This window comes from Oncorhynchus keta, chromosome 28 (genome assembly GCF_023373465.1).
Source record: "Oncorhynchus keta strain PuntledgeMale-10-30-2019 chromosome 28, Oket_V2, whole genome shotgun sequence".
In the NCBI taxonomy this organism is placed as follows: Eukaryota; Metazoa; Chordata; class Actinopteri; order Salmoniformes; family Salmonidae; genus Oncorhynchus; species Oncorhynchus keta.
In genome coordinates this window covers 70,703,219-70,768,569 of record NC_068448.1, presented here as the reverse complement: position 1 = coordinate 70,768,569, position 65,351 = coordinate 70,703,219, and the positions used below count along the sequence as shown (strand labels likewise).

Sequence of the window (65,351 nt, the reverse complement as noted above, 5' to 3'; positions counted from 1 at the left end):
GACACCAGTTTGTTTGTTGAAGATGTTTGTTATTGTTATTATGTTATTATGACATTTCAGCTCACTCACAATGGAATGTCAGTAAACACCGTCTTATTCCTTAAAATGTGCCTCGTCAGGTGGTCAGATGTGAAATGCAGACTCAGACTATCACAACATGCCCTTCTATGGTGAGTGACAAGATCTGTTGTTGAGCAGGTCAACGAACTCTGTATTTCATTGCAGCCTGGTCTCATAGACTAGATGTAACATAGTAAATGTAAATCCGGGACACTTAAATTAGTATGATACTGTTTGGTATGGTTACATAAGATAGATGGTAACTTAAGGGATGGGATATAACGTGAAGATCTAACATTCCAAAGGCTGCGCGTTCGAATCTCATCACGGACAACTTGAACATTTTAGCACCTTTTCAACGACTTACTACATTTGAGCTACTTTGCAACTACTTAACATGTTAGCTAACCCTTCCCCTAACCATAGCCTTTTTAGCTAACCCTTACCCAAACACTAACCTTAACCCTTCAATTTAACTCCTAAACGTAGCCCTAACCTTAACCCCTAGCCTAGCTGACATTAGCAAGCTACATAGCTAATGTTATCCACCTAGGCAGAATTCTTAACATATTATACTTTTTGCAAATATTTAATATATTGTACATTTGGCATATTCGTAACATATAATACGAATTGTAATTCGTGTGATGGACATCCACAAATTAATACATACCATATGAAACGTAGCATATATTACTAAATGGAGTGTCTCTGATTTACGTACAGAATCATTCAAAATGCTCTGAGACCAGGTTGTTCATTTGGATATGGTAAAATAATAAGATCTTGAGAAGGCAAACCTGAAGACCTCTAGATTTGACAAGCTCTCATGAATCACAAATGCTGCGGGTAACTTCAAATAAACCACAAGTGCCACCCTCCTCCTGCTCCAGGCAGGTAGGATTAGTTTAAATTCTCCTCTCAGCTACTGTCGTCTACCTTCGCACATCTGTACTCTCCCTGTCAACTGTAGGATCTCTTGTTGCTGAGAATTTTCCTGCACGTCAGGAAACGAGGTTTAAAAAGGCTTCTACAGTTTGTAATTTCCACTTTAAAATGTCAGACATGATTTGCCCTAACAAAAAATGTATCAACCCCTACAAAAAATGTCCATTAATTATAATTCACATAATTCACATTTCCTGTTGCTGCAGGATTATTTTCCTGCTATAGCAAACTGGTTCAAATTAAGATCATACATCTCTAAGTATTATTCTAAACTAATAATAATAATGATACTAACACATTTAATTTGTTAAGAAATTCGCTCACACCCAAGGTTCTGAAGAAAATCAAAAAGACAATTATAATAATAAGAACAATCCAAAACACAGAACATTGTAAACAGACAGCAATCAAAGCTATATACAGGTGTCGTCAGATCCGGTGGACAGGAGAACAAAATTAACATAGGACCTTGAAAGCGTTTCTGAACAGCTCTGTCTTTAGCTTGTGTCTTAAACGAGGCCAGAGACTCTGCAGCCCTGACAGTGGCTATAAGTGCGTTCCACAGCCGAGGAGCTGCACATCTCAAAGCCCTGTCACCCATAGTTTGTAGTTTGCTGTGAGTCTGCTGAAGGGAGACTGACCTGGAGGAGTGATGGGTGCGTGTGGGGCAGGAGGGTAGGATGAGGTCAGACAGGTACTTGGGACCAGAGTTGTGCAGAACAATACAATGGCAGTTTTGATATAAACCCACACAGCACCAGTCTCCATGAAACAATTTCCTCAATCAAGGGATCGCTTGATTTGGATGACACAACAAATCGGATGTATCAGACATACCATTAAATACTGTAGTCAGATTGCACATCAATGACAAATGTTATGAAAACTGTTGGGCATACAATTCTTTTGTTCTGGACAATTTGTTTGAGATTCAGGAAAAGGCAGGCTGATTGTGCAACCACAGAGCAAGTATATACAAGGCCCTTAATGCAACACAGTGATTAAAAACATTAAATACATTTTTAAAAAGAACATTGTGGCAACATACAGCCCCTACTAGGGAATTATATACGTTTATTGTCGATCATGCATTTGATTATGGTTATACAGGTCTGAACATATTGCAGTTTAGTGTTGTCACAAAAACAAGTGGGACATGATTCTCAGCCAAAGCAAATGACCTAATCTCCTCCCAGTAGGTATTAGCTCTACAATGGTAAAGGGCCCTTGTTGAATCGAGTTACTGTACAGCACAGTTAGAACTTTAAGATGTATGAGTATAGCAGTGGTTCACTGTACAGCACAGTTAGAACTTTAAGATGTATGAGTATAGCAGTGGTTCACTGTACAGCACAGTTAGAACTTTAAGATGTATGAGTATAGCAGTGGTTCACTGTACAGCACAGTTAGAACTTTAAGATGTATGAGTATAGCAGTGGTTCACTGTACAGCACAGTTAGAACTTTAAGATGTATGAGTATAGCAGTGGTTCACTGTACAGCACAGTTAGAACTTTAAGATGTATGAGTATAGCAGTGGTTCACTGTACAGCACAGTTAGAACTTTAAGATGTATGAGTATAGCAGTGGTTCACTGTACAGCACAGTTAGAACTTTAAGATGTATGAGTATAGCAGTGGTTCACATCCGGTCTTGTCAACTTTCCTTGAAACTTGTGTAAAGGCAAGATTTTAGATTTGAGGGTGTTTTATGTTTTTTTGAAATCACATCAGCTCACATTTTATTTGTCACATTCGCTGAATACAACAGGTTTAGACTTTACTGTGATATTATTGCTTATGAGCCCTTTCCAATGATAAAACAATTATTACAAATATATAAATAACGCAAGAGTAATAAAATGCACAATGATGAAGCTATATACACAGAGTACCAGTACCATATCTCTGTCCAGGGGTACCAGGTATTTGAGGTAAATATAGTATGTATTCTGAACAAAAATAGAAATGCAACTATTTTAAAGTTACAGTTCATATAAGGAAATCAGTCCATTGAAATAAATAAATTTGGCCCTAATCTATGGATTTCACATGACTGGGAATACAGATATGCATCTGTTGGTAACAGATACCTTAAAAAAGGTAAGGGTGTGCATCAGAAAACCAGTCGGTATCTTGTGTGGCCATGATTTGCCTCATGCAGTGTGACACATCTCCTTTGCATTGAGTTGATTAGGCTGTTGATTGTGGCCTGTGGAATGTTGTCCCACTCCTCTTCAATGGCCGTGTGAAGTTGCTGCATATTGGCGGGAACACGCTGTCTTACACATCAATCCAGAGCATCCCAAACATGCTCAATGGGTGACATGTCTGGTGAGTATGCAGGCCATGGAAGAACTGGGAGATTTTCAGCTTCCAGGAAATTTGTACAGAAGATCCTTGCGGCATGGGGCCGTGCATTATCATGCTGAAACATGAGGTGATGAAGGAGGATGAATGGCATGACAATGGGCATCAGGATCTCGTCACGGTATTTTTGTGCATTCAAATTGCCGTCGATAAAATACAATTGTGTTCATTGTCTGTAGCTTATGCCTGCCCATACCATAACCCAACTGCCACCGTGGAGCACATTTTAGAGTAGCCCTTTACGGTCCTCAGCACAAGGCACACCTGTGTAATAATCATGCTGTTTAAACAGCTTCAGGACAAGCCACACCAGTCAGGTGGAGAAATCACTAGCAGGGATGTAAACAAATTTGTGCCCAACATTTGAGATATATCAGCTTTTTGTGTGTATGTAACATTTCTGGGATCTTCTATTTCAGCTCATGAAACATGGGGCCAACACTTTACATGTTGCGGTTATATTTTTGTTTATTGTACATGAAGATAGGGTAACTTGATTTGGCATCAGGATAGTTAATAATAATAATAGTAAAATAAAGAACTGAGTAACATCAGCCAATGATAAGTATGAAAGTATGTGTGTGTGTTTGCGTATGTTTGTTTGCTGGATTGTAGCAGAAGTCTTTGCCAATTTTTCAGGCCTTCCTCTGACACCGCCTGATATAGAGGTCCTGGATGGCAGGGAGCTCAGTCCCAGTGATGTACTGGGCTGTCCGCACCACCCTCTGTAGCGTTTTGTGGTCGAGGGTGGTGCATACCAAGCGGTGATGCAGCCAGTCAAGCTGCTCGATGGTGCAGCTGTAGAACTTTTTGAGGATCCGAGGGCCCATGCAAAGTCTTCTCAGCCTCCTGAGGGAGAAGAGGCGCTGCCGTGCCCTCTTCACGACTTTGCAGGTGTGTGTGGACCATGTTCATTTCTTAGTGATAAGGAACTTGAAGCTCATATTTCTCTTCCACAATTTCTCTTCCACAATATAATTTGATGTAAAAGCCACTCTGTTATCACAAACTATTCATAAATCAGACTTGACATAAAATATCGTTTGAGGTCTACTGTGTTGTAAACATGATGCACTCACTGGACCTTCAAAGCACGATGCATTATTAAACTATGTTTGTTCGAGTTTAAAAAAGCTTTCAACATGCGACAAATTACTTTGCGAACTATGCATTTCTGAGTTACACAAAGCATTATGGCAAATGGGTTAGCGTTGTTATTTTCGTACATTAGGTGACAGTGAATGAAATGAATTTGGAAGTGCCTTCTTAACCACTGAGCGGAAGCAAACCTGCAGACAGAAAATCTGGGCTGAAATATCCACTTTATTGACAATTTAAAACAGAATATGGCCTAGAAATGTGCAGATAACTCATTTAAATATCTCTGTCTTACATTTTATTTACTTGTCTTCTAGTTTCTGGGAAATGGCTGTAGTAAAGGACACATAATCCCACATTGCTAAGAAACAAAAACTGTCCAACCAAGGTCATCTGAATCATAATGCTAACAGGTTTATACCACGTGTTCTAACCAGTGTGAGTATCCAGCGGCATGCCTAAGAGCAAAATTAATGAACTACTTTGTCGGAATGTTTTCTTGCAAATGTTTTGTTCAAATCACAACCTGCAGTGTATAAGGTAAGAGAAGTCCAGTTGAAAATAAAGTCCCCCGTTGACCAGTTGGGGGTGACCTGTTTGTTCAAAATGTGTTGCAGTATGTGACCTGCTGTGATATGATACACCATACAACACATCTCAGAAGTTGTTCTTCTTATGGACATTGCTAAACAACATTTGTCCTTAAATACACTGAAATACACCTTTTCCTTTAGAAACCCACAAAGCAGTGCCCAAACATGCCTCTGTACTTAACGCTTTACAACAGAGAATGACAGTTAATCTTTTATTCGGGGAATGAGTGAATCATGGTATTCACCTGGAAATATCCTGTCAGTCAGAGCAAACACTGGGTCAATGCTGGAAGACAAGTTTCTCTTCAAGACCTCTTTCATCTGGTTCTGTGGCACATCAGATGAACCCACACCTACAGGGCTGAATGCCAGGGTTGGGAGTCAATTCCATATTCATTTCAAATACAATTCTTGAAGTGGAGAATATATATTCTAGTATCATTTCAACTTGTATTTCTATATTTCCAGGATACTGTAGCTAGGCTAACTGAACAGTGATCATGATCAGTCGGAAAGCCTGATGGAGTTAAATTCAAATTGGAATTTGTGGAATTGTAAGGGATAATATTTAATTACGAGTTACATTCTTGAAATGTACCTAACATTTGAGTTGAGAAATTTAATTATCTCTGAATTCAAAGAATGACCTGGAATTTGAATTGAATTAAATTGAATTTATAGGGAGAGGGAATTGAATTAAATGGAATTTACAGGGAGAGGGAATTGAATTAAATGAAATTTACAGGGAGAGGGAATTGAATTAAATGGAATTTACAGGAAGAAGGAATTGAATTTGAATTAGTGGAATTAACCCCAACCCGGCTGAGTACATAAACTGGTTCTGAGGCACATCAGATTGATCCACACCTATAGGGCTGAGTACATGCTCTTTATTTAAAAATAATAATAACAAGAGTAACATGTAAGGGTACTGACACGCTGGCGTTGATGTGCACGCACGCACACACACTCACTCACTCAAACCTGTGCAAAAACATTCAAGTTGAGACCCCTCAGTGAGATTTGATCATGCATGAAGCACAAGTGGGAAAAGTGGAGGAGAATAAAGAATGAGGGCCAAGAGTTGGCACATGCTCTCACACTCAATACACTATTTTTAAAGCCCAATTCAATTAACCTGCTTTCACCTGCATCTCACAACTTGCACTTACGGCAAATGCACAATTTGTTGTTGTTGTTGGTAAAGCCGGCAGTCATCTGTTCTCCAGTTTTGACAGAGCTAAGTAAACACCCAGATCTGGCAGGCCATGGCATACTCCATAGAGGTAAATCAAAATATTATACGTCTATTAGTATTACATTGAATACTTGTAAACAATGTTCACTCTAAACTGTGCACTGAGATTTTCTTGTAAGCAGAGCACATTGAAGTAGAATACTACATTTACATTTACATTTAAGTCATTTAGCAGACGCTCTTATCCAGAGCGACTTACAACTATTGCATTGACCAGCACGACTTAAGTCCCATATTCTACACAGACCAGTGCACCATAACCAATCAGAGCTGCAGTAGGCCTATATGCAAATAGATCATTGCCTTATATGGATCTATGCCATTTACAAAACATGTATATTTCTAGACATCTTTGAAAAGCCAGTCTGGTTACATGTAAAGAGCTTTCTTTTTGTCTTAAAGGGGCAGTATTGTATTTTGAGACGGTCTTGAATACGCTAAGTAGCCAATAGACAGAGCACAGCATAATTTGTCTGATTCTCTGTAATAACTGTATGGGAATAATAATACATTTTATTTTGTAAAGTGGTTTCTTGCATCAAACATTTTCAGTCACCTTGTCTGAAGGACGAGTGGATAAACAGGTTCATGTCAAGCCCTGCATGTTTTTTTCTCCTCAAAAGTCTCATGGAATGTCGGCCGACATTGAACACCACACATTGGCTGCTACTGAAGGCTGAACGATAAAACAGCTATTTCCATGTTAAAATGTTATGAGATGAGTTTTTCTCCATTGTTTTTTTTATTGTAGGCCACTCTGGTAGAGCTGCATTATGATCAAATAGACAAAATAGCCTACTTGGCCACTTTTAAAACTGTAACTTAAAGCAGGTACTGCCTCAGTGTTCACAGTAAAACTGTAACTTAAAGCGGGTACAGCCTCTGTGTTCACAGTAAAAAACTGTAACTTAACGCAGCCTCTGTGTACAGCCTCAGTGTTCACAGTAAAACTGTAACTTAAAGCAGGTACAGCCTCAGTGTTCACAGTAAAACTGTAACTTAACGCGGTGTACAGCCTCAGTGTTCACAGTAAAACTGTAACTTAAAGCAGGTACAGCCTCAGTGTTCACAGTAAAACTGTAACTTAACGTGTTCACAGTAAAACTGTAACTTAACGGTGTTCACAGTACAGCCTCAGTGTTCACAGTAAAACTGTAACTTAACGCGGGTACAGCCTCAGTGTTCACAGTAAAACTGTAACTTAACGCTGTAGGGTACAGCCTCAGTGTTCACAGTAAAACTGTAACTTAACGTGTTCACAGGGTACAGCCTCAGTGTTCACAGTAAACGAGAGCCGGAAGTTGCACAGAATTTTCACAATGTTCAAGTTTGCGCTCAGCAGACCTGCCATTCGCTCAGTGGCCAAAAAAGTAGACAGAACATTGCTTGTAAATGGATGAAACTGACCTCAACACTTAATGTTGTGTAGTAATAATAATAAGCTTTGTGTTATAGTCATGTTGACAGAAGTCCTAGGTATTGGCACAAGATCACCTGGTACCATAGAAATAAAATATGATTTTTAAATGTCTAATAAACATCTGAAGCGCTTGTGCAGTCAGTCTCTGAAATCACCTTCATAGTCACAACCCTCCTCTTTTTTGCAAAGACAAAGGAACACAGCCAAATACTGCAATGCTTAGAATAAACTGTGGCATACATAAGGATGGGAAAGGGCCAGGATACCCACTGTGACCAGTATGGTTTCACAGCTGTGTTATAGACTTTGTCACTGATAGCTGAATGCACTTGGTCCGTCTTTAGATGGTCGTTAATGTATTTGTTGTGACCATCCTTTTTGAGCTATGAATATGAATGTGCTACTTGATTCTTTAAAATGTTTTATGGAGCTGACGATTGTTATTGTTAATCTCAGTGGCCATGTAGGTCAACTGTTATTCTTCAAGGTAACCAGGGAATCGCCTTTCCTTTCCTGAAGCGGTTGAAAGGCAATGAAGTGAGCTGAAACTATGTTTTTCTTCACTACAAAGGTTTCTTTACACTGCTTTTCACACAGAATGTTTTTACCTTAACAACTAGCCTAAATATCTCCGCAGATTTAGTCTGCATTCCATGGTGGTTCCTTCAAGGGAGCATTCTAATGTCAATGTTTAGGTAATGATACAGTTCTTTCTTCAAGTGGACAACATATTGATCAAATGTAGCACATCCTCAAATAAATAATCTACCCACCAAATCTATAGATAAATCCACTCTCTCTAATTTAATCTTTGGCCTATTAGGACCAATTAGTTTATACAAGAAAGTATTTATTTAGCTGAAGGGATAGGGTTCAACTTCCTTTGAACCCAAAGATATACACTATTATTACACTCTTTAAAATGAATATGAAACCTTTTTCAAGGCAACAGATACACTGATTGGTTTGGGATTTGAATTTCAATGCACTAAGCATGTACAAGAATAATCCATACAGACAATCACAACAGAATAACATTTCCATGCTTTATCCCAATACATTTCACAGATATAAACTGAGTGTACAAAACATTAAGGACACCTGCTCTTTCCAATGATATAGACTGACCAGGTAAATCCATGTGAAAGCTATGATCCCTTATTTATATCACTTGTTAATTCCACTTCAATCAGTGTAGATGAGACAGGTTAAAGAAGGATTTTTAAGCCTTGAGACAATTGACATAGATTGTGTGTGTGTGTGCCATTCAGAGGGTGAATGGGACAGAAACAATATTGAAGTGCCTTTGAATTGGCGTATGGTAGTAAGTGCCAGGCTCACCGGTTTGTGTCAAGAACTATAACGCTGCTGGGTTTTTCACACTCAACAGTTTCCCCATGTGTATCAAGAATGGTCCGCCACCCAGAGAACATCCATCCAACTTGACACAACTGTGGGAAGCAGTGGAGTCAACATGGGCCAGCATCCCTGTGGAACGTTTTTGAGGGCTTGTATTGTCCATGCCCCGACAAATTGAGGCTGTTCTGAGGGAAACAGGGGCAGGGTGCAACTCAATATTAGAAAGGTGTCCTTAATGTTTTGTACACTATTGTTGGATCTAAATATTGTTCATTGTTTTTGAATTGTCTTTTGACAATTCTTCTGTTGCCGAATGTAGCCTACTTTTAGAACCATGACTGACTAATAATTGCGTGCTGCCATCTTGTGGCAAATGCTGCACCTTGCTTGCACAGATTTTTAATTCCATGGCGACAGTTATAGAGTACGATCTACATACCGAAAACAACTTAATGTGATCAATGACTAACACAAAGACATATCAACATAAACAGTAAATGAATATGAGAACGGACTCGTAGCAATAACGCGTTTCTCTATCTGAAGTCACTGCATGGCTCTCATCCTGTCGAAGGAAAGCGGTGTGAACTTGTACCCAGATCCTTTGTAGAACTTGTTTTGGAATTCAACCCTGTAAAAGACAAATGAGACAGAAAAGCATAACCTTTGGAAGTATCATTCAAGTGTAATTCACTTGTTATGTTCTTTACATAATTGCTGCTTCAGTTGTGTCAATAAGCTCAAGGTCTGTACGTGGATGGAGTGCTGCAGAATCCAAAGGCTACATCAGGCGTGTATGTGTGAGTGTGCGCTTGCAGATGCATGTGTGCTTGTGTCGCTTGTCCCTACCAGTGCAGCCGTAGGGCGTGGAGGAAGGCAGAGAGACCCTCCATGACCAGGAGAATGGTGACTGTGAGGACAGCGAAGGCAGCAAAGGTCACTGCCAGCAGAACAGAACCCATCCCCGAGGTGACCCTCAGAGCCACCTGCAGAACCATCTTCCACAGCACCTCAGACAGCTCTACACAGACAACATGCACAGGAACATAGAATACAGTTAAATTAATTTGAACATAACAGATGACGGCAGGTATCCTAGCAGTTCGGAGCGTTGGGCCAGTAACCGAAAGGTCACTGGTTTGAATCCCTGAACCGATTAGTTGAATAGCCTGTTAATGGCCCTTGAGCGGGGCACTTAAGAGCATCTGCTGAATGACTTAAATGTAACTACTTATTTTCTTTAAATCCTGGAATGATTGCTATTGAAGTTTATTCTATACACCATCTTATGTAATACTTTTCACTATGGGGATCAGAAAGTCGAGGGGAGGCAAGGTCATAACCATAACAGCCACATGGATATAGCTTTTATTGTGTTGTGCAGAATAATACACTACCAGCATGAGCTAGACTGAGAGCCCACAGGCGGAGGTAGGAGGCTGTGTTGGAGATGCATCCAAGGCAGTACTCGATGGTGTGGATGCCCTGGTACACGAAAATGTCAGCCATACTGACCTGCAATGAGACAAAGGCTTTTTTCACACCAAAGAAAAGTGAAAGACAAAACAGTAGAGATAAAAACCTGGTAAAAACAGTGTGCAGGTGAGGTTGGAAGCCCAAAAGTGCTGATATGAAAACCACATCACAAATATAAGTACAACAAAAACAAGTATCTTGAAATTAGTTAAACAGCATATTAATTATAATTGTACATAATGTAGTCAGTATACAAGAAACACTGTGTGTGTGTGTGTGTGTGTGTGTGTGTGTGTGTGTGTGTGTGTGTGTGTGTGTGTGTGTGTGTGTGTGTGTGTGTGTGTGTGGTGTGTGGTGTGTGGTGTGTGTGTGTGTGTGTGTGTGTGTGTGTGTGTGTGTGTGAGAGAGAGAGTTAGGCTACAGAGGGGATTATTGGGTAGTTTGGTTCATCAGGCTGATCCCCTTTCTTCTCTTGAAGTTATTGAGGGATGATGAGCTTTCGGCAATGTGAAGATAAGGATTCCAGAGTATGGTACCTCTGTGTCTGAGAGAATTGACTCTGAGGTGCGGCAGTTGGGAAGGGGAAGGTTATTGCAGTGTCTTGTGTTATATAGATGATTTCAGAATTAACCTGGAAGAATCCATTGAAAGGTAAACTGTCTGGGAGGTATGAGTATTTCTAGATGAAAGTTAATAACTGGTGTACATTAATTAGAGGAGGCAGCTAGTCTTGCACATGTATTTTGTATGATGAGTAATTTGTCTGGGTAGGAGGCATATGTACAGGCCTAATATTACAGTAAATGAGATATGGGTAAATTAAGCTATAGTATAGAGTTAGGAAGCAAGCCTGATAAACCAAACCACTAATCTTTCTGATGATACCTACAGATTTCATCACTTTGCTGCAGACAAATGTAATATGATATTTCCAGGATAACTTTTCATTAATTGGAACTCAGAGGAATTTAGTGAATGTGACTTGTTCCATTTCATTGCCACCAATTGAGATTCTGGCTCGTCTATTTTTTTAATATATTTATTATGTACAACATTTATAATTTTTGCTCTTTAATACAATAAAGTTGTATTTTTAACATTTAATGGCGTTTCCATAAACATATAACTATGATACATTACAGAACATATTTTCTGACCATGTATATTTATTTATAAACAGTGACTTACCTTCTCTTTCCTGTTATCTGAAGCCTCTTGGTTGGAGATCCCAAAAACCTGCATGGGAAGCTTGTTTGTTGAGCGCTTCTGTTGGAATCATTTTTATATTAAGTTTCATTAAAATATGTATTTTAATGGCAGTTATAAAGGCAGGAACAGTCTACTTACAGAGTACTCACTGACATAACAGCCTTGTCAATCCAATACTTTTAGTCACAAACGTCTACTTATAAAATGCATTATTCTAATCTAGTTGACTTACCAGCTTTAATTGCTTGTGTTTTCTATACAAGAGCAGGGGCTTGGCAAACAGTAGCCAAGGAACCATAAGCACAGCAACAACCACCAGAAATATTTGCACAGGTTTCTGTATAATAGAATGTTAAAAAAAATAGAAAATTACCATTTTTGCTTAGAACTTAATGCATAGCGAGGTTTATGTTGCGTCTGGGCATCTATACTTTTTTTTGTGTCCAAATGCATACGTTAAATTGAAATCATTTCTGTGGTCTCCTTGGATGAAAAATATGATTACATTATGTCACTTAGCAGAGTATTCTATCCAAAGGTCTTAAAGTACAGTGAATGCATACATTTGAGTATGTATATGTTTTCCAATCTGGGAAATGAACCGGAAAATTATATTTTAAGAACCCATGATATTTTAGATTGAAGAAACCCATTGTACCTGTGTTCTGTAAAGCACAGTACCCTCAGAGCTGTAGTCAAAGAGCATCATGTTGATGAAGAGGAGCAGGATGCTAGGAGCAGATTCAGACTTCATCACTACACACCACTTGTAGAGGATGAGGAAGATCAGGTATCCAAACAGAGACAGCATGAAAATCACCTCTGGAATGAACTGCAACGCAACATCCTTTAAGTTTCTGAAGAATCTGCAATGAAACGATACAGTTGGAGGCAATCAGTTGGCACTACATTTTAAGTGACGGTGTATTGGTTCATCATAAACAGTGCTATACAGTGTTTTTGTAAGTACTGTATTTCTCCTGGGAAAAACACATGTACTTTTCTTTATTACCCTGTTACTCTCACATGTCATTATCACAGTAATATTCCTGCCTCTGTGTTAGTATTAAGGGCTTGCCAAACAGGAAGTGGCGACAGAGTTTCCTATTCACTTTCAAAGGAGCTAGGCGGGGGGTGGAATTAAATCCAAGAGGAGTAGTCGGCGACGCTCCTGAAAGCCACCTGGCGGAGAAAATAGGAATCTGCTCTATTTTGGCGAACTTGGCGAGTTTCGCTTCCTTTCTTGAACACCCTTTACTTACATGTAGTTCACCAGACTCAGAGTGACTCCAAAGAGCATGTGGGCCACTCCCATGATTACAGACATCTTCATCTTGTAAGAGTTCAGGAACGACAGCTTATTCGATGCAATATTCCATATCTGCATCAGACATCAGTTTGAAATAGAAAAAGTTGGATCAGGTTACATTGTATATAAGATCATCTTTAATTAAAGAAGTTAAGTAACTGCATCCCAGCTGGTTAATAACTTAATACTCAAGCATTTATAATACACACAATAAAATGCACAAAAGAAACAAAACCCAGAATAAAATACACTGAAGGAAAGCCCACCTTACTGAGTAGCAGAGAAAATCACTTTTCATGACATGATATGAACAGTAACATAATGACAATGAAAACAATGCTGTTCACTTTTTTTCACGACTGTAAATAGAGATAAATATATTTGACCCTTTGTCCTCAAATCTATGTGGGTTTAGATGGTTAGAAGAGTTTGCACACACTAACCGGGTCAACACCAAATGGGTAGGGATTGCCAGAGTAGACTCCAGACACCAGGGGGTCCAGATGAAGATGGCCAGAGTCATGCAACGTGTCATTACTAGGGGGAAAGAACAAAATGAACCATTTACATTCTTATTCCAACTCATTTGTTACAATACTATTACAGCTTTAATAAAGGAGGAAACTCACGTCCACGGTCCGTGTGGATGGAACATGGGTCGGACGCTCCACGAGGATCCAAAGACGTTGAAGGACTTGGAGAAGCAGTCGTTGTAGATGAGGCCAGTGTATATGGAGAAGAGGCCCATCAGGAATATAATGTAGCGTCCATCCACCAGCATGTCAATCAGCTGCAGGGACGGGTAACTAACGTTACAGTCAAAACAATGCACCGCATTGTCTTTCAATGTTAGTGTAGTTGTAACACCCTCATGTTTTAAAAAAAATAAACAATTTCCACTAACATTTTGTACGACATCACTTTTACAGCTTCAAAAGTTGACTTTTCACTAGTAGCACTTAAACAACATAATTGACTTGACATATACTATTCATCCTCAGGGCTCAGGCCATCCTCTGACAGAGTGCTTTTCATACCTCGTTCTTCAGCTTCCTGAAGTGTTCTTGGTGTAGGATCAACCATAAAGCGAGCAGAGTCATGACGAGACCGTGACCACAGTCTCCAAACATGACCGCAAACAGGAAGGGGAAGGTCACCATGGTGTATGGAGCTGAAAAGATATTACATTCGAACAACAATTCAATAGTTGTGATCACTGCCAAAACGACTTTGGAGGGACTTCTCTCTTTCTTTACAATATTACCAACAGATAAAAAAGGAAACAAACATAGGCTAATCAGATCTGGGTCAGTCACATTATTACAGTGCTAGAGGCATCACTACAGACCGGGTTCAATCCCAGGCTGTATCACAACCGGCCGTGATCGGGAGTCCCATAGGGAGGCGCACAATTGGCCCAGTGTCGTCCGGGTTAGTTGAGGGTTTGGCCTGGGTCGGCCGTCATTGTAAATAAAAATTTGTTCTTAACTGACTTGCCTAATTAAATAAAAACACATTTTTAAAAAGTCAAATACTTCTAAATACACACATAGTATCTTAATTTGAACCAGTTTTCTACAGCAGGAAAATAATCCTGCAGCAATGTGGATTGTAACGAATGAAAATGTTTGTAGAGGTAGAAACATTTTTCATGAAGGAAAATCAAGTCTGAAATTTCTATATGGAATTACAAACTTCAGAAGCCTTTTAATCCTCAAATACACTACAGGTTTTACAGTTCCAGCATCGCGAGAAAGTTCTGACACAGGGTGATCAAATGGAAGTCCCCAAACTGCACACTCCAATGTAAATCAAGCGCACACAGGAGATCGTGGTGTTGTTACCTGGGTTTATTTCCTGATAGTTGCCGACCCCATAGGCATCAATAATGCTCTGGAAACCTGAGGTAAAGGAGTTAACCCTGTTGAATGTTGGGGGTGTCTGCTGGGTTTGGATTCTGTTCACGACGGGGCTAAGACTGGAGCCGCTCTGCTCCTAATGTTAAAAAAGCACCAACACACAGATACACACAGAAAGATAAGCGCACACAGTTAATTTAGAAAAATCTGCATGTTCACACCCTGAATGCTTAGTAATTTAAGCAATTTTGGGAGACTTACTGATCCATGTATCAGTGCAGTGTGCACAGAGTTTAAGTCAGACACTGGACACCAAATCTCAGCAACAATCAGCTTCTGTGTAATGTCTATGTTACACAGGTTCAATGTGTGATAGATGGCCTTCATCTTCTTTACTTTAGATGCCCACTCCTGGAGGTTGGCTGCTGCTGCAGTCAGGGTAGTCTCACGGAACTCCTCCGTCCTCTTCAGGACCTGACAGAAGATGAATGACCAGAAAGAAAGAAAGGTGTTTTGTTTTCTTCCATCCCTCTAACCTCTCGCTTAAAATATTGTTCTACTTTCATCTGTGACATTACATTAGGACTAATTAAAGCAGGATAGCAAAAGTCCTGACATATTACTGACATATAATGTACAGTTGAAGTCGGAAGTTTACATACACCTTAGCCAAATACATTTTAGCCAAATACATTTAAACTCAGTTTGGGGTGAATGCCCTAAAACACTGGCGCTAAACAAACCCAAACCCTAGTTACAAACACTGGACAGTGAAAAACAAAAACAAACAACAAGGAACAGGTGAAAACAATTAGACAAAAACAAACGAAAAGGAAAAAGGGATCGGTGGCAGCTAGTAGACCGGCGGCGACGACGACCGCCGAGCGCCACCCAGGAAGGGGAGACACCTTCGGTGGCAGCTAGTAGACCGGCGGCGACGACCGCCGAGCACCACCCAGGAAGGGGAGACACCTTCGGTGTTATTCGTGACAGAGAGAATGATTTATTTCAGCTTTATTTCTTTTCATCACATTCCCAGTGGGTCGGATGTTTACATACACTTAATTAATAGCTTGGCCTTTAAATTGTTTAACTTGGGTCAAACATTTTGGGTAGCCTTCCACAATAGGTTTTGTTAATTTTGGCCCATTCCTCCGGACAGAGCTGGTGTAACTGAGTCAAGTTTGTAGGCCTCCTTGCTTGCGCATGCTTTTTCAGTTCTGCCCACATATTTTCCATAAGATTGAGGTCAGGGCTTTGTGATGCCCACTCCAATACCTTAACTTTGTTGTCCTTAAGACATTTTGCCACAACTTTGGAAGTATGCTTGGGGTCATTGTCCATTTGGAAGACCCATTTGCGACCAAGCCTTAACTTTCTGACTGATGTCTTGAGATGTTGCTTCAATATATCCACATCATTTTCCTCTCTCATAATTTTCCTCTTTCATGATGCCATCTATTTTGTGAAGTGCACCAGTCCCTCCTGCAGCAAAGCACCCACAAAACATGATGCTGCCACCCCCGTGCTTCACAGTTGGGATGGGGTTTTCGGCTCGCAAGCCTCCCTTTTTCCTCCAAATATAACAATGGTCATTATGGCCAAACACTTATATTTTTGTTTCATCAAACCAGTGGACATTTCTCCAAAAAGTACAATCTTTGTCCCCATGTGCAGTTGCAAACCGTAGTCTGGCTTTTTTATGGCGGTTTTGGAGCAGTGGCTTCTTCCTTGCTGAGTGGCATTTCAGGTTATGTCAATATAGGGCTCGTTTTACTGTGTATATACCCGTTTCCTCCAGCATCTTCACAAGGTACTTTGCTGTTGTTCTAGGATTGATTTGCACTTTTCGCACCAAAGTACTTTAACCTCTAGGAGACAGTACTTTTGATGGCTGCGTGGTCCCATGGTGTTTATGCTATTGTTGTTTGTACAGATGAACGTGGTACATTCAGGCGTTTGGAAATTGCTCCCAAGGATGAACCAGACTTGTGGAGGTCTACAATGTTTTTTCTGAGGTCTTGGTTGATTTCTTTTGATTTCCCCATGATGTCAAACAAAGAGACACTAAGTTTGAAAGTAGGCCTTGAAATACATCCACAGGTACACCGCTGACTCAAATTATATTAATTAGCCTATCAGAAGCTTCTAAAGCCATGACATAATTTTCTGGAATCTAAGCAGTTCAAAGGCACTTAGTGTATGTAAACTCCTGACCCACTGGAATTGTGATACTGTGACTTATAAGTGAAATAATATGTCTGTAAACAATTGTTGGAAAAATTACTTGTGTCAGGCACAATGTAGATGTTCTAATCGACTTGCCAAAACTATAGTTCGTTAACAAGAAATTTGTGGAGTGGTTGAAAAGCGAGTTTTAATGACTCTGACCTAAGTGTATGTAAACTTCAACTGTATGTATTAGCATGAGTACCTTCATTTAACTAGGCAAGTCAGTTAAGAACAACTTTTTATTTATAATGATGGCCTACCCCGGCCAAACCCTAACCCGGGCGACGCTGGGCCAATTGTGTGCTGCCCTATGGGACTCTCAATCACGGCCGGTTGTTATACAGCCTGGAATCGAACCAGGGTCTGTAGTGATGCCTCTAGCACTGAGATGCAGTGCCTTAGACCGCTGTGCCGCTCGGGAGCAGCCTCATTGTCAAAGTGCTCTATAATGAACTTTTACCAATCGAAGGTCTTCAATGCGTGTGTTGACAATTGTTCTCATTTCCTTTCTTGCGGACGCATTGTTGGGACATGGATACATGCTGGCATGAAACCTGAAGTAGAACATAATATTAATATTTTGGGCTAATTTACTTATTTTCAAGGCTTTTGACATACTCAAGGGATCTTTTCACTCACCCATCACATAGCTTTCTGATCTTTCCTCTGATCTGGTCTCCTTGGACAAATACTACGAACACATCCTTCTTCACTGGATCCTCCTGTGAGCATTAAACAATGTTTGTTTACTTAACACGCATCTGCAATTATAAGCTAATGAACAACCTTTTTGTTTAATGGTTGTTTGCCTTTAAATAGAGGAGATCCTCATGTTTGAAGATGTGCTTATTAGTGAACCATTTCCTTACAGCCATGTTCTCCTCCTCATGGGGCTTGATTTCAGCATGACGGAGGACAAAGTTTCCATGAAACAGTCGCCACAGGATCTTTTCGAAGGCAAGGAAACGTTCATGCTTGATGACTCCTGCAACAAACCTGTCATGGGGATAGAAGAGGAAGGCATCAAATACTTTACTTGGTTATCAGATTTCTCTACAACCTGATAGCAACCTGAAAATGGTACTTTAAACCAATTCCTGTGTTTTTTTGTGTAGTTAGCCTGACTAGTAACATTAGGCTAATAATTCACCCAAGTTTCAGGGGTCCGTTGGTGCTGGTGTAACTGGTGCGTCGGCATGTCACCCTGGAAGAGTACATCGAGTCTTCAGAAGGAAGCTCAGAGATGGAGAGCTGGGACTCAGCCTATAGGCACAACATGAGAAGAAACAGGACTGTTTATGCTATCATTCTTTCACAATATTCATCTTTCCATCACAGTATTTGTTAGGAGGACATAAGTCAAATGCAGTCAGTCATTTACCTCCTCAAAAAAGTCATCAGTCATCTGCAGGAGATGGTTGATCTCCATTAGTTGAGTAAAGTTCTGCCTGAGGGTGTCTCGGTTTGCGTTGATCTCCTTCAGCTCCTGCTCCAGTTTATCAAATCTAGACTGTAACATCCATGGAGAAAACGGGATCCCAACATTAGTTTATTGTATTAAACGGTAGTCATTGGACTAACTTGGTATAAACAAGTTACATTAACATCAAACGCATTTTAACGAAAACCAATAACTAGCCTACTGGGTTTGCCGCACTCATTATGTCTAGGGTTCTTAGGCCCAGCTACATGGTCTGTAACCTGACTCATTATGTCTAGGGGTCTTAGGCCTAGCTACATGGTCTGTAACCTGACTCATTATGTCTAGGGGTCTTAGGCCCAGCTACATGGTCTGTAACCTGACTCATTATGTCTAGGGGTCTTAGGCCCAGCTACATGGTCTGTAACCTGACTCATTATGTCTAGGGTTCTTAGGCCCAGCTACATGGTCTGTAACCTGACTCATTATGTCTAGGTGTCTTCGGCCCAGCTACATGGTCTGTAACCTGACTCATTATGTCTAGGGGTCTTAGGCCCAGCTACATGGTCTGTAACCTGACTCATTATGTCTAGAGGTCTTAGGCCCAGCTACATGGTCTGTAACCTGACTCATTATGTCTAGGGGTCTTAGGCCCAGCTACATGGTCTGTAACCTGACTCATTATGTCTAGGGGTCTTAGGCCCAGCTACATGGTCTGTAACCTGACTCGTTATGTCTAGGGGTCTTAGGCCCAGCTACATGGTCTGTAACCTGACTCATTATGTCTAGAGGTCTTAGGCCCAGCTACATGGTCTGTAACCTGACTCATTATGTCTAGGGTTCTTAGGCCCAGCTACATGGTCTGTAACCTGACTCATTATGTCTAGGGGTCTTAGGCCCAGCTACATGGTCTGTAACCTGACTCATTATGTCTAGGGGTCTTAGGCCCAGCTACATGGTCTGTAACCTGACTCATTATGTCTAGGGGTCTTAGGCCCAGCTACATGGTCTGTAACCTGACTCATTATGTCTAGAGGTCTTAGGCCCAGCTACATGGTCTGTAACCTGACTCGTTATGTCTAGAGGTCTTAGGCCCAGCTACATGGTCTGTAACCTGACTCATTATGTCTAGGGGTCTTAGGCCCAGCTACATGGTCTGTAACCTGACTCATTATGTCTAGAGGTCTTAGGCCCAGCTACATGGTCTGTAACCTGACTCATTATGTCTAGAGGTCTTAGGCCCAGCTACATGGTCTGTAACCTGACTCATTATGTCTAGGTGTCTTCGGCCCAGCTACATGGTCTGTAACCTGACTCATTATGTCTAGGGGTCTTAGGCCCAGCTACATGGTCTGTAACCTGACTCATTATGTCTAGAGGTCTTAGGCCCAGCTACATGGTCTGTAACCTGACTCATTATGTCAAGGGGTCTTAGGCCCAGCTACATGGTCTGTAACCTGACTCATTATGTCTAGGGTCTTAGGCCCAGCTACATGGTCTGTAACCTGACTCATTATGTCTAGAGGTCTTAGGCCCAGCTACATGGTCTGTAACCTGACTCATTATGTCTAGAGGTCTTAGGCCCAGCTACATGGTCTGTAACCTGACTCATTATGTCTAGGTGTCTTCGGCCCAGCTACATGGTCTGTAACCTGACTCATTATGTCTAGGGGTCTTAGGCCCAGCTACATGGTCTGTAACCTGACTCATTATGTCTAGAGGTCTTAGGCCCAGCTACATGGTCTGTAACCTGACTCATTATGTCTAGAGGTCTTAGGCCCAGCTACATGGTCTGTAACCTGACTCATTATGTCTAGGTGTCTTCGGCCCAGCTACATGGTCTGTAACCTGACTCATTATGTCTAGGGGTCTTAGGCCCAGCTACATGGTCTGTAACCTGACTCATTATGTCTAGAGGTCTTAGGCCCAGCTACATGGTCTGTAACCTGACTCATTATGTCTAGGGGTCTTAGGCCCAGCTACATGGTCTGTAACCTGACTCATTATGTCTAGGGGTCTTAGGCCCAGCTACATGGTCTGTAACCTGACTCGTTATGTCTAGGGGTCTTAGGCCCAGCTACATGGTCTGTAACCTGACTCATTATGTCTAGAGGTCTTAGGCCCAGCTACATGGTCTGTAACCTGACTCATTATGTCTAGGGGTCTTAGGCCCAGCTACATGGTCTGTAACCTGACTCATTATGTCTAGGGGTCTTAGGCCCAGCTACATGGTCTGTAACCTGACTCATTATGTCTAGGGGTCTTAGGCCCAGCTTCATGGTCTGCAACCTGACTCATTATGTCTAGAGGTCTTAGGCCCAGCTACATGGTCTGTAACCTGACTCGTTATGTCTAGGTGTCTTAGGCCCAGCTACATGGTCTGTAACCTGACTCATTATGTCTAGGGGTCTTAGGCCCAGCTACATGGTCTGTAACCTGACTCATTATGTCTAGAGGTCTTAGGCCCAGCTACATGGTCTGTAACCTGACTCGTTATGTCTAGGTGTCTTAGGCCCAGCTACATGGTCTGTAACCTGACTCATTATGTCTAGGGGTCTTAGGCCCAGCTACATGGTCTGTAACCTGACTCATTATGTCTAGGGGTCTTAGGCCCAGCTACATGGTCTGTAACCTGACTCATTATGTCTAGAGGTCTTAGGCCCAGCTACATGGTCTGTAACCTGACTCATTATGTCTAGGGGTCTTAGGCCCAGCTACATGGTCTGTAACCTGACTCATTATGTCTAGGTGTCTTAGGCCCAGCTACATGGTCTGTAACCTGACTCATTATGTCTAGGGGTCTTAGGCCCAGCTACATGGTCTGTAACCTGACTCATTATGTCTAGGGGTCTTAGGCCTAGCTACATGGTCTGTAACCTGACTCATTATGTCTAGGGGTCTTAGGCCCAGCTACATGGTCTGTAACCTGACTCATTATGTCTAGGGGTCTTAGGCCCAGCTACATGGTCTCTAACCTGACTCATTATGTCTAGGGGTCTTAGGCCCAGCTACATGGTCTCTAACCTGACTCATTATGTCTAGGGGTCTTAGGCCCAGCTACATAGTCTGTAACCTGACTCATTATGTCTAGGGGTCTTAGGCCCAGCTACATGGTCTCTAACCTGACTCATTATGTCTAGGGGTCTTAGGCCCAGCTACATGGTCTCTAACCTGACTCATTATGTCTAGGGGTCTTAGGCCCAGCTACATGGTCTGTAACCTGATTTGATGTGTGCATAAATGTGAGACATAAGCATATGCGACCAGGTGTTCAGTGCTTGTGCCCAGAAGACCTTACCTCAGGTTCAGGGCCAGCTCAGCCATGACTCCCATCATCGGCCAGTCCAAGCAGATCAGTATCCGTTCAAAGTGGTGACCCAAAGTAAATATATACAAAAAGAAAACTACAAAGAGGCAATGCCTAAACTAAAGAGGTTAACCAACACAAAACAACTCCAAACAAGCCGAGAGGCCTCTCGTCACACATTGCCAATCAGTCCTGATTGGCACCACCTGTAGTGCTTATCAAGGGTTCATGGTAGAGCACAGACCGTGACCTGGTTGCTGCTGCCACCTGTGGATGGAGTGTTTAAGTGCATCCTGGTAGTGTGTTTGTCTATGTCCTAACACTAACCTTCCACCCATATCATAACATGAATCAAGCTAGACTTTAACATACATGGAGAAAGGGGGATTGCAAAATGAGTTTATTGTATTAAATGGTTGTCATTGGCCTAACTTGGTATAAACAAGTTACATCAAACGAATGATGACACGGCTGGGAGAGAAGCAACTATGAGAGCAAGCACCTTACCTCTAAATCCAGAACATCTCGTGGAACAGGTATTGTCTCACTGGTAAAGTCTGCTGGGATGGGGATGTTTGATTTGACAACCTCATTTTCCAAGAACCCTAGTAGAAATGAGCCCAATGTTTATAGAGGGGATGTTCTAGGTAATTATTTAGAAGAGTGGCAATCTTCCTTTAAAAAACACATACTTACGAAGAATTCTCTCCATCTCCTCACATTTCTTCACCTCCTTCACAAATCGGCGCTGAAAGGCGACTGTTCCAGGATTTAGCTAAAACATATGCAAATATATACTTAAATTGGTTGACATTTGTTAGGTGTTAGTAGCCTCGGTTGCAGTTTAAATAATGATTTCAGTGTAAACTATTTTCTCATATTCTGTGTGAAGTATTTACCTTCAATTGAAATCAAAAACTCACACTGAACTAAGTACTGTAACCAAACTGAATAGCTCTGGGTTGAAGTTCTCATGTACAGATCTAAACTCAGCTTCCCCTCCCACCACATATATTATCAATCGCGTTCTATTACGATCAGTTATGTAATTGCATTAAAGTAAGTATGCGTAAAAGTAACGGTTTGTTTTTGCATGGTGAATGTGTAATTGTTGGTTTGTGCACAAACATAATGAAATATTTTTTGGGAATGCTTTTTACAGGCAAAATATATGAACCTTAATGTGAGAGGGGAATCAATGGACCTACACATGTATGACACAGTATCTCCACATTTCACATGTTATTTGTCATTGGAACGCACAAGAATGTGGATAGGTTCAACTTTTTCCTTTAATGACTCCATATTATTTAAACCTACAGTTTTAATGACTATATTATTTCAACTTACAGTGTTAATGCCTCTATTTTATGTCAACTTACAGTGTTAATGACTCTATATTATTTAAACCTACAGTTTTAATGACTATATTATTTCAACTTACAGTGTTAATGCCTCTATTTTATGTCAACTTACAGTGTTAATGACTCTATATTATGTCAACTTACAGTGTTAATGACTCTATATTATTTAAACGTACAGTGTTAATGACTCTATATTATGTCAACTTACAGTGTTAATGACTCTATATTATTTAAACGTACAGTGTTAATGACTCTATATTATTTAAACGTACAGTGTTAATGACTCTATATTATTTAAACGTACAGTGTTAATGACTCTATATTATTTCAACTTACAGTGTTAATGCCTCTATATTATTTCAACTTACAGTGTTAATGCCTCTATATTATTTAAACGTACAGTGTTAATGCCTCTATATTATTTAAATGTGCAGTGTTAATGACTCTATATTATTTAAATGTACAGTGTTAATGACTCTATATTATTTAAACGTACAGTGTTAATGCCTCTATATTATTTAAATGTACAGTGTTAAAACTCTATATTATTTCAACTTACAGTGTTAATGCCTCTATATTATTTAAACGTACAGTGTTAATGCCTCTATATTATTTCAACTTACAGTGTTAATGACTCTATATTATTTCAACGTACAGTGTTAATGACTCTATATTATGTCAACTTACAGTGTTAATGACTCTATATTATTTAAACGTACAGTGTTAATGACTCTATATTATGTCAACTTACAGTGTTAATGACTCTATATTATTTAAACGTACAGTGTTAATGACTCTATATTATTTAAACGTACAGTGTTAATGACTCTATATTATTTAAACGTACAGTGTTAATGACTCTATATTATTTCAACTTACAGTGTTAATGACTCTATATTATTTCAACTTACAGTGTTAATGACTCTATATTATGTCAACTTACAGTGTTAATGACTCTATATTATGTCAACTTACAGTGTTAATGACTCTATATTATTTAAACGTACAGTGTTAATGACTCTATATTATTTCAACTTACAGTGTTAATGACTCTATATTATTTCAACTTACAGTGTTAATGACTCTATATTATTTCAACTTACAGTGTTAATGACTCTATATTATTTAAACGTACAGTGTTAATGCCTCTATATTATGTCAACTTACAGTGTTAATGACTCTATATTATTTCAACGTACAGTGTTAATGCCTCTATATTATTTCAACTTACAGTGTTAATGACTCTATATTATTTCAACGTACAGTGTTAATGCCTCTATATTATTTCAACGTACAGTGTTAATGCCTCTATATTATGTCAACTTACAGTGTTAATGCCTCTATATTATGTCAACTTACAGTGTTAATGACTCTATATTATTTCAACTTACAGTGTTAATGACTCTATATTATTTAAACGTACAGTGTTAATGCCTCTATATTATGTCAACTTACAGTGTTAATGCCTCTATATTATGTCAACTTACAGTGTTAAAACTCTATATTATTTCAATTTACAGCAATGTGTCAATATTAAGCCAGTGTACATGGTGGAATCAATATGTAATAGACTGGCATGCAGTTAAATGGATTTGACCTTCATACCATTCGCCATACTGTGCTCGGTTTAATTTGGGCTATTTCAACTACAAAGGTCTGTGTTTATTTTATTTTGTTAACTTCTACTAATACCCAATACTTGAAAAATATTGAAAAAGTCATACGGGTTAAAAGAAAAAGTCATACAGGTTAGACGATTAGCCTCAAATGTAAAGAACTTTCCGTTAATATAGTTTAGTTATGTACCACATTTATATAAGTTTCACTGGAAATGTGATTGTTTATACTCACATCTTTAAATTGCACCAGTCCTAGATGCCCAAGCTCATTGATGCAGTTGTGAGCTGACTCAGTTTGGAAAAACAGCTGGACAAGACACATCTCTTCACTCCGAAAAAAGGAATCCATATTTTAGTCAAACCTGTCCTGATTTGCCTTATCCTATAACAAAACCACGTGTTGTGCTCTTGGAATAAGAACCTTCACAGCAAGCACCTCACATTTCTGATACAGGCTAGACTACCCTTCAATGTGTCTTTTGAAGGGCAGCCCAAACATGAAATGGAAAGAGTGGTTGTGTCATCAGGATCAATAATGACACTGCTGCTGTGGTACTCACCAACACCACATGATATACTGAGCCTGTGGGCTGAGTGAGCCATAGAGATTAGCCATTTAATAAGCCATTGAATAAGTAAACCATGTTATAAACCATGCTATAAACCATGTTATAAGCCATGTTATAAACCATGTTATAAACCATGTTATAAACCATGCTATAAACCATGTTATAAGCCATGTTATAAACCATGTTATAAACCATGTTATAAACCATGTTATAAACCATGTTATAAACCATGTTATAAACCATGCCCATAAACCATGTGTTATAAGCCATGCTATAAACCATGTTATAAACCATGTTATAAACCATGTTATAAACCATGTTATAAACAATGCTATAAACCATGTTATAAACCATGTTATAAGCCATGTTATAAACCATGTTATAAACCATGTTATAAACCATGCTATAAACCATGTTATAAGCCATGTTATAAACCATGTTATAAACCATGTTATAAACCATGTTATAAACCATGTTATAAACCATAAGCCATGGGGCGGCAGGGTAGCCTAGTGGTTCGAGCGTTGGACTAGTAACCGGAAGGTTGCAAGTTCAAACCCCCTAGCTGACATGGTACAATCGTTCTGCCCCTGAACAGGCAGTTAGCACTGTTCCTATGCTGTCATTGAAAATAAGAATTTGTTTGTTCTTAACTGACTTGCCTAGTTAAATAAAGGTAAATATATATATATATAAAATTAACCATGATCTAAATCATGTTATAGTCTATTCTTGAGGCAAACTGCTACTGAAAGACAATGCCATAATAATCCGTGTTTTTAATTTAAAGACAGTGCCATAATAATCCGTGTTTAGAATGTAAAGCTTTTTTAGAAATGGTATAATTGTGAATCTGGGATATAATTTGTTAAGAATAACATGACTTGGAAATAATCAATTGAACATGGATTGGTAAAATGTATATCTGTATTCTCCGGCTACCCTTCTGATCAGTGTAAAAGAGCACATAAGACCTGCATTTGAAGATATTTTTTTTATATAAGAATTGTAATAATTCTAATTTCTTTAGGTTTAATTGTCTTAATTTCCATGTTAACAAAATAAAGTTTTGGCTTGGTCTCATAGGTGATAGGCTTTATACAGGATTAGTAACTGTCGCGTTATAACGTGTCCTTCCAGGGTACAATCGGAATCCCCTCCCCACACATATTTTATTTCTAAGGGGTTATATTGCCCCTCCATCGCAAAGCGTGCTTCAATGATGGGGGTGGTCTCGCGTCATGTGATCCCCAAGCTTCACCGAAGTCCTTTGTTGATGGTGATACACAAAACCTCACTAGGACATTGTCTGGGCAAATTGCTACAAGAACACAATATATTTTCGCCTTTGCTGGGATTGTGTTGATGAAGGAGGGACATTTTAACAAGGGATATTTTCCGCTGGGATAAAATAGAGAAAGGCAAGCACGTCAAAGGTAAAGGCGACAGTCAAAATAGCCCATGATCGCACACCCTATCTGTACCGCGGTCAGTCGAGCGGCCAGTAGAGTCAACCCGACATTTGGTTTATGCAATTTGTGTGCTAAAGTCAGAGATAATGGTGTTTTTTCTATGGCTATCCTGGGAGAAAATCCACTTTCTGCGTTGGAGATGAAACCTTTTTTTAGCCGTGGGTGAAACCGTTTGCAAATAACATCGCGTTTTGTTCGTTGGGTGTCCATACACATCTGGTGGATTCGTTGAAATATTTCTGCAATTTAAAAAAAGCATAGGTTAGGAAACATAGGAAACGACAGTGTGCCCATTCTACACAGCATTGTAAGCATCATGTCCAGAGGATATCCCCTCTCATCTCACGGACCCTCGGCAGGCCGTGTTCTCTCCTTGGTCCTCTGCCTTTTGGCCGTCTCTACACTGCCTGGAGCACAAGCTTCATACTCTCAGAGCAGCGAATGTGTCTCGGGAAAAGGCAAGGGCTGCCTAGGTGAGTATCAACACATTTACTTTATCACTTCACTTTGACAAAACAAGTTCTGATAGGGAAATAATTTGGGTTTATCAAACACTTTATGTGTTTTTGCTACATAGGACCCTGGGGGTAGGTTATCCCTCCTTGCTGAATGAACGCTGCTCGGTAATTGGGCATCCTTGACCAGCAGACAAAGAACATCATGCTCACTTAGTCTGAATTAGTCGGAAATACGGCACTGAGTGGCCCTGCTTCATAAGCGGAATCACTGTGGATCAATGCATGTTTTTTTGAGAAATTAGATTGGATAGGCCTATGTGTATTTGGAGGATGCCTCAATCTGTCCCCTCTGATGAGGTGCATGCAGGGAAATCATTACCATCTGTGAACCCCACCCTGGATTGTGCTGCTCTCTTTGGTTGTGTTTCATTATTTAATGGAAACTGCCAGTGCTCAGTTTCTTGCTTAGGAGTAATGACTTTTGTTTGTATACAGTGTCATCATTGGTCAAATTGGGGGGTGGGGTTCCACCATCAGGATGATCGGGATGGAAGACAACATTCAGTGTGACTTTCAATCAATCACATTTATTTATAAAGGCCTTTTTACATCATCAGATGTCACAAAGTGCTTATACAGAAACCCAGCCTAAAACCCCAGACAGCAAGCAATGCAGATGTCGAAGCATGGTGGCTAGGAAAAACTCCCAGGAGCCAGGAACCTAAATCAAATCCAAATCAAATCAAATGTTATTGGTCACATACACATGGTTAGCACATGTTATTGAGAGTGTAGTGAAATGCTTGTGATTTTAGTTCCGACAGTGCAGCAATATCTAACAAGTAATATCTAACAATTCCACAACAGATACCTAATACACACAAATCTAAGTAAAGTAATGGAATAAGAATATATACATGTAAATATATAGATGAACAATGACAGCAGCATAGGCTAAGATGCAATAGATGGTACAAAATACAGTATATACGTATGAGATGAGTAATGCAAGATATGTAAACATTATTAAAGTGACTAGTGTTCCATTTATTAAAGTAGAATAAATCTAGAGAAGAACCAGATTTGACCTATGGTTTGGCCTATGCTTGATGACATTAGAGATGAATGGAAACACAATGTGGATATATTTTGCCCTGAGTGTTCCCATGGCATCTGTTTTTAATAGAGGCCTATATGTATGGTATTCGTTAAGTAACCTAGGGTTTTACTTTTCATTTCAAAGTATACGATTTATAAAGAAGAGCATGTCGGCGTAGCTTTCCTGATAAAACCAATCGTCGTTGTTTTCCTCATGTTAAGCTATTTGTTTACTTTCTACTCACCCGATTCACTTCCTTCAATAAACAGAGCCATTCCTTTTCCCTGTGGTCCTGGTTGTTCTTCACTGCTCATGAAAACAACCTATAATTGGGTGCTGATCAGGCTCAGAAACTCCCATAGCAGATGTGACCTTAGCAACCATAAATCTCCCAGATATAAAGGGTAAAATTCCTTTCAGAATTTAATGGAAAATACAAGCACCATATTTCCTGCCTTTTTTCAGTGTGTTTATCTTTTCCATCATTTTCAGGTTGAGGCATTTAGCTGGATCTAGGTCACACAACTGATCATGTGGGACGTGGATTAAGCTTGACCTGACATTAGACTACTTCTAAAAAATTTCTGACAAAATTTACATTTTGGAGTTAACTGTCCCTTTAAATACAGTGAATTGTGGCATTTCCCTACTTCCACTGAGACACACTGATTTTATTTGTCAACACATGCATTGATTGGGTGAATTCAGTGGAAGCATGGTTGTTATGAACCTGCACTGCTGCTCTGCTGTAGCCCAGTTGGTAGAGCATGGTGCTTGCAACAACAGGGTTGTCCGTTTGATTCCCACGGGGGACCAGTGAAATAAAATGTATGCATTCACTACTGTAAGTCGCTCTGGATAAGAGCATCTGCTAAATGACTAAAATGTCTCTGAAGAACAAATATTGGTAAAACAGCAATAATTACCATACTTACATTACTAATGCTTCTATAGTGCTGGTCAGGATCAATGCTGTTTGACTGAATTCAAATAAAATAAAATGTTATTGGTCACATATACGTGTGCAGCAGATGTTATTGCGGGTGTGGAGAAATGCTTTTAAATACTCTCTTGACTACTGCAGTGTTTTGAAGACTTCTGATCCTATACAGTGGTGCTCTTTCTTGATTACAGAGGAGTTTTAGGTCAGGACCCGTATTTAAATGGTCTAGCTTCAGGACCCCCAGGGCGTGACTTTAATGAGGAAATTAGCCGTTTGGTCAATAGTCCTTCATGTACAGGGTGACTGAGATGGGGGATAGCTGCCTTTATAGCAGAGACTGGGACCATTGCTTGACTAACATTTTTACATTTGAGTAATTTAGCAGACGCTCTTATCCAGAGCGTTTTAAAGTAGTGAGAGCATACATTTTCATACTTTCTTTGTACTGGTCCCCCACAACCCTGTAGTTGCAAGTGACATACTCTACCAACTGAGCTACACAGGACTGCCTATCAGTAACAGACTGGTCTATTGAGAAGAGGCGCTAATTGTTAGGAATGGCTGATGATAATCTTTGGCCTGGAACTACTTTGCCTCCCATTTGTTCAAAGGTTGGGTTATTAGACCCTGTGGCGCGTTTACCTGTCTCAAGCTATTGGAATAGCAGCATACTATTGCCTTCCTTATTTTAGACCCTCTTCTTACAGAGAAGGTCTTGGGAATAAGACTCTTGGGAATAAGACTCTTGGGAATAAGACTCTTGGGAATAAGACTCTTGAGAATAAGACTCTTGAGAATAAGACTCTTGGGAATAAGATAACACAAAGCTCCTATTGCAGATCATATGTGTTGAAAATGTTTCTCTCTCAGGGGGCAATGAGAACAGAAGGGAACTTCAGGTCAAACCTCAGTGCAGTAGGATTCTTCCATTCCCATCACCTCTCCTTTTCTCTCTCTCTCTTTCTTTCCCTCTCTCCTATGTTTCTCTTCCTCGCTCTCTCTGCACCCCCCAACCCCCACCCTCTAAAACTCACAGGCCAGGGGGTTTTCCAATGTCCTGCCAGTTGATAGGAAGGCTAGGAGATAACGCTGTTGACCCCAGGAGGATGTAAATGGCTGCTGTCCAACCTGCCTGGAAGGCTGGGAAGACCTTCTCACTCCTCCATTACAACTCTGTGTTTACCTTTCCTCCAGAGTCAAACACTCTCCCTCAGGGTGTCCATGAACCTAGAGTAGTTCTAGTACAACAATCATTTCCCACTCCTGCTGTAGTTATCAAAGCTAGGGAAAAAAACAAAATATACTGCAACTGCATGTCAACAGGGGGAATTAAACAGTTTACTGAAAGCCTACCGGTTGTACAGCACTTGGCTTTGTTTTCACTAAATATCAGGATTACGTAACACATCATTCCGTACACATTGTGATGGCATACCTGGCTCTGTGCTGGTAAGCATACCCGGCTCTGTACTGGTAAGCATACCTGGCTCTGTGCTAGTAAGCATACCTGGCTCTGTGCTGGTAAGCATACCTGGCTCTGTGCTGGTAAGCATACCTGGCTCTGTGCTGGTAAGCATACCTGGCTCTGTGCTGGTAAGCATACCTGGCTCTGTGCTGGTAAGCATACCTGGCTCTGTGCTGGTAAGCATACCGTGGCTACCTGAAATCCTCATCAATCCTATCAGTGATGCTTCTTACACATAATGTGCTTCAGCTCCTGATGAAAGATTCTCACATTGCCTTCTCCTCCAATCTTTTCTGCTCAACTATCTAGGTCCCTGTTGATCGTACTTGGCTTTGGACTCCCGTGATCATGTAATGCCAAGGAATTTGTAAATGAGGGCCAAATGGTCCGAATGACTAGTGGCTACATTTCTCAGTCCAGTTATACTGGGCAGAGACTGTAGCACAATGCTCATAGCACTGTCTTTCTCAATGATGTGTAGCTAAGCTCTCTCGGTACCCGATCTCTCATTAGTAGACCCATTGACGAAGTGGTGATATTACTACTATTGATGTGTTGTGGTGAAGCAGTCCGGTGGCTACGTGCTGCTAACGACCCGCATCTTCACTGTTTTAGTGGCATTGATTTTGGCTTCTTCCTCTGACAAATACTGCCCAGTATGAGATATGTTTAAGTATATTTCTGGCTAAAGGGGAAGCTTGTTATTGGCTTTGGAGCACATACAAGTGATGAAAGTCATTACTCTTGAGTTGCCAGGAGTTAATTAACTTTGGTTCATACTGGATTTTTAGCCTGGAATCCTAACTGATTTACTCAGTTTCATGGTGAAACAAAGCATATTGATTTGGAATCCAGGCTAACTGTATTTAAGGTAAGATACAAATGAGGGAAAATACTGTGTTTGTGTACAAATGTGAGTGGGAAGTTGAGGGTGTGTTTTGGAACATGAATTATACGAGCATAGCTATACAGGGTTTCACACTATTTCATATACTCTTAGTAAAAAAAGAGTTTAGGCTCAATTATTCATATGTTATTCTCAAAGATAGAAAAGCTATATCACATGGATACTAGTAGACTACACTAGATACCTTGTCAAAAATATTTAGATGGTTTTATTGTAAACTGGAAAATATATCTCTACTTTATTTCTTTGTAAAATAATGTTATTTCACTGCCTTGCTGATCAGAACACCTTTATTTTTTACAGATGCGTCTGAGAAGAAGAGTGACCTGAGAGTGTGTGATGCTGTAACATGTCGTTATGGGGGAACCTGTCGAGAGAACGGGCCTGACCTGAAATGTGTCTGCCAGTTCCATGTAAGTAACACAGTGGGAAAGATGCTATCATGTTCTCTGTTGTGAAATAAGACTGCCATCACCATGAGTAAGAAAGCAAGCAGGAATGGCTTATCCAAATGTGGCACAACCCTTTGCCATCCGTTAGCATGGCGTTTGCTTATAGATTATTTCTGAAGTCTATGGGCATTTAAAATGTTATGTGCGCTTTCAGGTTTCTGTCCTCAGAAATGGTTAGGTCTAGGCTATGATGGTTCAGTGACTCTAACACCCTACCATTACCCGTTGTGTTCCAGTGCTCTAAGAAGTACATCTCTGTTTGTGGGTCCAACGGAGACACCTTCCAGAACGAGTGCTTCATGAGGAGAGCAGCATGCAAGCAGCAGAAGTCCATATCACAGGTCTCTGAAGGGGCCTGCTCTACCGGTGAGTGTCAGGATGCAGCAGACTGATCACGTTATTACTCATTTAGATGAAGCTGAAACTAACTCATTTTCTATGCTGTAACTCACAGATGGCAGTTCCGGATCAGGCGACGGAGGTATTGTGCTGTAACTTGTTCCTGCTTCACTTTAATAAGTTGGATTTGCCAACCCATGTTACAATGTTACACAAAGAGCTTGCTAAAAGAAAAGCTTTGCAAATTCAAACACTAATGGAACGATATTAACTTTGTTGACAGCTAACAGCACATTTTTGTTTTACTCCTTTCCTACAGATGATGAAGGATCAGGCACAGGCAGAGGGAAAAAGCCCACAAAATGTGGCACCTGCAAGTTTGGAGCAGAATGCGATGTGGACTCTGAGGATATCTTGTGAGTACTTTCTTCTGGACTTATAACCTTTACAGAAAGACTTCACTGTATGTTGCCTATAAAATAAATCAGGCAATGTTTTTTAGAACCCAATTCATACAGGCCCATTTTTGCCTCATCCTTTCCAGGAAAAGCTTTTTATATCTCCCGTTCACATGCCGGCACGTTTAGGAGTGTGACTCGACATGGGCTGATGTGGTGGATTTGAATAAATCCATTAATTATACACCAACTCAAAGAAATCCATTATGTTTTAGGCAGAAACATTATACGACTAATAAAATGTGTTTTTATAAGATTAGAATGGCATATTTTGAGTTGAATTATGTTACTCGTCTGTGCATCCTATAGGATACATGGCTGTATCCATGCACAGGAAATCAATAGTTATTTAGTTCATTAAACAGACAAGACTTACCCTGATCACAGTAAACACACATATATTTTTACAGTAGGCTAAGACTATAATGAAATATAGCAGAATAAAATACAAATAATACTTTTCCCATACAACTTACATCATGTGGAACTGCTGTGGAATGTGGAACTGCTGTCAAATAAATTTTAAAAATGATATTTTGAAACTGAACCCATGCTTTTATTATCCACGTTTTGTATATCTGTTGTATATTTTCAACAGCATGTGGATTTCGTGTTTATATTTCACAAACTCTGCAGGCTTTTGGAGTTGCTCGAGCAAAATATGAGACCTACAGTTGATTTAGGCTACATTACAGGATGCTAAATGTTTCTGATCAGTGATAGACCTACAGTTGATTTAGGCTACATTTTAGCATGCTAAATGTTTCTGATCAGTGATAGACTAAATTTAGGCTTTACAGCATGCTAAATGTTTCTGATCAGTGATAGACCTACAGTTGATTTAGGCTACATTACAGCATGCTAAATGTTTCTGATCAGTGATAGACCTACAGTTGATTTAGGCTACATTACAGGATGCTAAATGTTTCTGATCAGTGATAGACCTACAGTTGATTTAGGCTACATTTTAGCATGCTAAATGTTTCTGATCAGTGATAGACCTACAGTTGATTTAGGCTACATTACAGCATGCTAAATGTTTCTGATCAGTGATAGATGAGCTATACCACCTCCACTTATCTGCCCAGCCAGAGAATTAACCAAATATACAGATGGATATTCAGTGAAGCAAAATCACATTGATTGATTTCGACAAGTCACAGGATTTTGGTCAGGAGAAGGCCTAGGCCTCTAAGCGACTGTGAGTGAAGAGAAAAATTATCCACTAGTTAAGTTTCATAACATGCTGGCAAAATGTTCTGACCAGGACTAATGAATGAACCAACTAGACAAGGTGATCACGAGCAGCACTCACCTCAACTTAGCTAACATTTCCACAGCCTAATTGTTGCCTAACTAATATCCAAACAGAGAATATTATGACATTGATTGATCCCCAGACTTGTCTCAAAGCAACACAAAACGGTGCTGAAATAGTTGCTATTGCTTCAAATGTATTATAACAATTAGATGACTTTGGGAGTTTCAGTAACCAATAATTTGATGCCTTCAATTGCATTAGCCTATTTTATTCCAGTATTTTCGTCATTCAGTAATACTTATTCCCACAGTAATTATTTATGGATTCATCCAGTTGTGATTAAGAAAACAGTGTGTGTGGTGACATGCCTCGCAAAGTTTACAACTGCCTGGAGGATAGTAGCAACGGGCGCTGCCTAGCAACCAGAGCATAGTGTGCGCCAATGCCGCCTCAGTATTGCGGCTACATTTCATACTGAGCCATAGGCAGAACTTTATCGCAGTCATGGCTAGGTCGGTTTGCGGAAATAAAAGTTTTGGCTTTGATACCGGCAACACTGTTCAGATATAAAGAAAAGGTGGAAAAAAGTTGGTGGGATGCTAAAGTTGTTGGGAAAACGTATTGGTTTTAAAGGTATGTTATTGTGCAACCAGTAGTTTCTGAAAGGGGTACTTCTTTATTTGGGTCTCAATTATCTGAATCCTTAGCGACCGCTAGTCCTCCTTTCAAATCTTCTGTTATTTTCTCCATATACTGGGGTCCTGGGTTGTCACATTCGATTCCGTTTGATTGATGGTGTATGTTTAGAGCTTTTAATGTTGCAGTGTTAATACAGTGTTAATACAGTGTTAATACCGTGTTAATGCAGTGTTAATGCAGTGTTAATGCAGTGTTAATACAGTGTTAATGCAGTGTTAATGCAGTGTTCATACAGTGTTCATACAGTGTTCATGCAGTGTTAATGCAGTGTTAATGCAGTGTTCATACAGTGATCATTAAACAGATGTTTATATAAATGTTTTCTTCGACACCCAGGTGCATGTGCAACATTGACTGCAGTGGCCATAATGACAACCCGGTGTGTGGAACAGACGGAAACTCCTACAGTGCCCCCTGTCACGTAAGAGAGGCATCGTGCTTGAAGCAGGTGAAGATTGACGTGAAGCATCTGGGGAGATGTCCAGGTAATGCCACATTTTCATCTTAAAATGTCATTTAGAAACATGTCATTTCATGTCCAATATACTGCATTTAGCCTGCATTGCACTGCATTATTATATTGTATTGTATTATAAAGAGGATTATTTCAGGGGGGGGGAAGAAAACATTGGGCTTTCGATTTATTACATTTATTTTTCACAGTCTCAGGGAAAGAGAACCAATCACAATTTTATATTTGACTGAGATTTTTAGTGTAGATGATATAAATCCTTCATGTTGAATACAATGTCCTGGATATCCTCCTCTGTGTTTCTGTTGCCAGTCCTGATATTCCTGATCCGTAGTGTGTTAATATAAACATCCCTCCTTCCAAGTGATGACCTCCCCCTGCATCACTCTACACAGCCAGTGACCTGTATGATGGCAAGTTAATGTGATGCCTGTTGTGAACACAGGAAGGGCAATTCAAATATGATCCCCACTCCAATTGGTTGATCGATTCTCATTATGACCGTGCACTATGCTATGCTACAGTATACGGTGATAGCTAAGTCTATTAGGTTCACCCCTACTTATAACAGTGTTATACATGGTGATAGCTAAGTCTATTAGGTTCACCCCTACTTACAACAGTGTTATACATGGTGATAGCTAAGTCTATTAGGTTCACCCCTACTTATAACAGCGTTATACATGGTGATAGCTAAGTCTATTAGGTTCACCCTACTTATAACAGCTTTATACATGGTGATAGCTAAGTCTATTAGGTTCACACCTACTTATAACAGCTTTATACATGGTGATAGCTAAGTCTATTAGGTTCACCCACCCCTACTTATAACAGCGTTATACATGGTGATAGCTAAGTCTATTAGGTTCACCCCTACTTATAACAGTGTTATACATGGTGATAGACTAAGTCTATTAGGTTCCCACCTACTTATAACAGTGTTATACATGGTGATAGCTAAGTCTATTAGGTTCACCCCTACTTATAACAGTGTTATACATGGTGATAGCTAAGTCTATTAGGTTCACCCCTACTTATAACAGTGTTATACATGGTGATAGCTAAGTCTATTAGGTTCACCCCTACTTATAACAGTGTTATACATGGTGATAGCTAAGTCTATTAGGTTCACCCCTACTTATAACAGTGTTATACATGGTGATAGCTAAGTCTATTAGGTTCACCCCTACTTATAACAGTGTTATACATGGTGATAGCTAAGTCTATTAGGTTCACCCCTACTTATAACAGCGTTATACATGGTGATAGCTAAGTCTATTAGGTTCACCCCTACTTATAACAGTGTTATACATGGTGATAGCTAAGTCTATTAGGTTCACCCCTACTTATAACAGTGTTATACATGGTGATAGCTAAGTCTATTAGGTTCACCCCTACTTATAACAGCGTTATACATGGTGATAGCTAAGTCTATTAGGTTCACCCCTACTTATAACAGCGTTATACATGGTGATAGCTAAGTCTATTAGGTTCACCCCTACTTATAACAGCGTTATACATGGTGATAGCTAAGTCTATTAGGTTCACCCCTACTTATAACAGCGTTATACATGGTGATAGCTAAGTCTATTAGGTTCACCCCTACTTATAACAGTGTTATACATGGTGATAGCTAAGTCTATTAGGTTCACCCCTACTTATAACAGTGTTATACATGGTGATAGCTAAGTCTATTAGGTTCACCCCTACTTATAACAGCGTTATACATGGTGATAGCTAAGTCTATTAGGTTCACCCCTACTTATAACAGTGTTATACATGGTGATAGCTAAGTCTATTAGGTTCACCCCTACTTATAACAGTGTTATACATGGTGATAGCTAAGTCTATTAGGTTCACCCCTACTTATAACAGCTTTATACATGGTGATAGCTAAGTCTATTAGGTTCACCCCTACTTATAACAGTGTTATACATGGTGATAGCTAAGTCTATTAGGTTCACCCCTACTTATAACAGTGTTATACATGGTGATAGCTAAGTCTATTAGGTTCACCCCTACTTATAACAGCTTTATACATGGTGATAGCTAAGTCTATTAGGTTCACCCCTACTTATAACAGTGTTATACATGGTGATAGCTAAGTCTATTAGGTTCACCCCTACTTATAACAGTGTTATACATGGTGATAGCTAAGTCTATTAGGTTCACCCCTACTTATAACAGCTTTATACATGGTGATAGCTAAGTCTATTAGGTTCACCCCTACTTATAACAGGTTCACCCCTACTTACAACAGTTATACATGTTATACATGCTGATAGCTAAGTCTATTAGGTTCACCCCTACTTATAACAGCGTTATACATGCTGATAGCTAAGTCTATTAGGTTCACCCCTACTTATAACAGCGTTATACATGCTGATAGCTAAGTCTATTAGGTTCACCCCTACTTATAACAGCGTTATACATGGTGATAGCTAAGTCTATTAGGTTCACCCCTACTTATAACAGCGTTATACATGGTGATGACTAAGTCTATTAGGTTCACCCCTACTTATAACAGCGTTATACATGGTGATGACTAAGTCTATTAGGTTCACCCCTACTTATAACAGCGTTATACATGGTGATAGCTAAGTCTATTAGGTTCACCCCTACTTATAACAGCGTTATACATGGTGATAGCTAAGTCTATTAGGTTCACCCCTACTTATAACAGCGTTATACATGGTGATAGCTAAGTCTATTAGGTTCACCCCTACTTATAACAGCTTTATACATGGTGATAGCTAAGTCTATTAGGTTCACCCCTACTTATAACAGCGTTATACATGGTGATAGCTAAGTCTATTAGGTTCACCCCTACTTATAACAGCGTTATACATGGTGATAGCTAAGTCTATTAGGTTCACCCCTACTTATAACAGCGTTATACATGGTGATAGCTAAGTCTATTAGGTTCACCCCTACTTATAACAGCGTTATACATGGTGATAGCTAAGTCTATTAGGTTCACCCCTACTTATAACAGTGTTATACATGGTGATAGCTAAGTCTATTAGGTTCACCCCTACTTATAACAGTGTTATACATGGTGATAGCTAAGTCTATTAGGTTCACCCCTACTTATAACAGTGTTATACATGGTGATGACTAAGTCTGCTGATTAGGTTCACCCCTACTTATAACAGTGTTATACATGGTGATAGCTAAGTCTATTAGGTTCACCCCTACTTATAACAGTGTTATACATGGTGATAGCTAAGTCTATTAGGTTCACCCCTACTTATAACAGTGTTATACATGGTGATAGCTAAGTCTATTAGGTTCACCCCTACTTATAACAGCGTTATACATGGTGATAGCTAAGTCTATTAGGTTCACCCCTACTTATAACAGCGTTATACATGGTGATAGCTAAGTCTATTAGGTTCCCACCTACTTATAACAGCTTTATACATGGTGATAGCTAAGTCTATTAGGTTCACCCCTACTTATAACAGCGTTATACATGGTGATGCTAAGTCTATTAGGTTCACCCCTACTTATAACAGCTGATAGCAGTGTAGCTAAGTCTATTAGGTTCATGGTGATAGCTAAGTCTATTAGGTTCACCCCTACTTATAACAGAGTTATACATGGTGATGCTAAGTCTATTAGGTTCACCCCTACTTATAACAGTGTTATACATGGTGATAGCTAAGTCTATTAGGTTCACCCCTACTTATAACAGCGTTATACATGGTGATAGCTAAGTCTATTAGGTTCACCCCTACTTATAACAGCGTTATACATGCTGATAGCTAAGTCCTACTTATAACAGCGTTATACATGGTGATAGCTAAGTCTATTAGGTTCACCCCTACTTATAACAGCGTTATACATGGTGATAGCTAAGTCTATTAGGTTCACCCCTACTTATAACAGCGTTATACATGGTGATAGCTAAGTCTATTAGGTTCACCCCTACTTACAACAGTGTTATACATGCTGATAGCTAAGTCTATTAGGTTCACCCCTACTTACAACAGTGTTATACATGCTGATAGCTAAGTCTATTAGGTTCACCCCTACTTACAACAGCGTTATACATGCTGATAGCTAAGTCTATTAGGTTCACCCCTACTTATAACAGTGTTATACATGGTGATAGCTAAGTCTATTAGGTTCACCCCTACTTATAACAGCGTTATACAATGCTTGAGATTCAAATAAAAAACCTGAGATTGTTCTTTCTTCTGTACACTAATGTTACAATGCGAACATGACCACAATCTCACACAGTTGGGATTTGGGGCACATTATTATGACCCAGGGACATTGGGCAACCAGCTGGTCAGAGAACTACAAAAATGTTTCTCCATTCTTATTAGAAAATCAGTTTAAAGCCATTTTTCCAATGTAGTTCTTTATCTGAGTGCGATGCCACACCACACAAAAAATGGGCCAATGTCCCAAAATCTAGATCTAAAAGATCAATTTACACAAATAATGAACTGTTTTGTCCCACATATCACATTAATCTAAACTTGAGTAGAATGCATCCCACCGTGGAAACCTAATAACTAGTTATGGATGTTCCAATATTCCTATAGTATTCCTATAATGGAATTTCACATTGTATACAACCATAGTGATATTATTGGCAACCATGATGATATTATTGGCAACCACGGTGATATTATTGGTAACCACGGTGATATCATTGGCAACCACGGTGATATTATTGGCAACCATGGTGTTATTGCATTCATTCCCAGATAGTAATTGTTGTGCACAGACTAATATGTGTTTCAACAACATTTGTCATGTGACCCCTATGCACAGTACGTGTCTATCTCTTCTTAAATCAGTTGCGAGGCATTTCTAATGACGGTGCAGTTGGCCAAATGTTGCAGGAGGGCCATTAAATGCAGTGAAGCTGAAACATGCCTGTGTCACCCTACATCTCAACAGGCCAAATTCCCCTCAAGTTAAACCCAGCCACTCACCACTTATCTGTCATTTGTTTCATTTGGTAATGCAAATGAGCATTGCAAATGATTGCATGCATTACAATAACTGTCTGTCAGAGTTACCAGCAGCTTCGTACGATGACTGGTCAACATAGAAACCCGCCATACCCCTCACATTGTGTCTATGGTGGCCTTATTGTCAATGAGCATCCTAAACAGTACTGTAGGTTATTCGTTTGTTATAGAAATGGTAGGCATCTTACTTGTACAAAATCCACATCATATAACTGGTTTGTTGATCAACCAAATGTATTTTTATGATGATGCTAGCTTACTGCAATTGCAAATGTTGGACATGTACTATATTAGAGTCAAAATAGTATTTTTATTCTATTCTTGAGGTAGAGCTGAAATGTATGTACATTCCTATCTCTATCAAGCCAGCACTGAGTAATGGGATGAGACCATAATGTGACCGAGTCACCGCTTGTTCCAGGCATACAAATAACGTGGGGGCAGTTTTCAGGCCTCTTATGATCAGTTGTATAATCCTTGTGATTACAGTTCTCCAACTCCTAGAACAGAGAGCTGGAACACTGATTCCCCGAGTCACTCCAATTCAATTTCCCTTTACTTCTTACAGTAGAAAAACTATTTTTAAGGTAGCCTAATGAATTATTTCACATTTCAAATGCTGCTATCCCTTAAAGGGGAAGTAGATAAAGGGCCTTGTAGCAATACTGGGCAATGTCTGTGTTGCACTCACAAATATGTGTCTTGTTTTCAGAAAAAGGGCAGAAAAAAGACAAAGACGATGGTAGCAAAAGCAAGACTGATCTTTTTGGTAAGGTGGCTCCCATTTCCCACACTCTGTTATGATGTTGTTATGGTAGTTGATTTATCTCTCAGACCATGGTTCATGTTGTCTATATGGGAATAGTGATGTTATGCTGTTACATCACTGCAAATAATATTTCTGTTCGACGATACATTTCAGTTATATTTGATTTGTAAATGATGACAAGGCCTAGCTCACTCATTAAAATGTATATAAACAATATCAATGGCCGCGATTTTATTCATACCTCTAAAGACACGGCAGACATAGGAGAGGATAGAGCTTATGGAGAGATCCTCACCCCCTGCACAGAGGACTACGCCAACTTCTGTGAACACGGCCAATGTGAAATCAAGTATAGCATCCCCACATGCCGGTAAGATAATGTGGTGTCCTTTTTAAAAACAAATTTTTTACTTACCTGCATATCGTCGCTGTCGAACTACATTTTTACAAATTTAAATATTTATTCAAAATAGTGTCTAATGTTTCATAATTGTATGTTTGTTAATGGGAAAATATGACAGTTTTTTTCTGTTTTGAAGAGGATGTTTTCATCTGACAGCAGCGATGTGCTCTGTGTGCCTTTTTTTCTTAATTCATAGGTAATTACTGTGTGTGTGTCATTTCTCAGTGAACACCTGGTCATTTCTGTATCATGAAATTAAGTGCTACCTGGTTGGTTGACTTCTCAGGTGTGATTCAGGCTACACTGGCCAGCAGTGTGAGGAGATCCAAGACTTCAACATCCTGTACGTGGTTCCCAGTGGACAGAAACTCCACTATGTTCTCATAGCGGCCATCATCGGAGCCGTACAGATCGCCATCATCGTCGCCGTTGTCATGTGTTTCACAAGGTGGGTGTGTTCTCCAAAGTGACCTATGTGATCTTATTAGCCCATTTATGGTAGGCTTATAAAAGACAGAAACATGTCATCTGCTTATGTCATTTTTGTAAACAACATACAGTGGCATGAATTTGCAAGTCTTATGGAAGGTGCTATGCCAAATATGTGTCATTTGAAAAAAGTGTATGCATACATACTATGCTAATTTTGTAATTCATTCCATATTTCTTTAAGTTCTACAGTTCAGAACGCTGTACTTTGAGGGGCAGTCAAAATGTAGAGTTTGTTGTTATTCATTTTTTCTTTTTAAATAGGAGGTGTCCCAAAAACCAGAGGGGACGAAGATAAACGCAACACCTTGGACATTTTCCCTCTGGGACTTCATCCAGGATGATGTAGCTGTTTTTTTTTTAATGCATTTTGGATTGCACCACATGGATCGCATTTTGATATCTGTTGTTTTGTGCCTTCTTTATTTTGAATGGACATTTATTATTATTTTTTATAATGGGGCCTTATTTTTCTCTCCCCTGTGGACATTTGCAGCTCTTGCTGCTTTTTTGTCAGACTGCTGCATTATCATTTTTTTCAACGGGCAGAAAAAGGACAGCTATTTTTATCTGATCATCCATTGTTTGCAAGGTGGTGGTGGTGGTGGTGGTGGTGGTGGTGGTGGTGGTGGTGGTGGTGGTGGTGGTGGTGGTGGTGGTAGCTTTAGGCACACAAACCCTGGACACTGAGCTTCAGTGTTAGTGACTTTCTCTCAGTACATTTAACTTCTTTGTTTATGTTTTGTTTTTACAAAATTCAACTATATACCAAATGCAGTTTTCTATAAATGAGGTATAAGCTGATGTGTACAGTTTGTTTTGGTTACTTTTCAAAATACCATTCCGGAGATGGAACACTTTTTCCCACTAGGTACTAATTTAAATGTTTTTATATATCATTTGTTGTTTTTGATGTTCTGATGTTGTTTGTATTATTGTTAATGACATAGTTGTAAACATATTTGATTGTAGATTCTGTATATTGCATGAGCTGTGAAAATGTGTTTAGTGATGTCGTTTCAGTGGTATTAAAATATCTGTGTTCCAAACGCTCATGTTGTCTTCATATGAGTACAAATTACAGAACCAGAATGTACTTATATTCATGTAATGTTATTGTGATATTATTACATTTTTTTATTATAGGATTGTAATATTGTTACAGTAATAATGGGTTGATGTCAAACCCGGCTCATTTTTCAGATACAGTACATAACATACAATATTATTACATATGTGCATATTACATAATACACACAATATTATTCTGATTCTGAGAACTACACTGGTTATTGGGTTACTTGCAGTGTTGGGGAAGCTATTCTGAAAATATAGTTTACCACGCTACCAATTACTTCACACTGAAAGAACTTAAGCTAGCCTAAAGCTCCCATTAAGAAAAATATACTTTTCTTAACTAATGTTACTTTGAAAAAGTAGTTCACTACATCCAAACTACTATGCGATAAATGATCATATCGAAATCTGCAATAACAGATCACTCTGCATTTTTCTTTGCCTATTCAACCTATTAAATACCAAAACTATGATTCAAGTAAGAATTCGGCAGGTCTGCTGCTGAAACTATGAGCAGCAGGTCTGCTGCTGAAACTGAGCAGCAGGTCTGCTGCTGAAACTATGAGCAGCGGGTCTGCTGCTGAAACTATGAGCAGCGGGTCTGCTGCTGAAACTGAGCAGCAGGTCTGCTGCTGAAACTATGAGCAGCGGGTCTGCTGCTGAAACTGAGCAGCAGGTCTGCTGCTGAAACTATGAGCAGCAGGTCTGCTGCTGAAACTGAGCAGCAGGTCTGCTGCTGAAACTATGAGCAGCGGGTCTGCTGCTGAAACTATGAGCAGCGGGTCTGCTGCTGAAACTGAGCAGCAGGTCTGCTGCTGAAACTATGAGCAGCGGGTCTGCTGCTGAAACTGAGCAGCAGGTCTGCTGCTGAAACTATGAGCAGCGGGTCTGCTGCTGAAACTGAGCAGCAGGTCTGCTGCTGAAACTATGAGCAGCGGGTCTGCTGCTGAAACTGAGCAGCGGGTCTGCTGCTGAAACTATGAGCAGCAGGTCTGCTGTTGAAACTATGAGCAGCGGGTCTGCTGCTGAAAGTGAGCAGCAGGTCTGCTGCTGAAACTATGAGCAGCGGGTCTGCTGCTGAAACTGAGCAGCGGGTCTGCTGCTGAAACTATGAGCAGCAGGTCTGCTGTTGAAACTATGAGCAGCGGGTCTGCTGCTGAAACTATGAGCAGCAGGTCTGCTGCTGAAACTATGAGCAGCGGGTCTGCTGCTGAAACTATGAGCAGCAGGTCTGCTGCTGAGAATTAAGGGAAATTCTTGTCTACTTAACCCATCTTTATTTTATTATTTGCAAAATAAAATGTGTAGTTCCAGTAGATGGATACACTGCAAAATAAGTAATTAACTACTGAAACCACTACCAATATTTTAATTCAGTTAAACTACCACCAAACTACTGCAAAATGTAGTTAAATTACTAGTTGAACTACATGTAGTTCACTACTCCCCAACACTGGTTACTTGGTAGTGTAAAAAGCCATAACCTCAACATTAGAACCACAGTAAACACAAGAATCCAGCAGAGGTAGACAAAGCCACTTATTGTACAGTGCCTCTGTCATACAGTGCCTTCGGAAAGCATTCAGACCCCTTGACATTTTCTATATTTTGTTACATTACAGCCTTATTGTAAAATTGATTAAATTGTATTTTTCCCACAATACCCCATAATACCCAACAATACCCATAATACCCCATAATGACAAAGTAAAACCAGGATTTTATACATTTTTGCTAATTTATTAAACCTAAAAACGAATATATTACATTTACATAAGTATTCAGTTAATTTGCTCAATACTTTGTTGAAGCACCTTTGGCAGCGATACAGACTCGATTCTTCTTGGGTATGGAGTTACAAGCTTGGCACACCTGTATTCGGAGAGTTTCTCACATTCTTCTCTGCAGATCCTCTCAAGCTCTGTCAGGGTGGATGGTGAGCCTTGCTGCACAGCCATTTTCAGGTCTCTCCAGAGAATTTTGATCAGGTTTAAGTCCGGGCTCTGGCTAGGCCACTCAAGGACATTCAGAGACTTGTCCTGTGTTGTCTTGGCTGTGTGCTTAGGGTTGTTGTCCTGTTGGAAGTTGAACCTTCGCCCCAGTGTGAGGTCCTGAGCGGTCTGGAACAGGTTTTCATCAAGAATCTCTCCTGACGAATCTCCATGTCCCTGCCGCAGAAAAACATGATGATGCTGCCACCACAGCATGATGCTGCCACCACCATGCTTCACGGTAGGTATGGTGCCAGGTGTCCTCCAGAAGTGATGCTTGAGGCCAAAGAGTTCAATTTTGATTTCATCAGACCAGAGAATCTTGTTTATCATGGTCTGATAGTCTTTTGGTGCCTTTTGGCAAATTCCAAGCGGGCTGTCATGTGCCTTTTACAGAGGAGTGACTTCCATCTGACCACTAACATTAAGGTCTGATTGGTGGAGTGCTGCAGAGATGGCTGTCCTTCTGGAAGGTTCTCCCATCTCCACAGAGGAACTCTGGAGCTCTGTCAGAGTGACCATCCGGTTCTTGGTCACCTCCCTGATCAAGTCCCTTCTCCCCTGATTGTTCAGTTTGGTCGGGCAGCCAGCTCTAGGAAGAGTCTTGCTGGTTTCAAACTTATTCCATTCAAGAATTATGGAGGTCACTGTGTTCTTGGGGACCTTCAATGCTGCAGGCATTGTTTGGTACCCTTCCCCAGGTTCTGGGCCTCAACACAATCCTGTCTCAAACCTCTCAGTCAATTGAATTTACCACAGGTGGACTCTAATAAAGTTGTAGAAACAGCTCAATGACAATCAATGGAAACAGGGGGCATCTGAGCTCAAATTCAAGTCTCATAGCGAAGGGTCTGAATACTTATGTAAATAAGGTATTTATGTAAAAAAAAATGCAAAAATGTCTAAACACCTGTTTTCACTTTGTCATTATGCAGTATTGTGTGTAGATTGCTGAGGATATATATTTTTTAAAATCCATTTTAGAATAAGGCTGAAACTGGTCTGACAAGGTAAAATGGCGCCGGAGCAGAAGTTTTACGTGCCCCCTACCGATTGTGTTTTTTAGTTTGTTTATCTGCGTTGTTTGTAACTTATTTTTTAAACTATTTTTGTACATAATGTTGCCGCTACCGCCTCTTATGACCAAAAATAACTTATAGACATCAGGACTGCGAATTCCCACCATGGACTAGCAGAATCCTTTTTCTTCTTTCACGACTCTGACGAGCCCAAGGCGGAGGAAATACAGCTCCCTCGGGAACAGGCCTGACCCCAGTGATCTGCGTGAAGAGGAGGCGGAGAAAGAGAGGCCCGGGGGGTGGGCTGCCTTCTGAGGGGTAGGCGGCGTTCGAATAAACCCCCACTCCCCTCAATTCTGCTCTCAAACATGCAATCTTTGGACAATAAAATGGACGAGTTATTGGGAAGATTAAACTACCAATGGGACATTAAAAACTGTAACAGCTTATGCTTCACAGAGTCGTGGCTGAAGGACGACAATATCAACATACAGCTGGCTGGTTATATACTGTATCGGCAGGATAGAACAGCGGCGTCTGGTGAGACAAGGGGCGGCGGTCTATGTATTTTTGTAAACAACAGCTGGTGCACGATATCGAAGGAAGTCTCAAGCCATTGCTTGCCTGAGGTAGAGTTTCTCATGATAAGCTGCAGACCACATTACCTACCGAGAGAGTTCTCATCTATATTCTTTGTAGCTGTTCGCATACCACCACAGAGGCTGGCACCAAGATAGCATTGAATGAGCTGTATTCTGCCACAAGCAAACAAGAAACTCTCACCCAGAGGCGGCGCTCCTAGGAGCCGGGGACTTTAATGCAAGGAAACTTAAATCAGTTTTACCTAATTTCTATCAACATGTTAAATGTGCAACCAGAGGGAAAAGAACTCTGGACCACCTATACTCCACACACAGAAATGCATCCCTCGCCCCCCATTTGGCAAATCTGACCATAATTATATCCTCCTGATTCCTGCTTACAAGCAGAAATTAAAGCAGGAAGCACCAGTGACTTGATCAATAAAAAGTGGTCAGATGAAGCAGATGCTAAGCTACAGGACTGTTTTGCTAGCACAGACTGGCATTGAGGAGTAAACCACATCTGTTATTGGCTTCATCAATAAGTGCATCTATAACGTGGTCCCCACAGTGACCGTACGTACATACCCTAACCAGAAACCATGGATTACAGGCAGCATCCGCACTGAGCTAAAGGCTAGAGCTGCCACTTTCAAGGAGTGGGACTCTAACCTGGAAGCTTATAAGAAATCCCGCTATGCCTTCCGACAAACCATCAAACAGGCAAAGCGTCAATACAGGAGTAACATCAAGTCTTACTACACCGACTCTGACGCTTGTCGGATGTGGCAGGGCCTGCAAACCATTACAGACTACAAAGGTAGTCTAGGGAGTTTCTAGGGAGTTTTTCCTAGCCACTGTGCTTTTACACCTGCATTGTTTGCTGTTTGGTTGTTTTAGGCTGGGTTTCTGTACAGCACTTTGAGATATCAGCTGATGTACGAAGGGCTATATAAATAAATTTGATTTGATTTGATTTGATTTGACCTTTAGACAGGTCAACATTCACAAGGCTGCAGGGCCAGATGGATTACCAGGACGTGTACTGCGAGCATGTGCTGACCAACTAGCGAGTGTCTTCACTGACATTTTCAAACTCTCCTGTCCGAGTCTGTAATACCAACATGTTTCATGTTTCAAGCAGACCACCATAGTGCCTGTGTCCAAGAACCCTAAGGTAACCTGCCTAAATGACTACCGACCCACAGCACTCAAGTCTGTAGCCATGAAGTGCTTTGAAAGGCTGGTAATGGCTCACATCAACACCATCATTCCAAAAACCTTAGACCCACTCCAATTTGCATAACGCACCAACAGATCCACAGATGATGCAGTCTCTATTGCACTCCACACTGCCCTTTCCCATCTGGACAGAAGGAACACCTATGTGAGAATGCTATTCATTGACTACAGCTCAGTGTTCAAAAACATAGTGCCCTCAAAGCTCATCACTAAGCTAAGAACCCTGGGACTAAACACATCCCTCTGCAACTGTATCCTGGACTTCCTGATGGGCTGGTAACAACACATCCACCACACTGATCCTCAACACAGGGGCCCCTCGGGGGTGAGTGCTTAGCCCCCTCCTGTACTCCCTGTTCACTCATGACTGCACGGCCAGGAACGACTCCAACACCATCATTACATTTGCTGATGTCACAACAGTGGTAGGTCTGATCACCGACAACAACGAGACAGCCTATAGGGAGCAGGTCAGAGACCTGGCCTTGTGGTGCCAGGACAACAACCTCTCCATCAACATGATCAAGACAAAGGAGATGATTGTGGACTACAGGAAAAAGAGGACAGAGCACACCCCCATTCTCATCAACGGGGCTGCAGTGGAGCAGGTTGAGATCTTCAAGTTCCTTGGTGTCCACATCACCAACAAACTAACATGGTTCAAGCAACCGGTGCCCCCGCACATTGACTCTGTACCGGCACCCCCCTGTATATATTGACTCTGTATTGGCACCCCCCTGTATATATTGACTCTGTATTGGCACCCCCCTGTATATAGCCTCCACATTGACTCTTTACCGGCACCCCCTGTATATAGCCTCCACATTGACTCTGCACCGGTACCCCCTGTATATAGCCTCCACATTGACTCTGCACCGGTACCCCCTGTATATAGCCTCCACATTGACTCTGTACCGGTACCCCCTGTATATAGCCTCCACATTGACTCTGTACCGGTACCCCCTGTATATAGCCTCCACATTGACTCTGTACCGGTACCCCCTGTATATAGCCTCCACATTGACTCTGTACCGGCACCCCCCTGTATATAGCCTCCCCATTGAATCTGTACATGCACCCCCAGTATATAGCCTCCACATCGACTCTGTACCGGTACCCCCTGTATATAGCCTCCACATTGACTCTGTACCGGTACCCCCTGTATATAGCCTCCACATTGACTCTGTACCGGTACCCCCTGTATATAGCCTCCACATTGACTCTGTACCGGCATCCCCCTGTATATAGCCTCCCCATTGAATCTGTACATGCACCCCCAGTATATAGCCTCCACATCGACTCTGTACCGGTACCCCCTGTATATAGCCTCCACATTGACTCTGTACCGGTACCCCCTGTATATATTGACTCTGTACCGGTACCCCCTGTATATAGCCTCCACATTGACTCTGTACCGGTACCCCCTGTATATAGCCTCCACATTGACTCTGTACCGGTACCCCTGTATATATTGACTCTGTACCGGTACCCCCTGTATATAGCCTCCACATTGACTCTGTACCGGTACCCCCTGTATATAGCCTCCACATTGACTCTGTACCGGCACCCCCTGTATACAGTCTCCACATTGACTCTGTACCGGTACCCCCTGTATATAGCCTCCACATTGACTCTGTACAGGTACCCCCTGTATATAGCCTCCACATTAACTCTGTACCGGCACCCCTGTATATAGCCTCCACATTGACTCTGTACAGGTACCCCTGTATATAGCCTCCACATTGACTCTGTACCGGTACCCCCTGTATATAGCCTCCACATTGACTCTGTACCGGTACCCCTGTATATAGCCTCCACATTGACTCTGTACCGGTACCCCTGTATATAGCCTCCACATTGACTCTGTACCGGTACCCCCTGTATATAGCCTCCACATTGACTCTGTACCGGTACCCCCTGTATATATTGACTCTGTACCGGTACCCCCTGTATATAGCCTCCACATTGACTCTGTACCGGTACCCCCTGTATATAGCCTCCACATTGACTCTGTACCGGCACCCCCTGTATACAGTCTCCACATTGACTCTGTACCGGTACCCCCTGTATATAGCCTCCACATTGACTCTGTACAGGTACCCCCTGTATATAGCCTCCACATTGACTCTGTACCGGTACCCCCTGTATATAGCCTCCACATTAACTCTGTACCGGCACCCCCTGTATATAGCCTCCACATTGACTCTGTACAGGTACCCCCTGTATATAGCCTCCACATTGACTCTGTACCGGTACCCCCTGTATATAGCCTCCACATTGACTCTGTACAGGTACCCCCTGTATATAGCCTCCACATTGACTCTGTACCGGTACCCCCTGTATATAGCCTCCACATTGACTCTGTACCGGTGCCCCCCTGTACGCCCTGTATATAGCCTCCAAATTGACTATGTACCGGTACCCCCCTGTACCCCTGTATATAGCCTCCACATTGACTCTGCACAACATGGGGATATGAGGTATAGAGATGGATGATGGTATTTGGGGATATTATATACACTGGGTTATGTGAGTGAGTGAGTAACTTTCATATGGATGAAGATTTCACATGGATGAAGTAAGCCTGCTCTCCGCTATGACGGGACATGGGCAATTATAGATATACCCAGTGTTTAATTATAGACAGCAGCTGGTGGCATCATTTTAGGAGTTGGACAGTCCCCTTCCCCCTACCCAGTCCCCATGGAGGTGCCTAGCCCCTCCCTGTATGGAAGGAACGACTTGCACAGGTTGCTAAGTTATGGGGGCCTACTCAGCCAGCCCGACCTGTCGGTATTTTGGAAAATAAATAGTGATAACGTTCACTTCTGCCCTGTCGTATCCCGATGTTGTAAATGAGAATGCTTTCTCAAACAATGTGCCTATTTAAATGAAGGTAAAATCATTCAACACATCCTTTGTTTGCTTAAACAAAGTTGCACCTGGGTTGCATGTTCCGTGTGTCACTCTCTACATTTGCCTGCAATCTGCTTGCAACTCAGTTGTATTTTATCACATGAAATAGATATCGATCCTATTTCAGGTAACTGATTGTTTGCAATATCCAATCGGTGTGCAGAGAAAAAGTTACAATCTACAGTAGGGATCCATAACTTCCAAGAATCTATTGATTTCCCAGCATTTTAGTCATTTAGCAGATGCTCTCATCCAGTAACTAACAGGAGCAATTAGGGTTAAGTGCCTTGCTCAAGGGGCACATTGACAGATTATTCACCTTGTTGGCAGAGGGATTCGAACCAGCAGTCTTTCAGTTACTGGCCAAACTCTCTTAACTGCTAAGCTACCTGCCAGCACCTTTTCTAACTTAATGTATCAATCAGTAACTGATTAGTTTACTTAATTTCCTACTGATGATTCTGACTACTGACAAGCTGAATTGAGTAAAATTCTTTGCACCAATAATAATCTTACGATGATTAACTTGAGTTATATTACCAATGCTATACTGAGATACTCAATCATGGAAGTCCCCTCGGACTGGCCTAAATATAAAGAAGGGTAGAAGAAGAGCTTAGCACCCCATCTGAGAAATTCACTTTAATGATGCAGAGACAAAATTATGTATCTGTTCTTAAACCAAATTACAAACCAAAGATACCCTTGGAATGCATTCATATAATAAAAGGCAGTACAGAAATACAAGACACATTACACAAGGGAATAAGCAATTATCGAACTCTTAGGCCTGTAATCTTGTTGGACTCATGTTTTAAGTCTGTATCCACAAGGTCACAAATGTGATGTCAAATGTGATGTCACTCCCATAGTGTGCATGAGTCCTGGGCTACGTTCCAATATAGCATACTTCTTGGAACGCATGCCCAACCCCTGATCTGATTGATCTGCTGGGGGGTAAGCATAGATCTCAGAGGGGTCTGCCGAGGGGACAGCATAGACCTCTGGATACCAATGTTAACTGGGGAAACAGTTATGTATCTTAGTGTACCTTAGCGTAAAAGGTCTATTGTATTTAACGATAGCTCCATTGAGAGGTTTTTCCAATTAAAGATATGTTCCTGATTGTGCTGTAGGCATTCGGGGCAATAGCTTGCATATTGTTGTCCAATGGTGCAACAGTAAAATTATAACTCGCTTAGAGAAGATGGAAGTAGAATGGATAGGGGGTTTCCATGATCCCAGCCACACATCTTCAAAAAATGTAGAGGAGTCACTTTACGCTCAGTATTTTTAGCTGGGGTGAACGCATGACAAGTCTGGGCCCCATGTCTCTCTCTGTCACTCTCTCACTCTGAGCCCTGCCTGACGGTGTCTGCCCTCTCGCATCTGAGCTGCCCACACCCTAGAGAGGTGGAGCCTCCATGTTCTTGTGCATTGGATCTGGGTGAGGCACCAGTTCCAGGGTGAGTCTCTTTGGCCGAGGTGTCTGCTGCCCTCCATGGCCCAATGATCCAGCAACCCAACCAAATCCTACCCAACCCCTGCTGGTCTGACAAGTCTCAGGTTGAAGCTACCTAGAGGCCTGGTTACCCTTTCTGACAAGTCTCAGGTTGAAGCTACCTAGAGGCCTGGTTACCCTTTCTGTGGTTTCTACTGACCACTAAGAAAAAATAGGATTTCTAACCTCAACCTTTTCCCTTTGGATCCGAGACACGGTGGTTAAAGACACCAACCATGGCTGATAAACTAGGTCTGGCTGTGGGGGACGATACTGCAACCATCATGGCGCTATTGGAGCGTGTGGCGGGCATCATCGACAACGTGCAGACGTGCCAGACGCGTATGGAGGAGAGGCAGCTCGAGCTGGAGAACAGTGTCAAGACCATCCAGGAGGATGTGGTGAAGCTGACGGTAAACCATGCCGCCACGAGCAGCACAGTGGACAGGCTGCTGGAGAAGACGCGCAAGGTCAGCTGCCACATCAAGGACGTCCGTGTACGGGTAGAGAATCAGAACATCCGCGTCAAGAAGGTGGAAACCACCCAGGAGGAACTGTTGGCCAAGAACAAGTTCCGGGTTGTCATCTACCAGGTAATCCCATCCAGCCAATTGCATTGTTGCAAAAAGCATGGTGTCAGAAGCAAGTGGTAGTAATCATTGTCATCTTTATCCACTAACTGGCTTCATTATCGGTTATTTGAGGATCATACTCTCAATAGTTGTAGAAGGATGTGGTCAATTGTTAAAAACTTGTGGAATTTGGTAAGATTTTGCCAACAGAAACAACAGAGAGGAGGGGTGAATGTATCTGATAAAATTGAGGGTGTTATAGTGAAATAAAAGCATGGACTATTTTAGATGGCAGAATGGTACCGGCTTAATTTTACTTTGGCCTTCAAAGCTAACAGCTGCAAGCCCACCGTTGACCAGAGTATTTCAGGGTCTAAGTTCCCTTGACAGCACGCAAGATATACTGCAGTCTACTGAAAGGTTAGATGCTGCACTCAAGAACAAGAACCTATGTGGCAAATAGCCAATGATGATACGATTTGGATGAAGCAGCCAGGGATGGGGGCGTAGTGGATTTTGGCAGCCATTTTATTTGAGATGAGGAAAGAAGAGGGGAAGGTCAAATAACATAAAGAACAACATGTTTTTTCCAAAGACAAACTAGATTCAATGGCAGCCGCATAATCACTGAAAAATATGCAGTTTGACATGCCTCACATACTAATATTGAATCAAGCACATGCTTTGAAGTCAGCATCAAATGAATTGATTCAATTCATACTCTCCCTTCTATGAAAATGGAATGTCATGCTGTAATTAAAGCTATCTAAGATGACTGGATCAATTGTCTAACATTTTAACACCACTTGGTACTAAAAGACCTTATAGAAAATGTCATGATTTATTTAATATTACTACTGGTACCTATCTGGGTTTTTTAAAATATGAAGTTACTAAAAAAAAAAAAAAATGTGAATAGTTACTTCAAAACATGTATCTAGTTTGTTGCCAATGGTTCTTGGTAGCAATAAATATGTACGTAAGCTGTTACCCTGTGGTTTTAAGTTAAATACCAGGTTATTAGGGGACTGCAAAATAAAGTGATACCATCAGGTTTCACATAATACACAAGAGGCATATAAATGATACAGTACATTAATAGTGATTATATCTCATATATTGAATGGTACCTACCTAGCTACGTAGCTATATTGGAACAGCCCTGCAACTCTGAATTAGGCACTGCAAGTACACTTCGTCAACCATAAATGGAACTGGAATACTTATAAGGATTTAGCATGATACTTTTAACCTATCATTTGTATATTTTTTAACTTATTTGTTGTATTATATTAGACATCAAGTTACCTGACTGATAAAGCTGCCCATTGAAACAGACACAGCTTCCTTAAAGCTACTTACACACTGTAAAAAGTTGCAAAAGCTATGATGTGATATGTTTAGCTTTCTACCCCCTATAGCTGAACTATATCAGCCAGTGTGAGTATGATTAATAGTCCCCAGTTCACCTTTAAACTCCCAACTTTATTAAGTGAGAACAATATATGCAGTGGACCGTTCCACTTTGAAGTAAAGTGGGGCTAGACCATGTATTTGCGTGCGAATTACAAGCGTAATTAGCTAGACTCATTTACATTTGTTTTTACAGAAAGTATTCACACCCCTTGACTTATTCCACATTTTGTTGTGTTAGAGCTTGAATTTATGGACTAAATTGAGAGAAAAAAATGATCACCGGCCTACACACAATACCCCGTCATGTCAAAATGGAATTATGTTTTTCTAAATGTTTACAAATGTATTAAAGTGAAAAGCTGAAATGTCTTGAGTCAATAACTATTCGACCCCTTCATTATGGCAAGCCTAAATAAGTTCAGGAGTAAAGATTTGCTTAACAAGTCACATAATAAGTTGCATGACCTCACTCTGTGCGCAATTTAAAAAAAATGTATTTCACCTTTATTTGGTGCAATAATAGTGTTTAACATGATTTTTGAATGACTACATCATCTCTGTACCACACACATACAATTATCTGTCAGGTCCCTCAGTCGAGCAGTGAAATTCAAACATAGATTCACAACCACAAAGACCAAAGAGGTTTTCCAATGCCACGCAAAGAAGGGCACCTTACAGCAGAAACTGAATATCCCTTTGAGTATGATCAAGTTATTAATTACAATTTGGATTATGTATCAATACACCCAGTCGCAACAAAGATACAGGCGTCCTTCTGGACAGGAAGGAAACCGCTCATGGATTTCACCATGAGGCCAATGGTGATTTTAAAACAGTTACAGAGTTTAATTGGCTGTTATAGGAGAAAACTTAAGGATGGATCAACAACATTGTAGTTACTTCACAATAGTAACCTAATAGACAGAGTGAAAAGAAGGAAGCCTGTACAGTAACAATATTCCAAAACATGCATCCTGTTTGCAAAAAGGCACTAAAGTAATACTGCTAAAAATGTGGCAAAGCAATTCACTTTTTGTTCTACAAAGTGTTGTGTTTGGGGAAATCCAATACATTTGGGTACCACTCCCCATATTTCCAAGCATTGTGGTGGCGGCATCATGTTATGGGTATGCTTGTAATTGTTAAGGACTCAGGATAAAAAAGAAACAGAATGGAGCTAAGCACAGACAAAATCCTAGAGGAAAACCTGATTCAGTCTGCTTTCTACCAGACACTGGGAGGTTAATTCACTTTTCAGGACAATAACTTAAAACACAAGGCCAAATCTACACTGGAATTGCTTACCAAGAGTGGCCGAGTTACAGTTTTGACTTTTAAATCTGCTTAAAAATGTATGGCAAGACTTGAAAATGGTGGTCTAGCAATAATCAACAACATATATTGACTCAGGGGTGTGAATTCTTATGTAAATTAGGTATTTCTGTATTTAATTTTCAACTTTACAAAAGTCCTTCTGTAGGACTTTCCAAAAACACATTTCTAAAAACATGTTTTCACTTTGTCAGTGTGGAGATTGTGTGTGGATGGGTGAGAGAAAAAAAATATTGAATCCATTTTGAATTCAGGCTGTAACCCAACAAAATGTGGAATAAGTCAAGGGGTATGAATACTTTCTGAGGGAACTGTAGCTGCTCAATCATAAAATAGAATGATTTATGATTCTTGGCAATGTCTTCATAATGACTGCTCTTATTTCAAACATGAAACATTAACCAATTAACTAATGTCTTAACTGGGTTATGGGAACCGCGTCATTAAGCGAAAACAATTGGTCTCTCCTTCTCAGGATTGTCAAGGCGTGAGATACTTTATTTAACCTGATTTAGATCATACAAATAAGACACAAACAGAAATATTATGGCTGCCATTCTCCTCCAAACATCTATCCAGACTTTTATTTTAGGTCTTACAGCTCAATACTATTGCAATGCTTCTGTCAGTGCTCAGACATTATTCAGACCTGATAAAATGCTATCACTTGATATTACAGATGTGTTCTAGCAGGCAGAATCCCTTTGATTCTTTTGAGTTAGTTTTATGACACTTGATCTGGTTTCTGTTCTCATTACAGGGGGACAGTGAGGTGTCAGCTGTGGCAGCCGGAAAGGAACCCAAAGAACCCAAGGATCCCAAGGAACCCAAACCGTCTGTGGCCGAAGTGGAACCAGACCACTTTGAGCTCCCCCCTGAGTCTGATGATGAGTACATGGTGGTGGAGGAAGCCTCGTCCACGGCCGCTAAGATGAAGAAATCAGGCCTAACCCGCATGGAGAGCTTCAAGTCCACCTTCTCCCGCTTGAACATGACAAAGACGAAAGAGAACATGAGCAGCAAGGTTGGCCAGATGGGTGAGCGCATCGTATCAACCGAGCGTCGGCAGAAGATCCGCCAGTCTGGGGAGAGGCTCAAGCAGTCCGGCTCGCGGCTCAAGGAATCCATTGCCAGCCATGTCCCAGCCAAACTGAAGAAGGAGAGGACTGTGGCGGAGGGCCAGGAGGGGGCTGTGGGGGTCACCGAGGACGCCACACCCGTCCCGCCACCCAAGGGCCACAAATCCAACAGCCCTGCGCTCGCTGAGGATGGCGTAGAGGAGGAGGTGCCGATGCATGATATTAAACAGCTCTCCTAAACCAGCGTTCAATCAAATGAAAACAACAACGTGGGTTTTTCTTTGAATCTTGTTTTCTTTTTCAAGGATTGTCCTGTGACCGATAGTCCCATAAACAGGCCAGTTAGGGTTTCAACACAATGAGTTTATATAATCCACACAACATTTTGAAATCATCTTTATTTTGGAAATTCAATGATTTATATAGATATACTTCTATCTTTTTTGTCATTTTTTTTCTTACATTTAACACAAGAAAAACAAATCAACTGACAAGAATTACAGCAAATTTGTGCGATTGGACATTTTCTACAGACTTCTAAATCAACATAATATAATTCAGAAGACATTCAATTGTCTTTCATTTGCATGTTGAAAGGCTGAATATGGGATGTTAAGGCTAAATTATTGAAGTGATGGAAGTTGAAATGGAGTTCTGGTATGTTTTGATTAAGGTTAATGTTTCATACACAAAACATTAAATTGACTGGAAAGTTTATTTGTGCAAAGGTAAGTGAAGAATGATGAGCATTTGGTCTCAATTATGTAAACTCATGCCAGCCGAACCAGAATTGAGTGATAAATATAATTTCTTGTGCAATTTTTTGCAGATGAAAACTCCATCAGCTGGTGTCTGAGGAGTAAAGCATATATAGAACGCATATATAATTGAATGGACAAATTGTTGAGTGAAGAAACTAATGTGTATTATGTCAAATATCTATGGAAACATTTTTATAAAAAAATAAATATATATTAGTTATACAAATGGCCAAATGGACATAAGCAGATTCATAAATATATGCATCTGCTCCATATCTAGTGTAGTTTAATATACAAAGCCATTACTAGGACATTTTATTGAGAGTTGTTTGCTTCAACAGAGTGAGTAATTCTGCATGTTTATAGATACTATTTTATTTTAAGTTTAAGTTGAGAGTAATTCTCTAGAGTGAATGTCACTGAATATGTAATATATATGAAGCCTCTCTGCTGCTAAGGAGAGGTAACACATTGTGCATGTTATCGTCTTATTCAACTGTCTAATAATCTTATTAATTGTAGATTTAGTTTATCTATTAATGAACACAGTTCTTTACTCCTGTTGCAAAAGGTCTAAAATAGGTGCAATACCAGACGAACTGTTTTGCTATAGCGCAACATATCTCAAGATAGTTGGCATTTTTTACATGAAGTCAAAAGCTTTTGTAAGTTCCCATAAATCTGTTGAAACAGCTTGACAACCACACTTTGTTTAATGCAAAGTGTCATAAAGTATAGAACTGTAAAACAAAAACATAAAGAAATGGCATCCTTGTTTGCTATGATATGCTTTATTACAAAATTATTTTAAAAAAATGGGCCCTGCTTTATTTGAAGTGCATCTTATGAAGGCTTCATTAGAACTGCATAAATGGGTCACACATAATCTATAACCGTATTTCATGCTCTATAAAAGATTAATAAACGTGAACAAATAAGTTTATGGTTGTTACACAGTTATACCACATTATGAATCATTATAGAACATGATGATTTGTGAAGCATCTATATAGTGCTTATGAATCCTGTATGAAGGCTTTATGAAGCCTTCATAAAATGCACTTCAAATAAAGAGGGACCAAAAAAGGTTAGAACGTTGTTACTATGATGCTTTTAAATAAATGCTTTTTGAGAGCATCAAGTGTCATAGAGGGGTTGATTTATGTGGATAAGGGTGTTAGGATGAGGTGTTAATGACAGGTTGACTATCAAACAAAAATATTTTCTAAAGCACTTGAGCAGATACAACATCAGGATGTGATGATGAGTTACTCAAAAACAGTCATTTCTATAAGACCGTTGCATTGTTTCCATCTTCCGGTATTCTTTGAAAATATGTTCAATAAAAATGCAAATGATTGTAAATTGGCTGCACAAAATGATATTGTTATTGATTAATCAATTAATTTGTATATCAATAGAATATAATTCTGACAAATCACTTGGAATGAGATAAACACACACATTGTCATTATCGTATTCAGTATGTGGTTGAGACCCACACACACACACACACACACACACACACACACACACACACACACACACACACACACACACACACGCACGCACGCACGCACGCACGCACGCACGCACGCACGCACGCACACGCACACACACACACACACACACACACACACACACACACACACACACACACACACACACACCATCCATAACTTGTGCAAACTAAAATAGCTACCACTTGAAGTGAAATTCCCACTCATTTCCAGTCACAGAGCAGAGCCACTCCCCTCAGCATCCAGTGGTCAGGGGAAGATCAGGTCTGTATGTCTAGGTTTCTTATACATGGGACAGGGATACAGGCTCATCCCTTGCTGACCCTGGCATAGTCAGCCAAGATGCTGATAACATAGACATTGACCACAGGGAAGGGCGTGAAGAGGCAGATAGCATGAAGATTATATCTGTAAGTATATGACATTATTATTTGACCCAGGCCTGGTACATCACCTCTTTTTAATTCAGATAATTTCAGTATACGTTTTATAAAACAAAAATGTGTATAAGCATTTCTATTGAAAGATGAGATGTTTCTTGTAACCTTTCAAAGGCGACTCGTGAGTTGACTTTTTTCCTGTCCCACCCTCCCCTGTCCAAGAAGAGTCAGTAGATGAAGACTCCACCCATTTCGTCTGGTGGCTGCGCCATGACATCCTTCCTCATCCTCCAGGCGACATCGTTTTGCAGGAAGACAGTGTTCAGGGCCCAGCCTTTGGCCAGGTTCATCCTTGTGGTCTCATGCCTCATGGCAGTCAGAAAGCCCTATGACAAACCCTCATGGTCTCATGCCTCATGGCAGTCAGAAAGCCCTATGACAAACCCTCATGGTCTCATGCCTCATGGCAGTCAGAAAGCCCTATGGCAAACCCTCATGGTCTCATGCCTCGTGGCAGTCAGAAAGCCCTATGACAAACCCTCGTGGTCTCATGCCTCATGGCAGTCAGAAAGCCCTATAGCAAACCCTCATGGTCTCATGCCTCGTGGCAGTCAGAAAGCCCTATGGCAAACCCTCATGGTCTCATGCCTCATGGCAGTCAGAAAGCCCTATGACAAACCCTCGTGGTCTCCTGCCTCGGGGCAGTCAGAAAACCCTATGACAAACACTTGTGGTCTCCTGCCTCATGGCAGTCAGAAAACCCTATTTCTTCATATATATCCCAAAAAATGATGCTGATTCATGATTTCAACTGACGGAGAAAAGCTGCCTGCCTGTCTGTCTCATCCTGTCTGTCTCATCCTGTCTGTCTCATCCTGTCTGTCTCATCCTGTCTGTCTCATCCCAACTCCCGATATGTTTATTACTAAGGGACATCTGAAGATCAAATTTGAATATTGAAACAATGTTACAGATGTCGAAGAGACAGACATCAAGGTTTATACAAATCTCTGCTGTTGAAAACTAAATGTTAGTCTATAAGAAATGTGAGATAATACCTTGATGGTTTTTATAGTGGAGATCAAGTTTATAAATTCCCTGGATGGGCTGACGAGACAGTCAGATGGAACAGAGTAAATAGCCATTGTAACGTCACAGATTTAGACGGTGGTAACTTGTGAAATAGACACTGGCTGGAATACAGTTTTAACCAATCAGCATTCAGTATTAGACCCACCCGTTGTATAAATGTTTATACTCCATCTGTGGATTGAAGAAGCCAGTGAGCCAGGACCAGTGGGGCTGTCCAGTGAGCCAGAACTGGTGGAACCGTCCAGTGGAGATCCAGGTATGGAACTGCTGGTTCCTCTCTAGTAGCTTGATGAACCAGAAGCCCACATTGCCAAGTCCCATCTGATATTTTGACATAGTTTGTAGATGTGGGCATCATACATGCTGTCCAGGGCATCCCTCAAATCCTCAGACATGATAATGATTTCTAATGGTACTCAGTTAAGTTTTTTTTCTCCTGAATCCTATTGAAACGCGACTCAAAGGATTCAGTTGGTAAAACATGATGACTAGAGGAAAATATTGTCTAATGTTAGGTACACTGTACAGTGTGAAAAGTAGTTTTTCACCAGTCCCTCCTGCAGCAAAGCACCCCCACAACATGATGCTGCCACCCCTGTGCTTCACAGTTGGGATGGTATTCTTCGGCTTGCAAGCTTCCCCCTTTTTCCTCCAAACATAACGATGGTCATTATGGCCAAGCAGTTCTATTTTTGTTTCATCAGACCAGAGGACATTTCTCCAAAAAGTACAATCTTTGTCCCCATGTGTAGTGACAAACCGTAGTCTGGCTTTTTTTATGGTGGTTTTGGAGCTGTGGCTTCTTCCTTGTTGAGCGGCCTTTTATGTCAAGATAGGACTCCTTTTATTGTGGATATAGATACTTTTGTACATGTTTCCTCCAGCATCTTCACACGGTCCTTTGCTTTTCACACCAAAGTATGTTCATCTCTAGGAGACAGAGCACGACTCCTTCGGTATGACGGCTGCGTGGTCCCATGTTGTTTATACTTGCCTACTATTGTTTGTACCGATGAACGTGGTACCTTCAGGTGTTTGGAAATTGCTCCCAAGGATGAACCAGATTTGTGGAGGTCTACAATGATTTTTCTGCGGTCTTGGTTGATTTCTTTTGATTTTCCCATGATGTCAAGCAAAGAGGCACTGAGTTTGAAGGTAGGCCTTGAAGTACATCCACAGACACACCTCCAATTGACTCAGAAGCTTCTAAAGCCATGACATAATTTTCTGGAATTTTCCAAACTGTTCAAAGGCACAGTCAACTTAGTGTATGTAAGTGTCTGACCCACTGAAATTGTGATACTGTGAATTATAAGTGAAATAATCTGTCTGTAAACAATTGTTGGAAAAATGACTTGTGTCTGTCGTGGAGAATCATAACAAAATATAACACTTACAAGAACTTGTGAATTCAATATAGGCTTTTAATACAAACATATCAGAAGCCTAGATGGTCCGCGGAACACACACTTTCCCAGAGCACTGGCTCTGTCTTTATACACACACAGTATATGAGTCCATTCCATATGTTAATGAAGTTTCTTCCTCAGGTCATCGGCCACCATTATCTTTCAGTCCAGGCTTCCAGCTTGTTCATGCCTAATAACGCCTGTATCCGCTCTTGATTAGATTACAATGGTGGCAGGACCCTCTCGTGTCCTAAAATTAATATATATCGATCTTACCCTAAGCACCTATGGCCTTGAATCTAAGCACTTATGTCCTTTACCCTCTCTATCTAATCTTTATAATGATGTCCTGCTCCTTCCATAATAGATCATGTATTTAAGGGTCACCTCCTCCTCTTTGCCCTAAGCCCTTATGCACAGTAAAGCACGTATGGCTTCGGCCATTACACTTATGTCTGTTTAATCTTTGGTTTCCTGTCCGCTTTCTGTTTGTGGTCTAATGTATACCTATCTTTGCTCAATAGTGTCATATCTGTCTCTATATGTAACAAAAACTACAACATGCCATGCACAAAGTAGATGTCCTAACCGACTTGTCAAAACTCTAGTTTGTTAACAAGAAATGTATGCAGTGGTTGAAAAACAAGTTTTAATGACTCCAACCTAAGTGTATGTAAACTTCCGACTTCAACTGTAAACATAAAACATTAAAATAGGGTTCTAAGATGACAGAGAACTGTGAAATAAAAATCTACATGTTTGAATTCACCTGTTTTTATTTGTGAAAAGTTGATATTTCAGGGTGTTAATAAGGTCAATGGTAAATAGTAACCTAAAGAAAAATAACTGCCGTGTTGCACAGAAGATCTGCAGCCTGCAACACAGAGGATCTGTAGCCTGCAACACAGAGGGTCTGCAGCCTGCAACACAGAAGATCTGCAGCCTGCAACACAGAGGATCTGTAGCCTGCAACACAGAGGGTCTGCAGCCTGCAACACAGAGGATCTGCAGCCTAGGAGCATAGGGAGCAGTAGTGTGAGCCGTGTTCTATATATATAGAGGATTGGAAACGTGACGCATGGCCAGCATTGCGCTGGCAGAATAGACACAGACAGGTGTTGTCAAAGGGGGAAGCCACATAATTCAACACTGACTAAAGGAGAAGAAACTGTGTGGAGAACATGAACTAAATCTATGAAACATATATTTAAAAAATCAGCTTGTTTACAGCACCCACACTGTGAGGGAACCTCATCCCAGTTTCAGGAGCATGCAGTGCCTGATTAACACTGTATGGGGCAGAAATGGACAATACTGCACTGGCCCAGCTATTTATTTTCACATTGTTCTTTCCAGCATGGATCCATAATCTATGGTGGCTGAGTTACCAGCCCAGTACAGCTCTGCTGGGCTTAGCCTGGTTTGGCTCAGTAGTGTGAAAAGGGTTCAGGTTTCTGGATTAGTCCTACTTTAGGGGATGTTTGGCGAAGGGCCTCAAGCTCAGCTTCCACCTGTCCTGTGTGTCAACATGTAATAAGCTGCCTCCCCTCATTACGTAAGTGGCATTTCGAAAGTGGAGGGCTCAGATCAGATTTGACATGGGAATTCAGTGCCTTAGTTCCTCTGGCTATCCGATAGTGGGAAAGTACCACCCCACCCTTACCTTGCTGTTATGTATATTAATTTCAGTTCAGGAAGCAGCATATGCTGTTGACAAAACCGAAACATTTTTAAATCATTTTTTGAAAACATAATCAACCTGACTTCATGATTACACAATACAGCATCAAACGGTTGTTATTTCTTCAGACACATAACATTTGCTCAGTGTTTAAAGCACCTGGACCCACTCCACTACACAGTCAGGTTTGTGTAACTTGCCAATGGTTTGGTTGAGGAGAGATGGGGGATTTGAACTGGTAATCTCTGGCTATGTGGGCTGTCAGCTGTTCGCTCATTTCAGAGAGGCTTTTTATAGTGCTTGTCTGTAACGATGCATTTTTAAAAGATTACTGTGCACCTGTGCATTTCTCTCTCTCTCTCCCCAGAGTTTCCATGGTTACAGAGTAAATTGGCATTTCAAATGACATCACTCAGCAATCGGCTTTATTTAGATTTAAATAAGAGCTAATTAGTCACTGATTGGTATAATTTCATGGATGTTTAATTCTGAGGCACAGTAGCTGCAGCAAAAGTTTAAAGGCATCATTTAGACTCAAAGAAAGATTCATAAAGATGTGTTCAAGCTTGGCTGATATAGTGAAATAATTACCTTTGATTTGAGGGGTAGATACAAACTACTACCTCGGAAATAAACAGATATGCAAATGTACATATTACACTAGAAGACATAGATAATGAAGCTTTTTCACATTCATTTAAGAATCTTCTGTTGAAACTGAAATAGATTGTTGCCGATAGCACAGGAAATGTTGATTGAGCAGACTCAGAAGTGAGGCATAAATAGCAACAGGTAGGCCCACCCTCACCGTACCACCTGTGCGATGGTATGGTCGGGGCACCAGCTCTGGATCAAAAATAACTTTGTGAAGGTGTTCAGCATGGTGTTGTACCCGTCAGGTACTAGGGTGTCCTCGGGGGTGGGCTCGTCGAACCAGGCCCTCCAGGAGTGGTCATTGTGGGTGACCTGGGTCAGCAGCTGGGTAAAGGGGGGCACGCTGGACAGTTGGACCAGGCCGAGCTACGTCATGTCCTGCATCCTGTGTTAGGCTTGGGCTCCATATTCAGGTGGAGGGAAGCACCTCCTAGGGGAGGAGGATATGCATTCCATTTGTCTAACGAGTTATACATATACACTATAGATACACACACAAAAGTATGTGGACACTCCTTCAAAATAGTGGATTTAGCTATTTCAGCCACACCTGTTGCTCACAGGTGTATAAAATCGAGCACACAGCCTTGCAATCTCCATAGACAAACATTGGCAGTAGAATGGCCTTACTGAAGAGCTCAGCGACTTTCAACTTAGCACCATCATAGGACGCCACCTTTCCAACAAATCAGTTTGTCAAATTTCTGGGCTGTCCATGTCAACTGTGGGTGCTGTTATTGTGAAGTGGAAATGTCTAGAAGCAACACAACGGCTCAGCCGCGGAGTGGTAGGTCACACAAGCTCACAGAACGGGACTGCCGATCTATCCTCTGTTGCAACAAGAACTGTTTGTCGGGAGCTTCGTGAAGTGGGCTTCTTTGGCCGAGCAGCTGCACACAAGCCTAAGATCACCAATGCCAAGTGTCGGCTGGAGTGGTGTAAAGCTAGCCGCAATTGGACTCTGGAGCAGTGGAAAC

General features: G+C 40.7%; 3 protein-coding genes and 1 long non-coding RNA gene across 5 annotated transcripts; 3 read left to right on the top strand and 1 right to left on the bottom strand.

Annotated features, from left to right (window-relative positions):
- Window positions 1-7,762: 7,762 nt before the first annotated feature.
- On the bottom strand, window positions 7,763-25,332 carry si:ch73-173p19.2 (V-type proton ATPase 116 kDa subunit a 1). The gene is made up of 19 exons (XM_035739781.2): window positions 25,132-25,332; window positions 22,613-22,691; window positions 22,424-22,521; window positions 18,571-18,699; window positions 18,340-18,452; window positions 18,059-18,185; window positions 17,829-17,911; window positions 17,650-17,743; window positions 15,219-15,431; window positions 14,943-15,093; window positions 14,136-14,269; window positions 13,728-13,888; window positions 13,542-13,635; window positions 13,052-13,170; window positions 12,448-12,655; window positions 12,022-12,126; window positions 10,502-10,619; window positions 9,954-10,125; window positions 7,763-9,735 (listed from the first exon to the last, which is right to left on the bottom strand). Exons 1-19 carry the CDS (start codon window positions 25,246-25,248, stop codon window positions 9,651-9,653), a joined length of 2,400 nt encoding a protein of 799 aa, XP_035595674.1. The 5' UTR covers window positions 25,249-25,332; the 3' UTR covers window positions 7,763-9,650.
- A 1,367-nt stretch (window positions 25,333-26,699) lies between these two features.
- LOC118361761 (tomoregulin-1-like) lies at window positions 26,700-42,750 on the top strand. The gene is made up of 10 exons (XM_035741958.2): window positions 26,700-27,413; window positions 32,116-32,225; window positions 32,501-32,630; window positions 32,719-32,745; window positions 32,923-33,019; window positions 35,358-35,506; window positions 41,200-41,256; window positions 41,506-41,626; window positions 41,946-42,107; window positions 42,413-42,750. Exons 1-10 carry the CDS (start codon window positions 27,257-27,259, stop codon window positions 42,444-42,446), a joined length of 1,044 nt encoding a protein of 347 aa, XP_035597851.1. The 5' UTR covers window positions 26,700-27,256; the 3' UTR covers window positions 42,447-42,750.
- On the top strand, window positions 36,032-38,854 carry LOC127912887 (uncharacterized). 2 transcript variants are annotated; one of them, XR_008083917.1, is made up of 4 exons: window positions 36,032-36,147; window positions 36,672-37,191; window positions 37,792-37,947; window positions 38,628-38,854. It is a non-coding gene; the product is annotated as an uncharacterized LOC127912887 (long non-coding RNA). The 2 variants fall into 2 exon arrangements; XR_008083918.1 differs by lacking the exon at window positions 38,628-38,854 and adding an exon at window positions 38,052-38,171.
- Window positions 42,751-52,312: 9,562 nt separating the features above from the next.
- Window positions 52,313-59,017, top strand: LOC118361760 (caveolae-associated protein 4a-like). The gene is made up of 2 exons (XM_035741957.2): window positions 52,313-53,068; window positions 56,559-59,017. Exons 1-2 carry the CDS (start codon window positions 52,712-52,714, stop codon window positions 57,114-57,116), a joined length of 915 nt encoding a protein of 304 aa, XP_035597850.1. The 5' UTR covers window positions 52,313-52,711; the 3' UTR covers window positions 57,117-59,017.
- The last annotated feature ends 6,334 nt before the right edge of the window (window positions 59,018-65,351 follow it).

Bases quoted from the DNA above. Each gene is read 5' to 3' on its own strand.
- si:ch73-173p19.2 (XM_035739781.2), bottom strand. From the start codon at position 25,248: ATGGATTCCTTTTTTCGGAGTGAAGAGATGTGTCTTGTCCAGCTGTTT. The intron at 15,432-17,649 runs GTAAAAGTTCAT...ATCTTCTGTCAG, and splicing joins GCATTGAAGACCTTCGATTG to GTCCTGAAGAGGACGGAGGA. The intron at 13,171-13,541 runs GTTAGTGTGTGC...TGTCTGATGCAG, and splicing joins ACCCATTTGGTGTTGACCCG to ATATGGAATATTGCATCGAA.
- LOC118361761 (XM_035741958.2), top strand. From the start codon at position 27,257: ATGTCCAGAGGATATCCCCTCTCATCTCACGGACCCTCGGCAGGCCGT. The intron at 32,631-32,718 runs GTGAGTGTCAGG...TGTAACTCACAG, and splicing joins TGAAGGGGCCTGCTCTACCG to ATGGCAGTTCCGGATCAGGC. The intron at 41,627-41,945 runs GTAAGATAATGT...TTGACTTCTCAG, and splicing joins TATAGCATCCCCACATGCCG to GTGTGATTCAGGCTACACTG.
- LOC118361760 (XM_035741957.2), top strand. From the start codon at position 52,712: ATGGCTGATAAACTAGGTCTGGCTGTGGGGGACGATACTGCAACCATC. The intron at 53,069-56,558 runs GTAATCCCATCC...TTCTCATTACAG, and splicing joins TCCGGGTTGTCATCTACCAG to GGGGACAGTGAGGTGTCAGC.